This window comes from Lytechinus variegatus, chromosome 2, assembly GCF_018143015.1.
Source record: "Lytechinus variegatus isolate NC3 chromosome 2, Lvar_3.0, whole genome shotgun sequence".
In the NCBI taxonomy this organism is placed as follows: domain Eukaryota; kingdom Metazoa; phylum Echinodermata; class Echinoidea; order Temnopleuroida; family Toxopneustidae; genus Lytechinus; species Lytechinus variegatus.
The window spans coordinates 19,960,625-20,032,713 of record NC_054741.1 but is presented as its reverse complement, the minus strand read 5'-3'; the positions used below and the strand labels follow the sequence as shown (position 1 = coordinate 20,032,713).

At 36.6% G+C, this 72,089-nt stretch overlaps 2 protein-coding genes and 8 non-coding genes across 10 annotated transcripts in view; 1 reads left to right on the top strand and 9 right to left on the bottom strand.

Moving 5' to 3' along the window:
* Positions 1 to 1,914: 1,914 nt before the first annotated feature.
* On the bottom strand, positions 1,915 to 4,099 carry LOC121409682 (forkhead box protein F1-A-like). The gene is given in 2 exon segments (XM_041601591.1): positions 1,915 to 2,247; positions 2,250 to 4,099. Coding segments are annotated over 2 exon segments (1,305 nt in total). The 5' UTR covers positions 3,222 to 4,099.
* A 33,288-nt stretch (positions 4,100 to 37,387) lies between these two features.
* On the bottom strand, positions 37,388 to 37,460 carry TRNAK-CUU. Its single transcript has one exon. It is a non-coding gene; the product is annotated as a tRNA-Lys (tRNA).
* An 878-nt stretch (positions 37,461 to 38,338) lies between these two features.
* Positions 38,339 to 38,411, bottom strand: TRNAK-CUU. Its single transcript has one exon. It is a non-coding gene; the product is annotated as a tRNA-Lys (tRNA).
* A 742-nt stretch (positions 38,412 to 39,153) lies between these two features.
* On the bottom strand, positions 39,154 to 39,226 carry TRNAK-CUU. Its single transcript has one exon. It is a non-coding gene; the product is annotated as a tRNA-Lys (tRNA).
* A 1,670-nt stretch (positions 39,227 to 40,896) lies between these two features.
* Positions 40,897 to 40,969, bottom strand: TRNAK-CUU. Its single transcript has one exon. It is a non-coding gene; the product is annotated as a tRNA-Lys (tRNA).
* Positions 40,970 to 41,690: 721 nt separating this feature from the next.
* Positions 41,691 to 41,763, bottom strand: TRNAK-CUU. Its single transcript has one exon. It is a non-coding gene; the product is annotated as a tRNA-Lys (tRNA).
* Positions 41,764 to 42,558: 795 nt separating this feature from the next.
* On the bottom strand, positions 42,559 to 42,631 carry TRNAK-CUU. Its single transcript has one exon. It is a non-coding gene; the product is annotated as a tRNA-Lys (tRNA).
* A 714-nt stretch (positions 42,632 to 43,345) lies between these two features.
* TRNAK-CUU lies at positions 43,346 to 43,418 on the bottom strand. The gene has a single exon. It is a non-coding gene; the product is annotated as a tRNA-Lys (tRNA).
* A 403-nt stretch (positions 43,419 to 43,821) lies between these two features.
* TRNAK-CUU lies at positions 43,822 to 43,894 on the bottom strand. Its single transcript has one exon. It is a non-coding gene; the product is annotated as a tRNA-Lys (tRNA).
* Positions 43,895 to 67,089: 23,195 nt separating this feature from the next.
* LOC121407519 (forkhead box protein C2-B-like) overlaps positions 67,090 to 72,089 on the top strand; it is a 6,078-nt gene continuing 1,078 nt past the window's right edge. The window contains exon 1 of the mRNA XM_041598645.1: positions 67,090 to 72,089. This exon is cut by the window's right edge and continues 1,078 nt beyond it. Coding sequence (XP_041454579.1) covers positions 67,283 to 68,842 — 1,560 coding nt within the window. The 5' untranslated portion in view covers positions 67,090 to 67,282 and the 3' untranslated portion in view covers positions 68,843 to 72,089.

Here is a 72,089-nt window from a genome sequence, read left to right as displayed (position 1 = left end):
TATAACACGGACACATTCGCTCTGTTACACCAAGAAATACCAGCAGAAGTGGACAGGAGACATCACCGTGGCTTATCAGACACGTAGGAGTTTACCTTTATCATTTCACCTGTATGATTAGTGGGCTCTGTAATGTATATTCTTTCATTCTAAATGCAATATAACACCAAAATGAAACAAAGGAAGATAAGTCTTCCTTATCACCGGTTGAATATAGTTAGGAGGAGGTGGGGGTAACCTGCACCCCCCCAAAAAAAAATAATAATGCACCTACAAATGATAATATTTCGAAGACATATTTCATCTTTTTTTTTAAGATAAGGAAGTCCATCTCGTGTTATACCATATTTGCTATTGCTCTGTCATGTCTATACTAATGAGAATCAAGCTCCGTGATGATAACATTATCATATCGCATGCCATGATACAACACGTTTCAGATTTGAAGTTCCTGCAGCTACAAGATACAACGTTACAAGGTTACTTTTTTTCAAATCAATTTTTCATCCTATCAAGACTGAGAGTAAAACAAGTGCAATTTATGTGGTCTTAATGATAAAATATGGCATAAATCAGAAGCCGATATGAATCACCCTCTGACCTAGTTGTATTACCGATTCTACATTTTCTAATAGATTTGTAATTCGCACGGTTTCAAAAATTCAAGGGATCATTTTCATCAAAATATGATGAATATGATAATATAACTCCTGATGATTTAAAATCTCATTTGACAATTTGACAATTTTGAATATTCAGTTCTTATTTGTTCTTATAATCCATAACATTTCATTTCTACTTCGATAATCCGACAATTTTCTCAAAATAGATTTTTTTTAAAAGGAACCATCATTTTCATCGAGATTTTTTGTCATAATTGGCACAGCCATAGTAGTCGTCCAACATTAGATGAGGAAACTTCTTTGTCTATACCAAATGTGATAACGATTACTAACAAGAGATCAGCAAACGGATGAAACAAAATATATAATATTATACCTCTGCGATAAAATTTATGAATATCATTTTCGACACCGCATAAAGGAGTCGGTCTGAGATTTACATATTTCCGTGAGAGTGTGTTTATAGTTTACGTTACGATATACCTTTGATCTCATTTAAATAAATTTGTTTAGATTTGCAAGGCTGACCATTAACCACAAAATCGCTAAGGTGTTGGGCAACTAATTTTCCTGTAGGCTCACTGGGGTTTTGAAGTGTCAGTCTTGAGATGTTGTTGATCAAAATACAAGCCTCGGATATTTACTCTTCAAAAGTCACATACCACCGAAGATCTGTTCCGCACGGTAATGACATATTTCTCCTTTTTGAAATTTTATTTAGTTTATTCATTTTCTAAACGAATTTATCTTTTATCAAGAGACCTCGAAAGTGGCACTGCTTCAGGCTGTTTTAATTTGTATCGTATCATAATTAACTTGTAAGATTTGTTCTCATAATTTCAATCAAGCATCTCAATCAAAAGTGTACTAATATATTGAACGTAAATTAGTCATAATCACCACATATAGCCTAGCAGTCATCATTATTCACTGACTCTTATAATCACTTATTTAAGCTTATCAGCAATTCATTATCATCTTCCTTATCGTCATCATTAGTTTAATCGTCGGTGTCGTCGTCATCGTGATCATAATCATCATCAAATCATTATCACAATAATTTATCAATTTTGTGCACCACAATCATCATCATGTTCACCCCATACACTTTCCACAGCAAAATCATATTTGCCATCCTCCTTCATCAGCATATGTCATCTATTTTCATCATTTACTCGGTTAGTCATCTATTTCCATCATTTACTCAGTGACTTGGTAGTAAGTCCTCACCAAAAATAAAAACCCACACACGCAATGCTTACATCTTAAATATAAACAAATGTTAAAAAACCTAAATTCTAAAATTGTTTTCCTTCTTACCTTGGGTCATATCTATCCCATCTGGTACTGGATGATGCGTTCCCGTTGATGTGATGTAATTGGTAGCATCTACATGAGATTGGAGAGCAGCGGGATGAGGAGAACCATCTTCGCATTCGGGAGGTTGCTGTTTGATGTACCGACTATTCGCCGCCGTGTTCCCCCAACCTCCGGCATAGCTGACAGAGCACTGCGTTGAATCCATTCCCAAGCCGCCACCGCCGCTGATGGTGGCGGTGTTCATGTACAGGCCCGTCGGAGTCGGAGGCGTCCCCGCGCTGCTGGCCGTGATGTACTCCCCGCCCCCGACATCGAGCAGCTGGTCATGAAGCCGCCGTTTGGCGAGCAGGCGTTCGGTGCGCTGTTCGCAAGGTGTGGCGACATCGGACCGCCTATCATACTCATGTTCATGTTCCCATCCATCCCATTCATGTGACCCATATGATTCATACCAGCTTGCATGCCTGGTAATCCACTGGGAGCAACGGGGCCCGAGTTCTGTCCAAACATATCCATACCTCCCATCCCTAACATATGATGAGGCATCGCATTCATCATCGTATACGGAGGTCGAAGAGCGTGGCATTTTCGTCGGAAACCTCGCGGTCGACGTCGAAATGAACCTTCTTCGAACATGAACTCACTGGCTGGATCGATGGTCCAGTAATGTCCCTTTCCCGGCCGTCCAAGTCCTTTGGGTAGCTTTATGAAACATTCATTGAGTGATAGATTGTGGCGAACAGAGTTTTTCCATCCTTGGTATGGACCGCGGAAAAATGGGAACCGTTGCATGAGAAACTGGTAAATCTCGCTAAGCGTCAACCGTTTGGCTGGCGAGCTCTGAATCGCCATCACGATGAGAGCGATGTACGAATAGGGCGGCTTCTCATGGCGACGGATACCGGCCCCACCCTTCTTGTTTAGCGCCTTGTCACTGCTATCTGTTTGACTGGTGGGCGAGTCGGCCGGGATATCGGTGCTCGAACACTGCTCCAAGCCGACTGAGTCGGCAGGCTGAACGGCAGGTACCGCTGGCTGGTGGGATTGTGTCGTCTGCTGCTGATGCTGCTGCTGTTGTTGCTGTTGCTGTGGTTGCTGCGGTTGATTGTGGTGAAGCTGTTGATGAGGTTGCTGGTGATTGTGCTGGTGATGAGCTACATGATGGTGGTGGTGATGATGCTGTGGAGACTGGTTCTGGCCTTGAGATGGCGGCAAATGCTGGCCCGACATAGCAGTCGAGCTATGAAGAGTCGCAGACATACTCTCTAATTGAGTCATCTGGAGAGTGTGACAGCACTAAATCTACTCCCGGGATATTCTGCACGAAATAAGATGTATTGTAGAGATGTGTAGAAACAACGAAGACCACAGCCCCTCCTTGCTTTTTCTAGAAGATAATCTGTCACAGTTTCTCTCAGGCCAGAATTTACAAGAAATAGCAGAACACGTGAGTGAAATGTAAGCGATTGGAGTTTGAAGAGCTACCTGCCCTAGAGCTAGCAGCAAGGCGATAGTTCAAGTTGACGCGGTAATCGACCAATAAATCCCGATAACAAACAAATCGTCTGCTTGGGGTTGAGTTCAACTCGCGATGTGTAGAATACTCCAATCTTCCCGTCTATCTATTGACCAATCATTGAATCTTGGTAACATTGAGTTACCAAACAAATCAGTGTGTTTTCTTTCTAGTTTGAGGCAGGAAAACAATACACAACGTTATTTATCACAGTCAAGCATTGTTTATTTGTCTATACTGCAACATTCTCGACAGCCATATAGCCTAGGTTTACTGGCCGAAAGTGAGAATGGGTCGGTCGTTGTGCAGCTTTCTGTTCTTAGATGATGAACCATAGATGGGCACACTAAATTTGGATAGTAACAATTTCCAAGAAAATACCGAAGAAGATAAGACCATCCCCTTGGCCCAAAAATATTTAGGAGCGAAAGAGGGACACCCAAGCAAGCAAATGAATGAAGGAAGAGACGAGTGTTCGTGGTTACTACACTACCGCTGACGCAGGCCAAGCTGAAGCTAGCAGACTATAATATTGTCGAGTGGTTGTATATGACCGTGGTGCGTGAATGAGGCGGGTAGCAAGTGTATGTGTGCAAGGGCGAGGTAGAAGTGAGAAGGTTTCGAGCTGGCCACTCGCCCCCCACGTCGATGGAAAAGCATTTGCTTCATGTCAAGTGAAAGGAATCCCCCTCTCCCTCCTCCCTTCTCCTCTCTTTGTATTTCTTTCTAATTCTCTCACGCTCAACCCTCTTTATCTCTCCCCACTGTTTTTTTTTTCTCTTGATCTACTTCTACATGCATTATCGTTTTCGTCCATTCTTGAAACACAGGCTACTCCTCGAAGACCGCGCGTGCGCATAATTAATTATGCAAATAAACTGTAATCGATAAAGAGTTGCCTTATCTTTTCCTCTAATCATCAAACAAAACATTTGCTTGCGTGAGTATCAAACCCAAATGTACCCATGCTTACAACTTCCCCTTGTCGTTATAAAAGCCGCAAGAAAACGACAAGACTAATGCAAAGCTATGAAATTCGATTTGACATTTCGAAAAAAAAAATTACCTTGCGTACCACTTGAAGTTGAACTTTCGTGGCTACTGAAATGTAAAATCATAATAAACTGGACGCTTCCGACGTTACTCAGTTTCCTCAACCTCCCATTCATGTATAGGCATATTTTTATAAGAAACTATTCATAATATTAACAAAGAGATTATTATCATTAGGGTTTGTTTAAATTATGAATCACGAAGAAGAAAAAAAAACACCTGTCAAAAATACTGCACCAAATCATGCAAACGGAATGGGGGTGATAATTGCCCAGCTATCAATGTATTCAGATGTCGTCAATGTTTTTTGTCAATAATGTACTTAAATGTGGTTAAAAGTTTGACTGTGAAGCAATTTTATTATTGCTAAAATATATATGTTCAGGGGCCCGTTGCAGAATGAGTTGCAATCAATCGCAACTCTAAAAATCACGCGCAATTTGATTTTCGACCAATCAACAGCGCGCATTTGGGACTTGCGCATGATTTTAGAGTTGCGATTGATTGCAACTCTTTCTGCAACGGGCCCCTGATTCACAATCGATGAAATTAAATTTAGGACTAAAACGGACAAATTTCATCGAATCCCCTTTCAATGTTGACACCTTCACTCATACACTTTAAACAAAGAAATTTTAAAGAAATTTAAAGAGATTTAAATTTTCATTTCATCCTTCACTTTCAACAATTTTTTTTCGACGAACATTATTTTCATGTATAGAACAATTTGGCGTTAATAGTGTTTTTTAAACATTTTTATCATGCAGGATTCAAGTATGCCTAACCAATGTTATTTATGAACTGTCATAGCAACTCAATTGTTTCATTGAATAACCCATTGACATTCATTTTATTCTTTGCCTGAAGCCCCCCCCCCCGTCATGTCAGTTAATATAGCCTGGTTTCAACATGCGTATACACCAAATGCGAGAGTCTGATAATGGCAATCGTACTGAATTTACCATTCGAATAGGCATTACGGAAGGACATGAGCATATAAAATTATCATATGTCATTACACTAATAATTTAATTGATACCTCAATCTGTCGACGCACAGGAAAGTGCACTTACACATACGTCTCTAAATGACCTTAATCGTGGTTTATAAGTAGAGAATTCTTAGTAGATCAATTTAAATGACATGATGTTTCAATTGGCTATTTTGTGTAATTCGACACCATTCTATTTAACTCTGTAAGATGTGTAATGATGTATGAAAACGAATTTGATACTTTAATTGTCAGTTCTTGTCTTCCTCATTAGTGTGTTTCAGTGGCGCAATGAGTCAAAATTTGGAGGGACTCAGGCATGGCGTATGCATGGGACGAAATCTCTAAAAAAGCTGCCGGAGAACGAAGCGAGCGAGCCAAATTCTTGACTTATTCAGTAAAGAGCTACTGCTGTTACAGCTTTTGACACAAAATTCAGAAAGTAATATCATATTTCAACATTCTCCTTCCATTCTCTTACCTTTTCTTTGTCTTTCTTTATTTATTTGTATTTATTTCATTTTATAATAATTTTTTTTTTATGGGGGGGGGTCCATCTGTACGCCTGTGGTGTGTTTTACAGGGTTGTGAGAATCGGTGCAGTCTGGACCAGAGTATATTATAAACATGATAAGAACTATGATATAATGATTCCGAACTGAATCATGGCGTAATTTCCTTCGGCAAGAAATGTATCCACACAGTGCTGCACTCGACCCAGGTGAGGTGAATGGGTACCCGGTAGGAAGAAAGTCCTCGAATGCTCGAGCGCCCGATCAAGGTAGCCGTGCTGATTAATAGCAGGGTCCGCTGGGAGAACAGTTTTCGGAACTGAAGTCGGTGGCTACCCTGCGTAAATATGCCTTTATCGTTATTATTATTATTGACTAAAATAATGGATTGAACGGAGGTCTATTTTCGACAATTATAATAGTATAGAGTCTAAATGAATAGTAACCATGGCAACCAGGGTACTGATAGAGGTACATGCATGAAGTTATATTTTGCGCAGGTATCATAATGTTTGTTTAATTGATCATATTCCATTCCATGACACTAAGCGCAAAAATAACAAACAAAATATTGCAAAGAAAGGTCTATCTTTCTGAAACTTGTTATTATATCAGTTAGAAAGGGGATTATATTTTACAAGTTTATACTTCTGCTATCCTTTGCCTCATTTAAAATTTAAATCTCATACAAGTAAAAAGTTATACATCTTCCTTGTTGAGATTAAGGAAATGGGGGGGGGGGGTGGTCCCATAACCGCCCACACCTCACATGCCCCAACACATGCACACGATGGGCATACTATTTGTGTTGAATTGTTCTCCTTCTTGATGGTAGCAGAAATGATAATGAAATAATAATGATTATGATATTATGATTTATAATAATCACAATGAAACTGATATAATAATATTAATAATGAAAATACTGATAACAATAATAATGACATCAACAACCCCTCCCCCTTCTTAATTTCTTGAGACTGAGCAATCGGTTTTAAGCAAAATGATGGTTCGGATTTTCTTCTAAAAAGAGATAAAAGGAATATCTGTGATTTTGAAACTGTGGAGGGTCTTTGAAATTTTGTTCAGGTTTGATGATGAGGTTCAACGCAAGTGACAGGGGGAGGAATTAGCCTCAAAAATACGACCCGCTGGAGTCGTTTCCAGTGCTTCGCCACGTAAATCAATGCTGATGGACTAAAGAGGGCTGCAGTAATTGACTCAATGCCATGACTTTCGACGATCTTCATTTCTATCAAGGGGGGGGGGGGGTCGAGTTTGTAATGGTTGCTCATTTACCTGAGCGAAGAATTGGTTCATGGTGTAGCATAATCAAAACCATAAGACCCACGAGGATAAAAAACCTTCATAAAAAATAGATAAAACAGATTGTAATTTTCCCTTGCAATTAGTGAAGAAAACACACATTTGACGAGATAATTTGTCGATTTTTTTTTGCGGGGGGGCAAGAGTCACCGAGACCCCCCCCCCGCACTCACGAGTCAAATAGAGAGATAATTATAGAGGAAAAGAAACGGATAATGATTTATGTTTGTTTTTTCGACCGGTTACTTTCCAGACCTATCATGTGCCCCCCCCCTCCCGCATCCCATGGCAGTACTCCCCAGAAATACGCTGGGTCTTCTAAAATTCAACATCGAGTTTAATAAGATATCGATGATCTATGATCCGAAACGATTTGGTGTAATGTTCAACGGTGGAGGTGATATAAGGTCGTGGGTGTCGTCGTCTTAGGTGGTCCCCCGAGATCGAAGGCCCAGTCGAGGTCGTTATCATACACACCCATACAGAAATCGTACACCACCTCGTATACATACAAAAGCGCTCTAGGAATCAAGGGTTCATATTCAATCATTCATTTCCGATAGAAAAACATGACAAAATCATTACCTGGTTTACATTTGGCAGGACAACTGGGACAAAGTGTACAAACATTATCATGCATGATTTTAATTTCTATAATTTCGTTTTGCAGACAGTTATTCTTTATACTCATTGTAAAGACAGATCTGAAAAATCAATTGGGAAGATGTTAGCCGCCTGGCATGTGAAAGGTCGATTAAAATACAAGAGAACTAACAAAAAAAAACATTATTTTCCCTCAACATAAATGTTTTTACGAATTCCGCATTATTCGTGTTTTTTATCAAGTTGGAAGTTTCGGAGGGGGGGGGGGCAATTTCACCAACTGCTCACATATTCCGGCATAAATTATCGCTAATAATCTTTTAGCTTAAGATTTTACCCTACCTAGAGATCGCCTGCCATATCTGCCAGTCGTATCTTAACAATTTTTGGATTGGCCTAAAGCTGATCTTACCATGGTGACGGTCGTCAAGAAAATTGGTCCAGCCTAAACGATATATTGCATGGAAAAGTATATACCCAACAAACATGACAAGCAAAAGTGAAGTCGTCTTCTGAAGTCTGAGCCACCTTCTTAATGGGTTCCATGACATTTGCTCCGGCGACGATTGCTCCGCTGTAAATTACACACACTAATGGAATGGCCAATTTCAACCCTGGATATAACACTATATGCCCTATATAAACCTAACATCAAACCCTATCGCAACCCGGAGTAATAGTCGCAGGAGCAAATGTCGTGTCACCTCTTCATGTTCTCACCGGGCCCGAAAGGCTATTTTCGACAGTCAAGTCAAGAGACTCGAGATGGGAAAGGGATATTAGTTTCCAAATATGGACGAGGATGAAAATAAAGTTATCACTTAGCCATATCTACTAAACAAAAATACATAAAGTTTTCGCCAGCAGGGATCACCCGAATTAGTGGTGAAGTATTTAGGAAACAGTCTCTTACACATTTACCTTAAAAAAATTGTCTAAGCATTTATAGACAGAATATGGGTCACAAAGAAAGTACAGCGAGTTTCCCAGTTCCCCGGGTGTTAAAAAAATGTGGACTATATCTAAAGTTCAAAAGAGACACGCATGTTTTCGTGCCTAAAAGAAATATTTACACGTCACCTGAAGTTTCGTTCGTATATTGACCCCCCCCCCCCAACTTTGCGGTGGAGGTAATAACGAAGAACGGGTGTGACGCACCTCAGATGCCTCGCGGCTACTGGTCGAAAGTTTTGCAATACCGTGAACCACGTGACTCCCACAGCGATAATTGAGCGTGAAGTTGGCTCGATAATACGCCCCGTTGAGCGACAGTAAGTCTCAGGTAACATTGTTTTCAGCAACGTGAAACCGCGATAAAAACTTTCCAAGATTCCACTATAATTTCACCTTCAATTTTTTTCTCGTCTGTGAGAACAGAAAGAAAAGGGAACTCCCTTGAAAGACCAACCACCGATTCGAGACGACGCACCGTTGAAGATAGAGAGCGCGTGAAAAATAATGAAAAGAATGGGATTAAATAATGTAATTGTTCGCGAATATGTTCTTGAATAAGTTTGGAAAGATTTTCAGGCACTAATTGAATGACATAATAAATACGAAATAGAAAACTTTACAAAAATGAGTTAACTTTCCTGCTTTTCATAGGACAAAATGCACAAAAATAGTGTGTCGTCGTCAGCTGTCTCATTTGAATAACATGCTGTGCAATAAATAAGCAGAAAATAATAAAATGTCATAACTTACTTATTTAGCACCCGATTGCAATCATCTTTTTTTTTATCAAAGGTGTGCTCTGGGCTGAAAATATTTATATCTGAATAAATAGAGTAAAATTTACAGAGCAAAGTAATGAAAATTTCATTAAAATCTGATAACAAATAGCGAGGTTATTGAATTTTAAATTTTAGCAATAAATTGTGAACACTAATAGGCACGTTGTCATGAATATTCATTATGTGGGCTGATGACGTCACATCACCCTTTCCTTTTTCTTATGTTATTACATAAAATCATAATTGTTTCATTTTTCATACATGAGTGAATGATATTTCTCCCTTGTAATGAAATAAGTTAAATAAGTTGCAGTTATTAATGTCTAATGCAGTAAATCAGTTGTCATACCAATTTGTTTGGTTCTTGAAGAAATTTATTGAATAAACCTAATTTCATTTAATGAATACAAATGAACAATAGAGGACATGGCATCATCAGTTTGCTCATTGAATATCCATGAAGACATACCTAGAACTGCTTCACCGGAATAATAAGCCATAACTTTGTTAGTCATCAGATCAGTTTGCTCATTGAATATTCATGAAGACATACAACTGTTTCACCGGAAAAATGAAAATCTTTTAAATGCCATAACTTTGTTATTCCTTGTCCGATTTTGATCAAATTTTCAGTATTTCGTGTGTCTAATTTTTCTTTATCTGTTCAAATCATATCATCATTATTATCATCATCATCATCATCATCATCATATTCAGCCTGCAATACCCCTTTTCTTATGCTCGTTTGATTTTCTCTTTTTATTTCAATTAATTATGAATATAACAGTAGTACCATTATTTTTCCTCGACAACACTGAAATCGTATCCACGATCACTGGTATCTCTTGTTTTAATTTAATGTGACTTGATTTTTATATTCTTTCATCATCAGCATCACCACCACTACCGCAAAGACTATCACGACTACCATCACCATCATGATCATCATCCGGTTTTATCACTACCATACCACTACCAAAATCAATTTCTATCATCACTGTTATCATGATGATGATTATGATCTTGACATTTTTTTTAAATTATCGGTGTAGTCTATAGCATCGTCAGCATCTCCAACAACATATCATTATCGTCACATCGCCACTACCACAATCACTCATTCCAGCCTTTTCACATTGCCATTATGTAGATGCTGCATCATCACCACCACCACCACCACAACAAGAACATCACCACTACTACCACCAATATGACAACCACTCCATCACCACCACCACCACCATCATTATCCTAATCTTCATCATCATCATCAACATCAACATCATCATCATCACCATCATCATCATTATCATCATCATCAACATCATCATCATCACCATCGACATCATCATCATCACCCAAACCCACCAACACCAACACAACCACTACAACACCAACACTAACATCATCATCTTCATCATCCTCGTCGTCGTCATCATCAATATCACACCATCACCACCCCCAACCCACCAACACCAACGCAACCACTACAACACCAACATTAACATCAACAACAACAACAACATCATCATCAGAATCAGTATCATCATCAACGTCGACATCATCATTGCCACAACCACTACCACTAACACTTTGTTACAGTCCTTTTTTTGTTGGCATGATCGTCATTACCCTCACGCCTCCCTCTTAACAACCATGATCACTATCAAACACATGGCAACAGCCACCGCCACCACTATCATTCCCACATCATGATCACCGCAACCATCATTATCACTACCACCACCACCACCGTGATCATTATACCACCACCACCACCATCATCACCGGCCCCCTCCTTCCATTACCCCTACCATCATCATCACCTATGAAAGTGAACCTGGGAAAAGCCAGCACCTGTCACCGGGTCCCGCCCTCCGTGAGTGATGCCCTCCCGCATGACAGATGGAAGGTCAATCTCCAACGCTAACTAGATGGAGAAAGAGACAGAAGACAGCAAGAAAGATGGAGGGAAAGAGAGGGGTAGAGAGAGAGAGAGAGAGAGAGAGAGAGAGAGAGAGAAGGAGAGGGGGCATGTCGGAGGGAGATGAAGATGAGGGCGAGAAAAAAATGATTGAATTTTACAAAAATAACATAATGAATGACAATGAATGAACATTTAATGGTTAGAATGTGGCATGTATACCTGCATTTGATCATACTCGAAATAATTTATGGTAATTGTTGAACCGAAAGTCTTGAAAGTGAAGAATCCAAAAATTTATTCACAAAATTTCATCTGGGAAGAATGGAGATCGGGATAGTATATGGACTCATGTGATATCTCCACTGTGAGAGAGAGAGAGAGAGAGAGAGAAGGGGGAGATACAGACACAACGAAAAGTGGGGAAAGGGGGAGGGAGGGGTGAGAGATCAGGCAGAAAGAAAAAGACAAATAGAAAGAGAGAGAGAGTTAGAGAGAAAGGGATAGAGGGGTAGAGAGGAATGTTGAATTTAAAGAGTCATCCATCTCTCACACCGGCCATCATCCCATTTCATCGCAGGCCCTGAACTAACCAGCATGCGTGTATAGCCTCAACCAGCCAATGTCACGGTCACAGGGGCTTCACAAGACAAATAGTAGGCAGATGAACGGGGAGAGGACCTGCATTATGCATGACGTGAAAAGCCACGAGCTCTACCCATAATGCTCTCGCTTTTATCCCCCTTGGCCGATGACAGATTGGGGGCTCACTTCACCGGTGCCCCTAGGCTTGCTCCAAGACGTCTTCATTATTCCATCATGGTATTCCACGGAGGTGTAGATGAATCAGAATAGCTTATGGGAGGGGGGGGGGGGGCTTTCAAATTATTGGCGGCCATTACAGTTTGGGGCAGTGAGGTCCAAATAAGAACAGGATCAATTTTAGTGGATTATATAATGAGCCATGTGTGTTGCTATGTCCGTGCACAAATTATCTTTTGTGAGGCATACTCAAAGCTCCCAGTTAGGAATATAACCATTAAACAGCACTCAAATCAATAGATTACAGGATACAGTTAGACGAAGCGGTTAACTGTATTTAGGTTATCATTAAAGAGGTACTCCAGGCTGGCTGAAAATAATATGATTTGAACAGATAAAGAAAATAATGTCAAAGAACACATTGAAAATTTGATCAAATTCGGACAAGGAATAACAAAATTATGGCATTTTAAAGATGTCATATCCCCACTTGTTCATTTGTATTTTGACAACTGATGGAGAGTATTAGATAACCATAGCTGCAACCATGGAGCTTCTAAGGGAGCTCCATGTTGCAACTTATTTTATTACAAAAAAGACATATAATTCACACATGTGTGAAAAAATGAAATAATTATGTTTCACGTAATAACATAAGGAAAGGGAAAATGGGGGTGTGATATCACTGTTTTCACAATGTATTGCTAAACTTTACAATTCAATATCTTCGGTCTCTGTTATCAGATTTTGAAGAAATTTTCAGCATTTTGCTTTGTGAGTTTGGTTTTACTCTATTTATTTAGATCTAAATATTTTTCGGCCCGGAGTACACCTTTTTCAGTTTTTAACGTTTTATAAAAATCTGGTTAAAAATATATTTTCACAAGACTTCATTTTTACTTGTTCGTCACACTATATGAAAAAATGTATGTTTCGTCTTAATGAATTTGAAGCCTTTTTTTCGTTATACATTGGTGCCCATTCTCTCACTTGACCATTCGTTCTGAACATTACGACGAGATCCAAGTTATTTTCCTCCTGTACCTCATCCTCAAGAAGTCGACTCGCCGAGATCAAAGATACTGTCATCTCTCGTCCTGAAGACGTCGACTCAACGATATCCAAGTTTTTGTCCTCTTGTGTGTCTCATCCTGGAGATGTAGATTCCACGAGATCCAAAAAAAATGTCTGTCTCTATTTCCATTCATTCGAATCAACCGTATACCCCTTTCTTCGGGGGGGGGGGGGGTTGAACTGGAGCTAAGTAATATATACGTCATTTGCTATGTATCATTATGATTCAAATGCTTTCCGAACCGTTTAAACATACATATATTCAGTGAAACGTTAGAAATATCAACAATCCAGTATCTTTCAAACATCGTGTCTTTTTTTTAAGGAACCGAGATTTCATCTCACTTGACTCAATGGCTGAGTTTTATGTTCTACTCCCCCTTTCTATCTCTTCAAACTCTGAACTGATCGTCGCTCCTGGCGATTTTCTGACGGGCAATGAAAAATTACGCTGCCTAAAAACAATTTGTGATAAACAATGGTTGACCTTTGGGTAAGAACTATGTAAACACGATGACCTCTAGATCGTAGACCCACCTAGACCTCCTTCAACTCCTCCCCGTCTTCAGCCCGCCTGTGATTCCTCACAAATCACAAGTTCAATCCAGGAGACCGACACCATCATGGCCTGAAAATGTCTCCTTGATCATCTTGACTGTCATTAAAAACATAATGCACCAAACATTATATCAGGGGGGCGTTTCATGAAAGGACTTGTAGGACGTTTTATCCGACAAGTCCCATTTTATCCGACAGTTACCATAGGAACCGTGCCTCTCAGCCAATCAAAATCATGGAAAGCTATCAGATCTGACAACTTGTCGGATGAAAATATTGATGAAACGCTCCCCAGGTATTTCAAATTCTGCACATAAATTCATGGTGTTTTTACCCGACTGCTAAGAACTTGTGGTGACTGAACGTACGTGAGAATGCAACAAGGGACCGACGGCTTTAAGGTGTTCTTCGAGGGACATACATGGTTTTGAAGATGACTGCCTTATACCAAACATGTCAAGGGCATTGACTGGGCATCATTTCACAAAAGGGCTTGCCTTACATTTTATCGGACAATTAACATAGTAACAGTATACTTCAGGGAGCGTTTCATGAAAGGACTTGTCGGACGTTTTATCCGACAAGTCCCGTTTTATCCGACAATTAGCCAATCAGAATCAGGGAAAGTTGTCAGATCCGACAACTTGTAGGACAAAAATGTTGATGAATCGGTCCTGGGTCACTGGGTTGTGACGTATCCCCGGTCCATACCAACTGAGATATTACTCTTTCTCTGAAAATCAAGTTAAAAGTCATGTGCATCCCAACATAATGTTGATTTGTATAACGAGAAAGAGAGAGGGAGAGCAAAGCAAAACCCTGTAAATTTAATCGAATTTGGATGTAAGATAAGAAAGCTAAAATTTCGCTTATTTACACAAAGAATCGATATTCAATGAGAGGACCGATTATGTCACCATCACACACTATTTCGTTTTTATTTCATTATATGAAATATCGAAATTCTAATTCTTTTATCCAACTAATTAAATGCATTTACATGTTGAAAATGTACATATTTAACTTGATTATTCACTGCTTTGTATGAAATATATTGTATGTATAATGTTATGAAGAATATTTTTGAAAATAATAACCCTGTGGAAGTGGAAAAGAAAGAGAGAAAAAAATAATATAGTTCTTGTTTCGATTCTTCATGGAAAATAAAAATCATCAGTTATCATGGTATCCTGTCATTAAGGGGAGATCCTCTTTATCGTCAACTCTTTTAAAAGGTAATTCTTGTTCAAAAGAGTTTCATTAAGTATCCACAAAATATTTCTTGGTAAAAAAGAAATACCAAAAATTTATGATTGAACGTCATGAACAGATCAAAATATTACTATGCGTCTTCAAAATATGTTGCTGTTGTTTGTTTTGTTTATTCTAAAAAAAAAATATCCAGAAAATGTGTAATGACCAAGACAACCAACGAAGTAAGCAGACTGTTTCACCGGGAGAGGAGCAAGAATACATAAAATGTTCGAAAACCTAAGTAAGCGAGTGAGCTAAGCGACCTATATCGTGTCATTTTTATTTCATTTTAAGTTGAAAAAGAGGGACGCAATGGACATGATGGATACGCTGTGAGAATTTTTGTTAAATTTTGCTACAAAACGTAGGTATTTTGAATTTGGGGAAAATGCTCTGTGTCACCCCTCTGCAGGCACCAGATATACACCCACCCCCCAAAAAGTAATCCATTAGTTTACAGCACGCACGGCATTCGGGTCATGAGAAAGAAAGGCTAATGTAAAATGTACCTAACTTGTGGGATTTAGACATATACTGTATGTATTTAGTTCGTAAGCTAAACCCTTTCTAATATGGACAGAGAAAGTTCTACTTGTATGACCATAGAGCTATTAGCTCCATGGTATGACAGTAAACCATCTATATACGTGTGAAAAATATACACGTGCAAAAATAACATAATATAAACATGGTGAACGGGCAGTTGATGCGTTCAAAATCTATTTTCATATCCTGGTATTAATTAGATCACTGTATTGTCGTCTTCCTGTATGATACGAAATCGAAGCTGCAAACATCACTAATTCGAAAATAATATTATCTTCGAGTCCAGCATAATACTTCCGATTATTAAAATCTCACTTTCAATTCTAACAAAGAGGCGTGTATAATGAATCAATGAATCTGAGGGTGTTGATTTTCGCTGACCTAGGGAAAGGAATCGATTTTGAAAGTGTTTATTGGGAAAGAAATCAAGTGCATTTGGTAAAATAGAAATGGTCTATATTTAGAAAGAAAGTGGGTATGATTATGAAGGGGATTTGTGAGGAAATTTGGAACACAATTGGGAAAAGCAGCAGCAGCAGCAGTGGGAGAGGTAGCTTTAATTGGTCTTTTGAGGTGAAAATGATATTATATTGGTTATCTAGAACATCGCAAATAATTATTGTAACAAACCAACAGGGAATTTGATGTTGATTAACCGTCAAAATCATTTATCAACCAGAGAGTGAGAGCAACTATAAAAATATGTAGATGATGTTAAAAGAAACGAACAAAAACAGTAGTAGTATAGTAGTAGTAGTAGTAGTAGTAGTAGTAGTAGTAGTAGTAGTAGTAGTAGTAGTAGTAGAAGTAGTAGTAGTAGTAGTAGTAGTAGTAGTAGTAGAAGTAGTATAGTAGTAGTAGAAGACGGGGGAGGAGGAGGAGTCGTAATAGTTTTTTATGTTACTTTTGATAATTATGCTATGTAGGCTACCGTTTAATACACTCTCAACTTCAACTTTCATGACTTTGCATTGTACCACCATGACCACACTGAGTTGAGCAACAACAGCCCAAACAGTATATCAGTGCAGCTGTATCCTTCCCAAAATGCAACATTCTATCTTATAATGAACGACTTATAACCAATTTAATGATCCTCCTCACATCGTTGCCGTTCATACCAAATTAAAATTTTCCTAGAGTCAATATACTTACTGTACATGTATATGCTACAAAAAAGCACATTTGATTTTACCAAGCACCCCATTAATACAATGTTTTTCATGTAAATCGCAAAAGTTATCCAATAACAGACATTTTGGTGACATATACTTCGCATCCACATTCATAAACATGTGAACTAGTATTGAATCGGAATAGCGACATTTTTTTTTGGGGGGGGGGAATTACCAAAATTTAAATTTCGCTTATATTGGAAAATTACGCATCGCATGATGGATGCGGGGATTTCGAGGTTCCAGTCCTGGTTACCGTGACGTCTTTTGGATGGTGACGTTAAAAAATCGGCCCCTGACGTAAATAATCATAAACGATTGGTACATGCTTGGAAATACGCAATACTCACACATACACCCCCACACGCACACAAACACCCTCACACACACACACCCTCACATCCGACTCACATTTGGGCACTTTTAGAAAGGCAAAACCTGTATTTTTCGAGCTGGCATACTGTATGTGCATGGCATTTTAAAGGACCCAACATGTATAGGCCTCTATCATGCACATGTATACATGGTATATGTATGTACTGAGCCAGAAAATTTACAATTTAGGCCTGCTACAGGCATGATCAATATAGGCCTACAAAATTATGCAGACAATTATAGGCCCATACCTATTCAAAACCGAGATCTCGGTAGATATGAATTATATCGTTACATCCCTCATAAATCACATTTCGCTCTGTCTCATACTCTCGATGACCAAACGATTATTCAGAAAACACCCATCGTGCTTCTGATGGGTCTTCACATTGTTTTCAGGTTAATCCTCGTATCGTATTAAGAATATGATTAATGTGTTTGTGCTAAAGAAGTGAAATTTAAGAAAAAAAGGGGTTTGCATGCTCATGATTGACGTTGACATTGTCAATAGGTACAGGCAGAGCGCATCAAAAGTAATTGCGAGTTTATCCATTGTCTTCATTTGCAATATAATGTAAAATCTTCAGCGTCTCTATAATGAATCAGTCAAAATGAACAGCAGAGTTTCAAGCTGTACGTAAAAGGTACTTTTCTAGCGCTTTACCAATAATATGATCAAAGTGCTTTGGGCTCGTGTTCATCTTTGAATCAAATCAATATGTATTTGATATCTCTGACACAATCCGCCAATGAAATATCTAGAATTTAGTAGCTTTTACACTCTAAAAATCGAATGTTAAATCAACATTTTAAAGGTTGGAGGAGTGAAAACCTTTTCCAAATGTTACATCCAACCTTGTATAAAGCTAAATCCAACATTTTAAGTGTTGGGTAGAACCATTTAAAGTGGTAAATGCAACATATAGAAAATGTTGTTGCTCCTCCAACCTTTCAAATGTTAAGTTAACATTTCTTTTTATAGAGTGTAACACCTTTATTCAGCTATCGTAATTATGCTGGTAAATGTTTCCTGAAACGTAACAGTAATATACAAGTAATACAACTTCTGCCGTTTTAAAATTTAAAGTTCGCACCAATTACAAATCGATTTGGATAAACTGTAAAGAGTCCAGCAAGTATGATGCAGAATATTTTTATAAGTCAAAATCGGATGTAAAAGAGGAAATTTATGACATTTTAAAGTTTCGCTTAGCTCAAGAACAAATATGATGCACAAAAACATGTTTAACTCCTGAAAAATAAAATCACCTAAAAACATTTATATTCGTTTCTTCCTACTGTCCTCTAAATTTTCTTGAAAAGCGCCTAGATTTGGCGCGAAATGAAAAAAAATTGGCAAATTACTGTAAAACTGGAAAGTTTAGTTCTATAGGGGTTGTTTTCCTCTTTTTTTTTTAATTTTTAAATCGAATCCATCTGCTAATTAAAAAAAAACTCTATCCCATTTTTTTTAAATCTTTACCATTGGGATTCAGACACACACTCGCATATTGCTATATAGTTAATTACCAAAAAATCTATGAGGCTGTTCGTTGCATGAAACCTCGGTAAGATACGGATAATAAGCTTTTTAAAGGGGAATCTAATCCTAACAAAAAAGTTGTTTTAGAGGAAAATTAAAAATCATATAAGTAGATACGTGAAAGTTTGAAAAATATCAAACAAACAATAAGAAAGTTATGAATTTTTGACAATTTAAAAAAACAGGTTATCACATATGGACTTCAAATTGGCTACACTGGGAATTTCATATTGATGTAAGCAAGCAACACTCTTCATTTTACTCAAATACATAAAAAAAAACTTAAATTTCATTTCTTTTTCTCAATTTTTTTTACTTCAAATCATATTTTCTTTTATGAGGACATGAGAAAATGCTATATCTTGATTACTGCCCAAGGGGAATAGCTACAACTTAGACAATCACTGTCACTGATAGATTAAGTACATTGCCTATGGGAAAGTGGTCCCTACCATGCACTTATCATAAATTTACTTACCCTTGACCCTAGCCAGAACTTTATTCTTGTCAGATTTCTTTCAAACTTTCACCATTCTTTTTTTTCTGATTTTGTCCCCTCACTCCCAAATATAATGTCCAAGGTTGTATTCCTCTTTGAATTCCCGTTAAAAGTAATTTCAAAGCGCATGATATATTGTATTTATTTCAATGTGTCAACCTGTCTTCAAATGATAAAGTCTTCATGAAAATTGAGTGTTAATATTGTGCTCAGTGGTTATTTGTAAATGACACTTGGTATCATCGAGGTCCAACAAAACATAATACAATTGCAGGCAATTGGTTCATTGGAGGATATATTCGTCAAGGTTCTATATGCTCTATTCTCGTTTGCATGAGTTATTTTGCCCGGTTATTTTGCTGCCTTTTTGAGATACTTGTTGATGTTATGTTTGGAGGAATAAAAGATGGCTAAGATCACCTATATATTTTCTGCTCGGAGTGGCAGAAGGGGGTCAAAGGCGAGGAGTTATTGACCATTCCAAGGAGTAGATAAACAAGCCTTCTTCTTTAACGATGGAAAGAAACCATAACGACCGTGTTTATGCCAGAGAGAAATTCAAAACTGAATCACCTTTCAAGAGAAGATCCCACGCGGTGCCGGTTACCAGCGACGATCCTCACTATCACTCGACCCCGTCAGCTTCGGCGACGCGATCACTTAGCGTTCAGTTCGCCAGCCCACCTACCTCGCCCTCGTAATGTGTGGTCTGTAGAGATATATAACACGGGGTGCTGTTGCCAAGCTATACACAGGCAAGAACAACATTTGCACGAGGTCTTTTGTCTTTAGCCGTCTTTTATGGCTTCTCCTCCCTTGTTTTTCCTCATTTTTTATCGCACTTTAATTAATCCGACAAGGCCCAGATCACATATTTCATCGCTTTTAAAACATCTTGAGGTATGCGAAGGTTATCTCGACCCCGTAGGTAAGCTGTCGCGTATCGAGGGTAGTTCGGCCTGTTTCACCAGATAACCCACAACCCATCACCCCCGAGGTTCGCGATGATAGGCCTGGACTGTGCCCTTGAAAAATAAAAAGGCTTCATATCTCACTACAATTATGTCTATCTTTAATGATAACCATTCAATCTCCTAAGTAAACAGTAATAGAAGTACAATGTCCCAAATATCTCCCAAAGGTAAACGGATCAATGCATATTTCATCAAGATCAATACGGAATCTACAAGAATCAACTATGTTACGGTTGTAAAAACCACATTTTTATTACAGCAATTTCGCCTAATTTCTCCTCTCCAAGTTAAATGATGATTACATTAAACTTGCTTTTTTTTTACTATGCACTATATGCAAAAAGGATGAAATATGTATTAACCTAATCAGGTTCCACTACTTTTTTTTTAGCAGAAGCTCTCCTCTCTCAAGTTATTGTTCTTATTGTAGTTTTTGAATAATTTGTTGATTTTCCGTACATGTTCACTTTTTCAAGTATGTATTGCAATACATTTATTCTCTGTTTATCATGTATGTCCGTATATTATTATGAATTATAATTATTATTTTTTTATTATGTACGAATTATTATGAATAGTAAATGAAAACAAAAGTGGAAAATATGAATTCAAATGAAATCAAACCTTTATTCGGTTGATTTATCTTGACTGTAAAGGTGTAACAGATATTTCTTTTTAATACAGCCTACACTTATTTTCTAATTTTTGATTGATTTCATTTGAAGCAAACAGCACGTTTCTGTCAAATCAAGTTTAATATCGTGTTGCTAGTCACTGAAAGGTAAATGTTTGTGAGCAATTTGATAAAATAAGACCGGTTAAAATGAGAAATGTGAATAGAATGAATTTCAATGCCATATGATATAAAGTCTGATGATGGTTAGGAAATTAAATAATAATTGACGTGGCAAAACATGGCACAAATGCTTTAAGCTTGATAGGATTATGGATATAGATACTACAAGACAGTAATAAATAATCAAACATTACCAAGTGCATTCTTAAATCGAAGGCAGGGTAACAATTACTACAAAGCCCTATATGTATTATGCCTAGAATCAGGTGACTGCAACTGTTTCGTTTATCTTCGTAACTCTAGTCAGAAATGGCTGCCTTCTAGTCAAACGAGACTAAGTTTTACTGTATTAATTCATTCTTTAAAAAATTGGTCAAAATAACCAATCTCTTTGTGAAAATGACTTGTGTCCGTCTGAAAAAAGTGACAACAATCAAAAAAGTTTCCGGGTATAGATTTTAACCAATAGTTAAATCGAATTTCACCATTTCATTGGTCGGAAACATTAACCAACATGATTAATTATTCCGACCAACCCTTTTATTATAAGAAAATTGGCCTGAAGTTGCACCAACTTCTTGAAAATCAGTTCAGAGGGCGGGTGAAAAGAATTTAACTCATTTTCTTGACCTTTTTCATTCCTTACATAGAAAATGAGGACAGAAAGACAGGCAGACAGATATGAGAATGGAAGATAGAGCAAGAAGGACTTAAGAATTACACATTACCCTATGTCCCTAGATATAAAATATCCGTATTCATTTGGTTTATTTTCAAATAGTCTAATCCAATTCGTCCAATTTCCAACTCGTCTACTACCATTTGGTCTACCACCAGTTTGTCCACCCATGATCTACTTTCATTCTAATAGTCTAATGCCATTTTGTCTAATAACCCGTTGGCCCAATATACATTTAGTCCATATACAATTTGGTCTAATTAGACCAAGTGTAAGTTGTGCAAAATGAGTGAAAATGAAATGGATATTAGACAACTGGTTATGAGACGAAATGGTCAAAGACGAAATGATGATTACACGAAGTGATGATTGGACCAAATGGTTGTTAGACGAAATGTTGATGGACGGACTGGCATTAGACCGTGAGGTGAGTGGACGAGATGGCAGTAGACGGATTGGCAATTTACCATTCATTTTAGGAATAAGAGGGATTTTTTCATAAATGTGTTGTTAAAATCATTATTGACCATTCTTTTTTTCTTGCATAAAAATGCCGAGTTTTATTCGAAGCAATATTCCAAACATTCAACAAAATTTTATAAATCTGCTTACTTTTTCGGCGAGATATTACACAGAAATACATCTTTCTGCTGAATTAGATTTCACTTATTTTATCGTTAGGCATTCTTATTCGTGTTTTCAACTCAGAAATATATCATAATTTTCAAATCTATGAGCGACAGCCGTAAAGGAATGTATAAGATTCCTTTCCGAATACCCCAACTAAGGTTTGCATTTCTTGTAAAAAAAATATTTTCTTTCGATAGCATTGACTTAAAAATGCATTATAATTTTGACGCTTGTCTCTGACAGTTTTACATTGATGAAATGGAGATGTTATTGATTAATTTTGTAGAGAAAATACAGTTAACAGAGAAGAACAATGGACCTCCCATGCATGAAATCCTGTACGAGAAAAGATGATTGTGATTCATGGCCACGGTACCAATATTGGTTGCATTCGAACATGTCCCCAGAACATTATTCGTTACATTATTAACATAGTGATTGATAGCAGACATTTCCCTTTAATTTTTATTTCATATTTATTTTTTACTATTATGGGGCCGTCATGATCATGAAAATATTGAACATTTCAACCAGTGTATTTTAATGCGTTTTATTGTTTACATAAAGACAAGTAACTTCAACTCTATTTTTTAAAAGCATGATTAAGATTAAATCAGAATTGAACAAACTTAAAAAAAAAAATGTGTTCTAAGAAATCTTACTGATATGAAATCTTTCCGTGAGTATTTCTCTAAAATGTTCATGTCCAATGCTTTCATTTATATATTAACGTGTTTTCTTTTACCACGACCTCGACTACTATAGCTATAGATCTTCTTACGACCCCCCTGTGATCTTCTTCGCAATTGCTTCCTTTGTTTGAAAATATCCCATCACCACCTTTCTTATCAAGGCGCCCCTTTTTACCCTTTCTCAACAATTTCGGGCGCCCATTCGATTGAGCTAGTTTCTTGCAATGCGCAAGAAAACAAAGAAAGAAACGAAGAAATAACATTCCTTTTGTTTTAATGTTCAATATAGACTGCATTATGGGAGTGAAGTACAGCAATTTAAAAAGAAGACAAAATGACTTGACATTTGCCTCTCTGTTTAATCTTTTGTCATAATTTTTTTTTTTTAATCAGAAAGACCTGAAAAAGTCTAGGCCAATTGTTTGAGAAGAGCCAATCAGCTCGTTGAAAACAAGTGGGCAGAGGCACATCAACGCGCCAAAAATCTTAGGTCGATTTCCTAATCCGTTGTCTTCTTATAGTTTTATCTGAAATTTTATCCTTTTTTCGACAGACCAGGCGTCGAATGGAAGTAGAAAAGCTTGAATTTACCAATCGATTTGTTTGTTTATATGGTCCCAGTGATAGCCATGTTGAGGTAGGGGCATCACGAACTCGGAAATGATTTGTATATATTGAGGTTTGTGAGTTACAAGACGGTGATGATAGCATAATGCAGGGACGTTTTCCTTTTCAAGAAGTTCAGCCGTTTTCCAGCCGTTTTTAATGCAAGATAACAAAAACAGAAGAATGCAAATGCAATTTTTAAATGGTCAATGCCAAAGGAAATTTTCAGTTTCAGGAAATAATGCTTGATTCACTCATTCTCAGATATAATGTGTAATGTTATTTGATAGGTAGATTTTTAATCTTAAGTGCACGTTACTTGCAATCCGAAGTAGTAAAACATCGCCTTTACCTTGAATTTAAGTGATTTCGCATTCAATTTTCAAGACTCTTGTAATACGAGTGGGCATAGTATGGAGAGAAAAAAATGAATATAATCTTGGGGGAAATGTTTAGAGCCGAAATATAATATGTTCCAAAAATCATGCAAGATCATACTTGTAGCACTATTGCAGAGCTTTTGCAAATTTATCAGTACGAGCGCCCCCATATTCTGCTATGCTACAGACATGTTTTCCCACTTCAATTTGTAATAGCCCCTGATTTTCGAACATCCCGCCCCCCGAAATAAAGAATAATAGATAAAAATGATAAATAAATAAATAAATAAAAGCATCTAGGCTTTCAAGTAGAATTATTATCATGATAACCAGGAACTTGCTATAATGCGTCGGGGTTTTTTTTTGGGGGGGGAGGTGGGGGGGTCATTTCCGGCGGGAAATCGTGTTAGCGCATTGCTTCCCTCCATCATTTAATTTTACTTTTAAAAAATAGATTTGGGGGACTAAGTTATTTCAATGAGAATACTAACTATACTATTGGTAGCTCTATGGTTATTTTATAAAGGGTGGAATGACTGCACTGTGAAAAAAAAGAGTAAATTTACGTTGGTCATTTTTTTGTTGGGTAATATATACGTTGGTTATTGTTTTGTTGGGTATTATGTGCCCAATACTTAGGCAAATTTTTACTCTGCCGCTGCCAAAATACAGATGTCCAATTGTTGGGCTAGTAATTGCCCTGCTGAGTGGTAAATGTTGCGAAACTTTACGATCACGAGTTGCGCTTGCAGCATGCTACACACGGTCGATAAGATATGAAGGAGCTTCTAGATGACTGGGGGCTGGGGAGCCTCGCTGAATCTTTCATAGATGAGTTGCTTAAACGTTTTTTTAATTTTTTATTTTGGACTTTACGTTAAGCATAATTTGTAAGGAATTTGTCAGAATAGGCCTACATACATGACATATATCTGACGCTGTTTTGTTTTTGCTTCACTCACTTGAGATATGCACTTGCACTTGTATGCAGCGTTATTGTGCATGCAAAGCACTTTCGGATAAGGTCTCCGGATCGACACGGACCAGGTACACGAAGTGAGTGTAGGCCTTGCCCAGATGTTGGGTTAATAACTTTATTAAAAAGTTGGGCAAATTAATGTCCCCCAAAATGTAGTTCAAAATATTACCCAACAGTTGGGCACATTAATGCCCCAACAACGTTGGGTAAAATATTGCCCAGTAGTTGGTAGGGTTGACTATCGGCCCAACGTTGGGCAAAATATTGGGTAAAATATTGCCCAATTTTTTCACAGTGTGCAGAAAAATCCTCTTGCTTTAGTTATCTTTGTTGAACAACCAGAACGATACAGCAAAAGTGCATCAGTTTTTATGTGATGGTGTATACCTTTGTTAGGTGTTCATTCAATCTGCATATAGGTTTATAAAAAGGGTTAAAATGCTCTAAGAGCAGAAGATATGGAATACACAAGGATCCATTTTATCAGTTCGGAGAACTAGCTATTCTGCAACCGATTGCTCTCACTGATCTCTATAAAAAATATATAGAGATCAGTGATTGCTCTTCATTTTTGCCAGTTCTCTAATACTGACCATGTGATGGCGTCTTTGCCTATACTGCAAACGCTAGATTGAACATGTTGAAGGGAGCATCCCTCTCCACCCTCCTTCTCTCACTCCCTCTCTCTCTCTCTCTCTCTCTCTCGTGTATAATGACTGTCATCAGGTCGGGAGAGAAAAGTGGGAAGGAAAAGAAATGTCGTGGGAGAAGGGAAGTGGTATACTCAATTTAAATGAGAAATGCCGTTGAAGCCCAAGACCCATATCCACTGGTTCCAATTTTGTCGCAAGGGATTACCAAATGCTATATCATTCAAGGAATTCGTCAGTGTTTGTATGCGTACACATTCTGATATTGTTAATTAAATAATTGTGTAAAACAAAGCAATTATAAGAATACTCATGACAAGTTGCGCAGAACGTTACTGAATCAATTACTATAAAGGGGGCTGATTATTGTCTTTCAAACAATTCTTAGACTTCGTGTAATTACATTGTACAATAGCACTCACTAAGGGTTAGTGATGGCAGGGGTGGCAACGTGATATTTATCACTATTTATGTCAATTTTTTAAAAATATTTTTATCTTTTTTTCTTCAACTTTTTACTCTTTATCTGATTTAATTTGATTAAATTTTGTTTCATTATTGTATTATATGGGGTGGGGGGGGGGGGTATACAAGACGACATCGACCTAAAGGTAAAGACTTTTATTCTCAGTTAGACGAATTTCCCCTTCATTGTGTAGCCCCCCCCCCCTTTTTTTTAGTATTTCAACCGAGTACTTGGAGCAAATTGTCTTGCTCCCTAACGACTTCTCTCCAATGTCTGATCGAAGAGATGCAAATCAACATTAAGAAAGAACAATATGGCTTATGTGGATGATTAATCATCATCAATCGACCTTCGATCTTTTCCAATGTTTCTTATTAACTGATAAATTTGGAAAGCAGCTTCGCTCATGAAAGCATTTGGGCCCTACTCTCTGGAACTAAGCTCGATCGCCCCGAGAATTGTTGTGAAATACCGCCACCTCGTGTTCACTGCGATTTGTTGCTTTGGCGTAGTCTTTTATTCTAGCCGTTCTACTGTGGAAGAATATTTGTAGGACTCTATCAAAGGAAGATATAAATATAAGAAATGCAACTAACCGCGTATCATATTTTCTTAGATACAAAATGCATGCATAACGTTTTAGCCTATGAATTTGACGGTGATAATATTCTAACTAAAAGACAGTGGGATAGTCCAAGAATGATAGATAAGAAACAAAACGTATAGAAACTCTATGCATTTTAATTTCTTTCTTTCATTTTTTTCAACCGATCGTAAATGACAATCTTGCTTTCATGATTTTTCCTGCTGCATTCTTGTTTTTAATGTCGTCAAAACTAGAGAAGGAATTAAATAATGAGTAATAATAATAATAATTATGTGAAATGATATTTTAATGGTCTGGACTTTAAGTTTGTATGAATTTTAATTGACCAGAGTCGATTTTTTTTTATTTCACATGCCAGTAAAGTATATAATTTCTCGTTTTGCCGTGACAAACCCGACGTGCTGCAAGCTGGTTAACGTGTGTAAAATGAAGAGCGCCAGCTATTAGAAGATGCACAGACAAAGCTCGGACACTGCACTGATTGCAAACGGAGAGAAATCCCTGGCAATACCAAAAACAAGTCATCAAATAAAAAAATAGTTATTCCCTCTTATACTGGTACGTATTCCCTTTTTAATAGAAGAGCAGATTAAAACTCTGATAATTGAAAACATGATGATACATAGAAAAAACGGGTAAAACATCGATATCAACAGCTGATAAATGTTTCTTTATCATGGCTACCACCCCAACGCCCCCCCCCCCAAAAAAAAATGAATAAAAATAAACCTGTTCCTGGAATCTGTACGCACGTTCAAAATGTTCGCAAATTCAAATGTATATAGGTTTATGAATTAATAATAAAACCAATCTCTGCTACTAAAAACAATGAAATTTTAATCTTTGTGGGATTATCATAATGTTTTCATATAACTAGGACCTCTTGCGTGGAAAGTTGCGTCTAAACCCAACTAAAAGGGAATCCCGAATGCAATCTTTGATTGGTTGCAAAACAAGGTGCTTATCTTCCGTGTTGTTACAACTTTTAGTATGGAACGGGTCCATGCCAAACGTTTAGTAGATTTAAAATGTCCCTGACATGGAAATAATATGACAAGAGATCGGGAAAAGTATGCTGCAGTGGCGTACGTAGGGGGGTGGTTACAGGTGTTCACACCTTCTTCATTTTTGGGGATATAAAACGACCTACAATAAGTGGTGAAGACTTTTTTTTACGAAGTAAGAATGCTCTTCTGCCATTGTCTGTAGAATTGTACTTGATTTGTATTACTTTATATTACTTTGTATTATGTTTTGAATGGAAATGGAATAAAGAATTGATTTTTTTTTTGGGGGGTGTCAACATTTTATTCAGCTTTAACCCCCCCCCTTTAAAAAAATCCTGCGTATATGCCACTGGTACGCTGCTACCTCCAAGTAAAAGTGAATCAATGACAATGAACAAAATAACAGTGGCTGGATAATAATTTCTTTTCACGATTTATCCTTTATCAAATTAACTTTAGCTGTTTTCATTTTCTTTCAACAAAATGAAGTTTCGTGATTTTATACTTTGCGATCACAATCAATATTCGATCACTTGGTGTCTACAATTCTGTTCGCTTTATCTTATCTTGCGGGAATGTCCCAAAATAAAATTGGTCTGTATTTATACAACTGATCGATTTGTTTTCTCCATATTGTCAATTGTCTGCCGAGAGTTCTCAACGCGTTTATATAATACAATAGAACTCTGAAATACAGGTAAATGCCCTCGAAACCAATCTGGGCTGAGGGGGGGGGGGCGGTCCTGTTGGGAGTACAAAATAGCTCAGAAATCAGTGACCCGCACACCAGGTGATTTGTAGGTAAGATCAAAACTATACGCCACGGAGAGAAGAGATCGAGTCATCAACTCCCAACCATCGCCTCGGGGCCCTGCCCGCCTGGAACGATACTAGCACTCCCATCAAACAGAGAATGGCATACCTGTTTACTGCTATATAACCCATTGGAATACTATCTGGACTTATATATTATTTGATCCCATCATTCCATTCTATTATAACCATACGGCCCACCTACCAAGAAGGATGGGTTTTTCCTTGATATTTTGGGAGATACAACATATTTTTCAATAAATAAGTTTTTCACTTTCCGCTCACAAAATAGGACTATTGTGTCACTTTTTTTCAAATTAAGATTGGAAACTTATTTAGAAACTTATAGACAGTTATGGTATAGCCTGTAACAAACAGATCAAAAAGTGGGACCATGCATGATAATTTAATTTTTGAATAACACTTGGGTCTAACACCAGATAGGTGTTTATACAACATCAATTAGTATTAAAACAGTATAGGTTTGATCCCAAACTGGTGTTGTTTAACACTTCTCTGGTTTGGACATATAGATTATAGATTTCGGGCTGATGTTAAATTAACACCTGCGGTTTTTTTCAGTGACAGACTCTTTAATCAAGAGTATGCAATTATAACAAAGGTCTATGCATATCTCTCTTTCTATAATTATGGCAACAATAACATTGATATTCAGAATAAAAAAATAATTTCGTATAAATAGGATCATAGCGTCTTTCAATTATATTTTACAGATGCTGCTTTATGTTAAAGTAATCCTGTTTGGGAGGATACGGAGAAGGGAAGGGTGGTGGGGGGGAGGTGTAGGGGAGGACCCTAACTCACATAGTCTGCTGTACAAAATTCGAAATTCCAGGCGGTGGGGGGGGGGGGTAATCTACCCGTCCCCAAGTTCGGTCGCCAATGATCGTGGACGTATTATTAACAAATTACCACCAGCCTAATTGATTTTTATTTCCATGGGTACATTTTACTCATTATTTTTCACCAGGGAGTTTGACAATTTCCAATGCATCATTAATGATAGTCATATAGGACTCGCGAGTGATCATTTTCAATTCTCTGCCCTCTGTTGCTCCACTATTAATGTTCTTCAAAATGTCTGACATGTCTCCCTCTCTATTCTTACTTTACCCCCCCCAAAAAAAAAAAAATGAATTAATGAAATGAATGAATAAATGAATAAATAAATAAAATAGAATAAAATGAAATAAAATAAAATGAAAGAAAGTAAAGGAAAAGAAAATAAAATAAAAATAAAATGAAATAAAATGAAATGAAATAAAATAAATAAAATATAAAAGATTGTGGTTTTATTTATGATTAATCAGTACAAGGAAGAAATGATAACTCCAATATATTTGATCAGTTTGCTCTTCTTTCTTCAATTTTTTTCGTTCTATTTCCTCCATCCTACTCTTCTTCTCCTTCCGTTGTTCTCCTCCTTCTCTCCACGGAATCATCATCCTCATCATCGTGGACTACATCGTTTGTCGCGTATTGTGTGCCTGTCATTGTGGGGGCTTGTTCGCTTGGGGGCCGGGAGATAGGGTCAATTATGGGTTGAGCAATTTGATTAGAGAAGATACTGGAAAGCACCTGGACGATCGACTCCAATCCACCTCCAGAAAGGCCAATTTTTCAATCTTTGGTGGAGGTTGGTGACCTTCTAGCAGAGTGCAGCTTTTTTTCGTTGATATGGATATGGTGGTTATGAGGCTTCTAGCTTTCTTGGTATGCTATGGGAAGATACAGGGAGAGAGAGAGAGAGAGAGAGAGGGGGAGGGGGCAGGGGTGAAAAATTAAACCAGTTTCGATTTTGTTTTGTAAAAAGTATTCACATTAAATTTGAAGATTATAACCATATTAAGGACCATTTGAATATGTTGTGAATAGCGTTCATGCAGGAGAGAATCACCAACTAATTAAGAGGAATTTCAAGATGCAAGAATAAACGTAGGGCAGGGCATGCAGGGGAGGGAGAGAAACGAAGAGAGAATCAAGAAATCCGGAAGAGCTGGAAATTGAGAGATAAAAAGCCCCCGAAGCATACGAGGTTTAACGCAGACGACACTGCGAAGGAAGCTGCCAAGAAGCGCGCCAAAAGTGCCCTGCCATGCCTTGGTGACAATAAGCAATGTATATGGATTAAGGGGAAGGAAGCCAGAGAGGGGGAAAAGGAATCGAAAATTTGGAGACGCTAAACGTAGTTGAAATTGAATTAGTAAAGAAAGATTGGGGAAAGATGTATTTTAGGATGACTGCCTCAACAGAATCATTGGGGCGTACAGAATTGGGAGTTGAAAAGAAGAAAAGTGGGAGATGAGGAAAGGTAAAATCCATAGACCTTTTTTTTGTCATCGGAATTGTGTCTTCCATGTGGCAAGTGTGAGGGCCGCTGGGCCTTAGTTTGTAGTGGAACTTTGGGATTGCTCGAAGAGCAGCGAAAAGCAGATGATTTAGGAATCGCTAGAGCTATCTTCGTTTGTCGTATATGACGTTGTTGCTAATTAAGCGCGCATCAACGATTAGTACAGTGTATTGAACCTTTCACTATTTCTTTTCTGGAAAAGGAAGTGACAGAAAAATGCTTCAACCACTACCCCCATTTCCCCACTCCCTCTCCTATCTGTATTTTATGCTATGAGTGCCATGAAAAGCAACAAAACATTCAGAGGTGCTCCACATTTCTCTTAGATGATTAACGGTCAAATTGGAGGATATGTTTTTCTTTCTTCACTCTCTTCTTGAGTTGTAATATTATTTGAGATAAATCATCGATATTATAATATCAACAATGGTAATTTTGGTGTCGGTTCATTAATCAATTCAAAGCTTTTCCAACATAAGATAAAACGCGCACTCTCTCTCTCTCTTTGTTAGGTTCGTCGTGTTATTGTATAACATTATATCATGTAAAAATATGGTAACACAATCTACAGTAGATGTAGAAATAGCGCTATTAAAAACAATCAAAAGTATGTCAGTTGTGTTTCGTCTCAATTCTTTATTCAATTTAGTTCTAGATGACAATAATGCTCTCCTACAAATACGGTATCATACTGGGTGTGCGGATGTGTGTTTATTTTGAGGATGTGCGAGTGTGGGGTGTGCGTATCGATGAGGGAGTGTTGTTTTTTCTGTATAATTGTGTTGATGTTTTAATACACTTTAAATTTTCAGTGCAATCACTTTTGGTGTGGTTGAGTGTGCATATATCATATATATATATATATATATATATATATATATATATATATATGTATATATATATATATATATATAGTGAGAGAGAGAAAGGGGGGTGCTAACACGTATGAGGGATTGTGTGTGTGTGTTTATGTGGGGAATGAGGAAGTGCATTTGTGTGAGTGTGTTTTGGGGTGTGGGTTTGTGTACGGTGTGATCGAGAAATGTTGTATGGGTATTATTATGTAATTGAACCTATTAATCCTGTACAACTTGCTTCTGTTTGTGTGTGTGTGTGGGGGGGGGGCCGGGTGTTTGTTTCATGTTTGATGTATTACTGATGGGCATGTTTTTCATGTTTTTAATCCAGAGTCATATACTTTCGGATTTGTGTTGGGTATAGGGTAGTTAATCGACCTGCTATTATTTGTTATAAGCTTCCAAACAGGGTATGCTTCATAAAACCTTTCGTAGGATTCCACCTGACCTTACGAGCGATTTGTTTAGCTGAACCTTTTGCCATAAGCCTATCAATATTTTCTCACTGTTAGGAAACATTTTAAAGTATGTTTTATTTTTACTTTAATATCAACATTTTTTTTTTAAATGCAGGCACATATTGCTTTGATGTAATATCCATGATATCCGGCGGTTGATATTGCAGCCACTCATAAAATAATTCCTAATGTCAACACAAAATTATGAAACATACTGATGAACAATTATGAAACGTGTAAGAGTGTAACGTATATATTAATGAATATTTTTCAAGGGAAAATTAATTTTTTACTTGCAATCATTATTATTGTCATCATTGTTCACCATGCCTCCATTTAACTTCATATCCGAGGGACGGAATATTTTCCGCTGAAACACCCCCTTCTTAACTTTAAAAGTTCAATAAGTTTGTTATATTATCAGAAGTTCTCGATGGATTTTACTCTTTTTATCTAGATTTTCAACCCAGAGCACCCCTTTAAACACTTTTACTTTGATTGAAGTAAAGTTTGAATTCGAAGAAATTTAAACACAACAATGAGTCCCAGAGAACTTTGTATATTGTTTTTGAGATGTAGTGTGAAAAATTTGAATAGAGGATACTTTCTGGCTTACAGTCATCTAACCTTTCATTGGGTTTATACCTGACCTATCGGACCATGCACCCAAGCACAGCGGTAAGCACCAATCATTTATCAGGAATGTGCTCGGGTAATTGATGGTAGACTTTTCTTATCAAAGAATGTCACTCCCTTCTCCTATCCATTTCATTTCCTCACGAAGATAGTATAATAATCTTGACAAATCCGTGTGCGCAAAGCGTATCGCTTAGAGTAAGCTATCGGGAGAGTTTCGGGGAGGTCAACCATTGATAGCCCGCATGATACATGCCGCAGCAGCCTTGCCGCGGGGACCAGCGTTCTCAATGAGGCCGTTGACACCAATATCTGTAACGCTACACTTCGTAGGGCCTTCCCTGCGCAGCGGGAGTCAGCGAAACCGTATACCACCACTCTTTACGCATGGTGCCGTGGCTGAGCGAAATCAAATCCTGATTGTGCGATGCGCAAGCTTAGACTCTCAAAACAGACGTAATTATCTAATTCATCATCTTCTTTCCATGCATTTCCTCCACAAGATATCAAATTAGTGTAAGTTGAAAGGTATGATAGAAATGCATTCTGTCTATTTCATTGGAGATGTGATAGTTTTCTTCTCACGAAATATTTGTGTGTGTGTTACAAAAAGTTTTGGTAAAAACGACTGCAAATTCCGTACAATGACATTTTGTGTGGCCTAGTGACGATTTGAGAGCACCGGTTGTGGGGTAGAAACCCTCACCTCTCTCTCGCTCCATGTGGCTTGGAGCTTTCACCCCCAATTCCCTTTCTCGTGCTTTGCCTGGCACGGTTGAGCAGGACGGGCCCTCATTAGACCCCCCTCCTGGGCCGCTTGAAACCAAACCTGGGATTAAGACGTGAGTGAAATTAGCACGGGTCTGGTGTTAATCTCGTAGCAAGGGTACCCACTACGAGGCGAGAAGGGCCCCGGGCTTTGCTCTTCCACTCTTTCGATTGTCAAAGGTTCGAATAGACCAGATACCTGTTGACGGCAAGCGTCTTTAGGCACGAATAGACAGAAATTCCGGAAACCGGTGATATTCTAGAAAATGGGTGTTTTCCATCAAATCTGGAAGAGGCCCGACGGTTAAGAAGCTTGCAGCAAAAGTTGATTGACCTCTCCATATTCAGAATGCAACGACTTTGGAATAATTCATGTTTGTTTCTCTTGATGGCTTTAATAAACATGTACGATATGAATGACATGATAATCATAATCATGGTAGAGTTCGGGGGTCTGTTGCAGAAAAAGTTGCTTTTAAACGCAAGTAAAAAAAAAAATCAATCGCAAGTCCCAAATGCGCGCTGTTGATTGGTTGAAAATCAAGTCGCGCATGATTTTCAGAGTTGAAATTGATTGCAACTCTTTCTGCAACGGGCCCCTGTAGTGAGAAACTTGTTTCCGCGCAGCCTTATAAAAACATATCTTAACATAGTTCCCTGATTGCAAATTCTATAAGATTGAACGGATTTTGTGCAAAGTTGAATAACAAAGTTACACAAATACAACGAAACACAAAATGTAATTCGTAGAACCAATGCAACCATAAATTATGACGAGAAAAGGAAAACATGTCAAACCAGAGAGGAAATGTGAGTGCCTATGTGCAGAGTGTTAGTGCGTAAGCATGCGAGTGAACTAATTGGAGAATAGGGATAACATGACCAATACAAACAGAGGTATGAGGGAATAAAATATATGAATACGAAATAAATAAGGTCAAAGAATAATAAAGAAGACAGACAGGGAAAGAGAGAGAGGGGGGGGGGGGGGGTCACACCGCTATGAACATGGTGCCACGCTGTTAAACCACCTCAGGTCACGTGATATGATGAGCTCTTAATGGCATGCGCCTTTTATATATCAACATCAAACCGAAAGATTATATAACGTCATAAGTTAGATGCTGGAATGCTGACGCATGATGTTTGCTTGTCTTGGAATTTTGCAGTTTATGTCGCTCCTAGATATTTTACTTCTTATTTTTCTGTATTTCTTACGAATATAACAAATACTGGACAGGGTGCTACATAAGCACTTGCCCGATTGCCTGGGGCAAGTAAAAGTTAGAGCCGAGCAAGTGTTTTGAAGACCAAACCACTTGCCCCAATAGGGCAAGCAAAATGACCAAAATTAGGGTCGATATGATATTATGATATGATATTATATTGACCCTAATTTGGGTCATGGCAGGCCAGAAAAAATCACTTTGGAAACAGAAATGCAGTAACAAGGTATATCAGTTCATGTCAAAAGAGAAAAAGGTCGATGGTTTAAATAACAAAAACTTTTCTTGAATGAAGAGGTAAAACTGTTTTTTCAAGGATTTTTCGGGCAAGTGAAATAGATTTTTGAAGTATATTCAAACTATTTAAAAAATTACTTGCCCAACCGGGTAAGTGCTTCTAAAAAGTTATGTAGCACCCTGTTGGATTTGTTTACGATAATGAATTACAAGTGATGCAGAACCTTTGGAAGGTTGACACTGCTATACGTCATCTTACGAGGCCAAATTCACACACAGAACGTATACCACCAACATGACAAAAAAAAATGATAGAAATACCAGCTCAGCGTCAACAACATGGATGTAATTGGGCTGGCTTTGCAATGATTTGATTTTAAAACATGTGCATGGGATAATATAATGGGGCGATGTCTGCTGGAGCACCTGGCTTTTATCATTAGCACCCCGTAGAGAATGACGAGACCAATTCAAAATGGCCGACAACATCACTCTGTCAGTAATGTTGGACGCTTTTACGCGAGACCGTGGAAGGTGTCTTAGATGGGATAAAATTGGTGTTATAAAAACACGAAAAATGTGAAAATTGGAAGTGAGTGTGGCTGAATGGTGATCGTAATTTCCTATTCATTCTTTGGTGGTGAGAGTTAAGTGCAATTGAAGAGGAAAATAAACAGAGAAGTTCAATCTGAAAATGAAGTCTCGGAGAATGGTGCCAATAGTCGGAGAGAATAGGATTCCGAACGAAGCTTGCTAGGTTCAGGTACCATACCCTTGATCTTGAAGCATACACTCACCTCATTACACACACCTAGATCTTCCCTTACTTATTTTTCTTAATTACGAATTCCATTCAAAATAACAACCATACCGAACACGCGCATGCACACCCACGCACACACACACACGCCCGAATACGCACGCACATTTACCTCACACCACACGGTCAAACCAACTTGTCTGCGCATTCTTGAATGCATCCCTAAACACTGTTGGTGTCGTTATATGAACCGATGCCGTTCTGCATGCTTCTGCGATTTACAAAGGAGGTTTCAATCTCCTTGTGGTATACCCAAGAGTAAGAGGGGGACATTTTGCCTTCTTGTTCATATCCCAGGTGATAATAAGCACCCACACTCACCAGGCATTAATATTTCCCCACTGGTATCTTGTGATTTCTTGGTGACACGGTGCTCATCAAATTTGTCAAGAAGCAGCAGGGGTAGTGCGGAGTCAATGATCGAAGTTGAGCCTTGTAGTCTATCATGCAAACCCGCCTACGCCAACTGAGAGCTATGAAGCCTTCCTGTGATCCAGCTAGAAGTGAATTACATTAACCGATACTGATGTCGGGTCACAACTTTGAAATATTGATGTCTGACGGTCTGCAGACATTGAATGAATTACTTTTAGTGTTGTAGAACAATTGCACCCACGCCAACACACACACACGCGCACCCACACCCGCGCGCACACACTCTCATATACACACATATAGACACAATATTATACTGGGGATGGGTTAATTCAGAGTAAATATGATTAAAAGGGGCCTTTTTGACATAGGCCTATGTCGTTAAATAATAACGATGCATTAAATCACTTTTCACCTTTTCACTATAATAACAATTTAAAAACCTCTACAGTATTTCAGTTCACTTTCACTTTAGTTACACCAAATAATACATTGAATATCAAACAGGGAAGATAACTACAAACTATCAATTTTACATTCAGTCATGTTTTAATCATTCAATCATTCAATCATTCATTAGAAAAATATTTTTTTCACATTAGTTTATGCCAAATAATATACTGAATGTTAAGAAGGCAAGCTAATTACAAACTGTTCATTGACATTCAGCCATGTTTCAACCATTTAATCATTGACTAAGCATCATGCAGAAGTCTGTGAAAAGTAAGTAACTTCTTGTACTCGAATAAATGAGATTTGGAACAAATGAATTTGCGTTTATTGTATACAAATCGAAGGAATGCTAAATTAAAACACAAAATATGGACCAAAAACAGACATAATCATTCTAAAAATAGAATAACGATAAATGTATGACTGAAAGTTGAAAAACTGACCATATTGTAGCATTTGATTCCAGTTTTCATGTATTCCTCCAAAGGTCATGTATTAAAAATAAAATAATAATAATGTGCGCCCAATGTGGGGCTCGAACCCACGACCCTGAGATTAAGAGTCTCATGCTCTACCGACTGAGCTAACCGGGCTGTGCGAAGTTTGCTATTAACGATAAAAATCAATTTTAATTTGACTTCTATCTTGACGATTTGTATATGATTCATGTTATGAACTATTCAGACAAACTTTAGAATAACAGTTATTCTCTAAATACTTATATTGTAAAATATGAAGACTTGTGTTTTGTTTGATTCGTAACCATCAATTTATTTGCCACAATACTCTTAATCTTTATGAATACACTATATACTTTATAAATAACACCTGGAATAAATTTGAATTCGGGAGCATCTCGCCAAAAAGTATTAAAACGGTATTTATTTTTATTTCTTCATTACAAATTCGCTTACTCGTAGGCTTACCACAACAGGCCAACATAATTATGTCGTTAAATAAAAACAATTATCAACCAAAGACTTTTTCAACTTTTTCACTACTTCTTGTAACTTTATTTCTTGTTTTTTAATTAGAAATCTGTTTACTCGTAGGCTTACCATAAAAGCAAACATATATGTGTTAAATAAACGATATTAGACCAAAACATTTTCAAATTTTACTATAATGATCATTTTCACTTTAGCTATGCTGAATATTAAAAAGGCAAGCTAATTAAAAAACTTTCTATTTGACACTCACTTATGTTTCCTTTAGCTAAGCATCATGTTTAAGTCTGTGAAAATTCAACAGTAACTTCGAGTACTCGAATTAAATGCGATTTGGAACAAAGGAATGGATGAAGGGATGCTAAATTCGAGGACAAACTATGGACCAAAACAGACATAATCATTTTTAAAAATAAAACAACGATATATGTATGACGGAAAGTTAGAAATAAACCTTATTGTAGCTTGATCCCAGTTTTCAGGTATTTTTTCAAAGATCATGTATCAAAAATCAAAAGGATATGCGCCCAATGTGGGGCTCGAACCCACGACCCTGAGATTAAGAGTCTCATGCTCTACCGACTGAGCTAATCGGGCTACGTGAAAACAGTCAATAACGATAAAAATCTATTTCATTTGATTTTTTTATCTTAACGGTTTGTTAACGATTCATTTTGTAAACTATTCAGACACGATTTGGAAAAAAAATATTATCTTAATACTTTTATTGTAAAATATGAAGACTTGAATTCTATTTGATTCGTAACCATCAACAATTTGCCACAATACTCCTAATCTTTATGAATAAAATATATATACTTTATAAATAGCACTTCGAATAAACTCAAATTCGGGAGTATCTCTCTGAAAAGTATAAAATCAGTATATTTTTTTTTAATTAGAAATCCGTTAACTCGTAGGCTTACCATAAGAGCAAACATATGGTATTAAATAAAAACGATATTACGACCGAAACCTTTTCAACTTTTTACTATAATGATAAAAGTTTAAAACCTTAAAACATTGCAGGTCAATTTCACTTTAGCTATGCTAAATAATAAACTGAATGTCAAAAAGGCGAGCTAACTAAAAACTTTCTATTTTACATTCACTTATGTTTCCTTTGACTAAGCATTATGTTTAAGTCTGTGAAATTCAACAGTAACTTCGTGTTCAAATTCGAGGACAAAGTATGGACCAAATCGGACGTAATTATTTTAAAAGATAAAATAACGATATATATATACGACTGAAAGTTAAAAATAAATCTTATTGTAACATTTGATCCTAGTTTTCAGGTATTTTTCAAAGGTCATATATTCAAAATCAAAAGGATGTGCGCCCAATGTGGGGCTCGAACCCACGACCCTGAGATTAAGAGTCTCATGCTCTACCGACTGAGCTAACCGGGCTACGCAAACATTGTCATTAACGGTAAAAACAAATTTAAATTTGATTCTTATCTTACAACGATTTGTTTATGATTCATGTTGTTCATTATCCAGACAAACTTTAGAAAACAATTATTCTCGAAATACTTATATTGCAAAATATGTCGACTTGTACTTTATTTGATCCCTAACATCAATTTTCATAATACTCTTTATCTTTATGAGTACAACATATACTTTATAAATAACACCTGGAATAAATTCGAATCGAGGAGAATCTCACTAAAAAGTATTAAATATTATTTCTTTATACTTTTTTTTATTACAAATCTCTTTACTATTGTGCTTACCAAAAATATATGTCGTTGAATAAAGATAAAAATAGATCAAACGCGTTTCTCCTTTTCACTTTGATAAAAATTCGGAGACCTTGACGGTATTTCATTTCATTTCCATTTTAGTTGTACCAAATAACATATTGAATATTAAATTGGGAAGCTAAGTACAAACTGTTCGTTTGACATTCACTCATGTTTCATTTGATTAAGCATCATGCAGGAGTCTGTAACAAGTCAATAGTTTCTTCTTGTACTCGAACATGTCGAATAAATGAGATTTGGAAAAAACGAATTTGCGTTTATTGTATATAAATCGAAGGGATGCTAAATTTGAGGACAAAGTATGATACGAAATCAAAGAGAGTTATTTTAAGAGATAGAATAGCGATATATATGTATGACTGAAAGTTTAAAAATATACCATATTGTAGCATTTGATACCAGTTTTCAGGTATTTTTTCAAAGGTATCAAAAATTAAAAGGATGTGCGCCCAATGTGGGGCTCGAACCCACGACCCTGAGATTAAGAGTCTCATGCTTTACCGACTGAGCTAACCGGGCTACGCAAAGATTGTCAATAACGGTAAAAACAAATTTAAATTTGATTCTTATCTTACAACGATTTGTTTATGATTCATGTTGTTCATTATCCAGACAAACTTTAGAAAAACAATTATTCTCGAAATACCTATATTGCAAAATTTGAAGAATTGTACTTTATTTGATTCCTAACATCAATTTTCATAATACTCTTTATCTTTATGAGTACAATATATATACTTTATAAACAGCACTCGAATTAACTCGGGAGCATCTCTCTGAAAAGTATAAAAACAGTTTCTTTTTTTTATTACAAATCCGTTTACTCGTAGGCCTACTATAAAAGCCAACATATGCTGTTAAATAAAAACGATATTTGACTAAAACCTTTTTAACTTTTTTACTATAATGATCAAAGTTTAAACCCTTAAAACAGCAGGTCATTTTCACTTTAGTTATGCTGAATAATATACTGAATATTATTTAAAAAAGGGCAAGCTAAATACAAACTTTCTATTTGACATTCAGTTATGCTCCCTTTGACTGAGCATCATGCAGAAGTCTCTGAAAAGTCGACAGTAACTTCTTGTACTCGAATAATGAGATTTGGAACAAATAAATTTGAGTTTGTTGTATACAAATCAAAGGGATGCTAAATTTGAGGACAAAATATGGACCAAAATCAAACAGAGTTATTTATAGAGATAGAATAGCGATATGACCAAAAGTTGAAAAATAGACCATATTGTAGCATTTGATTTCAAATTTCAGGTATTTTTCAAAGGTCATGTATAAAAAAATCAAAAGGATGTACGCCCAATGTGGGGCTCGAACCCACGACCCTGAGATTAAGAGTCTCATGCTCTACCGACTGAGCTAACCGGGCAGTGCGGAGACTGCTATCAACGATAAAAATCAATTTAATATGACTTTTATCTAGTCATGTCATGTACTATTCAAACAAAATTTAGAAAGAACAGTTACTCTCTAAATACTTATATTGTAAAATATGAATTTATTTACCACAATATTCTTAATCTTTATCGTGTTTATGAATACACCTAATGAATAACACCTGGAATAAATTTGAATTCGGGAGCATCGCAAAAGAATATATAAAAACAATATTAATTCTTATTTTTCATTACAAATCCGTTTACTTGTAGGCTTACCACAAAAAACCAACATATGTCGTTAAATATGTATGATAATAGATCAATACCTTTTCACCTTTTCACTATAATAAAAAGGTCAAAACAGATTCATTCTCACTTAAACAGGACAAGCTAACTACAAACTATTCGTCTGACATTCACTTATGTTTCCTCTGACCAATCATATAATTTTGTGATAAGTCAATAGTATTTTTTTGTATTTTCGAATAAATGAGATTTGGAACAAATGAATTTGCGTTTATTGTATAAAAATCAAAGGGAGGATATATTTTAGTACAAGATGAGGACCCAAATAAAAAAAAAATTATCAAAAATACAGAATAACGATATGTGCATGACTTTGAGGTGAAAATAAACTTAAATTTGTACTATTTTGATCCCAATTTTCAGGTATTCTTCCAAGGGTAATGTATAAACAAATAAAATAATGTGCGCCCAATGTGGGGCTCGAACCCACGACCCTGAGATTAAGAGTCTCATGCTCTACCGACTGAGCTAACCGGGCTACGCAAAGATTGTCAATAACGGTAAAAACAAATTTAAATTTGATTTTTATCTTACAACGATTTGTTTATGATTCATGTTGTTCATTATCCAGACAAACTTTAGAAAAACAATTATTCTCGAAATACCTATATTGCAAAATTTGAATAATTGTACTTTATTTGATTCCTAACATCGATTTTCATAATACTCTTTATCTTTATGAGTACAATATATATACTTTATAAACAGCACTCGAATTAACTCGGGAGCATCTCTCTGAAAAGTATAAAAACAGTTTCTTTTTTTATTACAAATCCGTTTACTCGTAGGCCTACCATAAAAGCCAACATATGCTGTTAAATAAAAACGATATTTGACTAAAACCTTTTTAACTTTTTTACTATAATGATCAAAGTTTAAACCCTTAAAACAGCAGGTCATTTTCACTTTAGTTATGCTGAATAATATACTGAATATTATTTAAAAAGGGCAAGCTAAATACAAACTTTCCATTTGACATTCAGTTATGCTCCCTTTGACTGAGCATCATGCAGAAGTCTCTGAAAAGTCAACAGTAACTTCTTGTACTCGAATAATGAGATTTGGAACAAATAAATTTGAGTTTGTTGTATACAAATCAAAGGGATGCTAAATTTGAGGACAAAATATGGACCAAAATCAAACAGAGTTATTTATAGAGATAGAATAGCGATAAATGTATGGCCAAAAGTTGAAAAATAGACCATATTGTAGCATTTGATTTCAATTTTCAGGTATTTTTCAAAGGTCATGTATAAAAAAGCAAAAGGATGTACGCCCAATGTGGGGCTCGAACCCACGACCCTGAGATTAAGAGTCTCATGCTCTACCGACTGAGCTAACCGGGCAGTGCGGAGACTGCTATCAACGATAAAAATCAATTTAATATGACTTTTATCTAGTCATGTCATGTACTATTCAAACAAAATTTAGAAAGAACAGTTACTCTCTAAATACTTATATTGTAAAATATGAATTTATTTACCACAATATTCTTAATCTTTATCGTGTTTATGAATACACCTAATGAATAACACCTGGAATAAATTTGAATTCGGGAGCATCCCAAAACAATATATAAAAGCAATATTCATTCTTATTTTTCATTACAAATCCGTTTACTTGTAGGCTTACCACAAAAAACCAACATATGTCGTTAAATATGTATGATAATAGATCAATACCTTTTCACCTTTTCACTATAATAAAAAGGTCAAAACAGATTCATTCTCACTTAAACAGGACAAGCTAACTACAAACTATTCGTCTGACATTCACTTATGTTTCCTCTGACCAATCATATAATTTTGTGATAAGTCAATAGTATTTTTTTGTATTTTCGAATAAATGAGATTTGGAACAAATGAATTTGCGTTTATTGTATAAAAATCAAAGGGAGGATATTTTTTTAGTACAAGATAAGGACCCAAATCAAAAAGAATTATTAAAAATACAGAATAACGATATATGCATGACTTTGAGGTGAAAATAATTCGTACCATTTTGATCCCAATTTTCAGGTATTCTTCCAAGGGTAATGTATAAAAAAATAAAATAATGTGCGCCCAATGTGGGGCTCGAACCCACGACCCTGAGATTAAGAGTCTCATGCTCTACCGACTGAGCTAACCGGGCTGCGCGATGATTGTTAATAACGATAAAAATCCATTTTAAATTGATTTTTATCTTAACGATTTGTTTATGATTCGTGTTGTTTACTATTCAAACAAAAATTAGAAAAACAATTATCATTTAAGTATTGATGTTGTAAATATGATTACTTGCGTTTTCGTTTATAATATGCAAATTGAAGGGATTCTAAATTTAAGGCCAAAATATGGTTGCTAAGCAAGTTAATTGAAAACAATTTATTCAGAAATTTTGACAAAATATGAATAGAAAACACACAGAATTATTTTGAAAATAGAATATGCGATATGTGTATGACCGAAAGTTGAAAATAAAACCTTTTGTAGCATTTGATCCCAGTTTTCAGGTATTCCTCCAAAGGTCATATATTCAAAATCAAAAGGATGTGCGCCCAATGTGGGGCTCGAACCCACGACCCTGAGATTAAGAGTCTCATGCTCTACCGACTGAGCTAACCGGGCTGTGCGGACATTGTTAATACGACAAAACATACGATAAAAATCAATTTTGATTTTATTTTTTATTTTTATGATTAATTTTGTAGGCAATTAAAATATCTCAAATATCTAAATAATATATGCAGACTTGTATTCATATCACGTTATTCGTAATTATAGTAGTCATCTTTATGACTAATCGATTTTGAATATATGTTTTACATATAACACCTAGAATACAATCATATTAGAGAGCATCCCAATAAGCAGTATTATAACAGTAATTCTTTTTTTACTCGTAGACTTACAAAAAAAAATGTAAAAATGAATAATAATCTTAACAGACGTTTTCATGAATGGCAGATGAAATAATGAATGGTGATTATCTAATTTTATTATAAAGCATTCTTCAGGTAGCCATGAAGCACATTTAGAATAACCCTTTGAATTGTGTGATGTAATTACAGGTTGAAAATGAGATAGAAATTGCTTGTGTCTGAAAGGAGAACATGGGAATTTAACTGATGCGGTATTACACGTAAGCATATTTTGAGATGTCTGGTTTGCAGATCTCGAGATTTTCGCCCGATGAGTGAAGCATTTGTTTAATTACGCTTGCAAACATAATTAAAGTCCTCTTTTTATTTATGTAGTCTAAAACCATGCACCTTCGTTGATGAAGCCCACCGTTTTCTCTATTCTTGTTTGAAAAATAGAAGATATTGTCCTCATTATATTTGTGATAATCATGGCTGTAGAAACTAGTATTATAATGATTGAATTACATGTAAGTTGTTAGTGTTTTCACTTGCTATGATAAAGTGATATTTCAAAATGAGAGAAAACGTATGATTGATGGAGACTAGGATTGGTTCTATTCGAGCTAGATCGCATTAGCTGTTTGTCAACAAGAGCCAGTATTGGTTTCTCGATGACAGGAGATATGGGGAATGACACTGCATGTTTATCACTCTCATCATTACCATGGTAATCCGCATCCTTAAATTGGAATTTCTGATTTGATGAAATTCGTCTTGAGCAGACGACCGACGATGGGGGTGCGCGTTCGACCTCGCGATCAAGTGATTTAGCTAACCGCCCAACAAGGCTTTGTATTTTCTTATTTTTCACGCTTCGAAGCTTTATATTTCATTTTTTCATCTGTTGAGAATCTTTAAAAAAAATAAATCCTCTAATTATTCAATTCACATGATTAAAATTACTTTTACATATCAGATCTTAGCCAAGAATACTATAATTCTCAACGATGCAGACTTTAACATGTTTAATGTTGAATATACCGTAAGCTAGTAAATTTTTGTTTGTTGATTTATTTCTACTGCTTCATGATATTACCGTGATATTTTTCTTTCTTTCTACTGAAAGAAAATCATTTGCTTTATTTTCTTTGAGGTTTGTAAAAAATATGCATTCCATTTGAAACTCCCGGAATTGTTTTTTTCGTGATACGTCAATTCTTTCACTGCATTCTCTTTTTTTCGTTTTTGTCTTTCATTTTTCCCCATATTTTCCAATTTTCCCTTCATATTTTGAAAAGTGCAAGAGCTCTTTTGTGGAGTCTAGCTCTGGGATACCCATTCAGACGGACATGAACGCATTCAAATTTTAGGGGCGGAAGACGGTAAAATTGATGAAGACGACGGATGGTCGACAACCGTCCCCCATAGCATAAAAACGTGAAAATCTTTCGGTTATGTCCTCATTATAATTTCTCTCTCTGATACCGTATACTTTTCACTTTCTATCTCGATTTACCAACCAAATCCACTCTCTCTTTCTCTTCTTTCCCCATTCCTCAAATTATCCTCTTTTTATTTTCTATCATGATATCATATCAGTGCACATTTTCTCTTCTTAATACACTTTTTATCTCCTTTTAGATTGTACATTATATTTTTTCTATTATAGTTTGTCCACACACACTCTCTCTCTCACACACACACACACGCACACGTTCTTACTTTATACAGGATTTAAGAATATACATTCTGTTTCCAGGTATTTTATTCTGAAGAGTCTGTTATCATGGTTATAGCCTTTCCTATCTACCTGCCCATTGTGTTTGAGGGTGTGCTGCGGCCTGGTGTGTATGCGTGTGTGTGAGGGTGGGTGTGTGTGTGTGTGTGAGGTTGGGTGGGTGTGGGCGTGGATATGGATGTAGATGATAAAGTGTGAGTGTGAGCCGATGTGAGTGTGGGCTTGGGTAAGGATGATGTGTGTGAGAGGGAGAGTGGGTTTGGAGGTATACTTATGAGTGTGAGGATGGGTGGGTGTGTGTGGAAGAGTGTGGGGTGTGGTTATGGGGGTAGATATGACTGTCTGCATAACGTCTTTGATTTTTTTCTATCTCTCATTCTGTGCGTTTCCTTTCTTCTCTCTCTTGCTACATCCACATTTCTGCTCGCTTCCTTATATACCCCTTTTTCATTTTCTTCATTCACGAGTTCGATATTTCCCGTTAATTTCTATACTCGCTCCTTTTCTTCTCGTATGATCCCTTTTAATTTTTCAAATGAACCCAAGTGAGGTGCACTTCTGATCGCATGGTGACGCCATCAATTACAATCTTCCCAAAGTCTAGTCAACTATTTATATTTCCCTAATTGAATGGACAAATGTATAACTCCACGTCTATTTTCATTAGATGCAGCAGATAATTGCTGTCAAACTTTTGACTGTGGTTAAAATTGACTCATTGATGTATGGACTAATTTGTTTACAATTAAGATATTTCTTTTCAAGAGTACAACATAATGGATTTATGTGATCTTACAGTGCGTGTTACATTTGCTTCAGTTATTTTGACAGTTATTTATCTGTTCCATATTGAAGAATAACTTTTTGCTCAGCTTTATTGGAAAGCACTCTCTGAAAAACTATTAAGGTTGGTTATTATATGAAGCTGCGGACAGAAAACGAGTAGGGTTGGTGGGTATATATCTATACATCGCCCATCCTGATCGGATAGTTAGAAAGAAATTGATAACCTTTTGGTAAGATCAGCAGAGACATCGTCATATAAAACAAACAAACTTCTGAACTTCCAAATGTTCACTCATTATCATCTTGAATTAGGTTCAATCCATTTCAAGGGGGTGGTGCATTAATTCCGAATCCTTATGTTAATATCTTCGTTTTCATTTTTCATGTTCTTAACACATTCAGGATATTAAAACTTGTAGGTGTTTGTTCTGCCTTCCATCATGTCGGTATGTCTTCCCACATCCTCTAGAACCCATACAAACTTTCTATCTAGATTCGACAGTGATGTTTAATGGTGGAATATACTTTTTTTTCGTTTAGATGCATGGTTTAATCATCTCCACCCGTGAGATTGTGTGAACTCCTTTGCCCCCTTGCATACCTATCTACCAAGCATGTCTCCCTCGCAATTTGATGCTAGCTTTCTCCCTCAGTCTGCGTCTTCGCCTTTTGCACTTTTCATATTAACCATAGCACGCGAAGGAAATTGTATGCCAATTTTCTGAAAGTTCTGTGACAGATTGATTTGACCACCTACCAGAACAGGCCCGAAGATTTCTCCAAGTGATTTCGTTGACAGATCGCACATACGATCTTGGTGAAAACTCAGAAAGGCGAATTTATACTGAGCTTATAGACATAGGCCTATTTGACGTGTTTTTTTTTTATTGCTAAAGCTATATAGACAGAAAAATATGTACCATCGAGAAGCATTATTTTTCATATGAACACGGAGATACATACAAATAAAGAAGATGATTAACAAAAGTAGTAGTAGTAGTAGTAGTAGTAGTAGTAGTAGTAGTAGTATATTCAACACACATGGAATATATTTACAACTTTACAACTTATTAGCACTTACTTCTCAATAGATTATGGAATCTGCGATATATCATAGTCACCATGTGACCACAGCAGCAAGGATCACATTTGTTATACAGTATTCTAGCATTTGATATTTTCCCTCAGAACTGCGCTTCGGGCAAAATAAAAGGCCTGGGGGAAAATGTCATTCCGTCGGGGAAATAAAATGTTAGAATAGACATATAGGCAGGCAATATCTGTAAAATAATATTCCATGCTTCTAATCGCATTCTATAATTCGTGAAAATGAAAATAGGTAAAGGATCAGACAAGGATAAATACTACTGAACATAATTACAATGAAGTTGAATTCAAATATCATAAACATACACTTTTGTTTCAGAATTTGGTTCTAAACAATTTGCCTACCTGTTCAGATGTTGAGAGTTGACTTTGGGAAGAGATGTGCTCGTGGGAGGGGGGGGGGGGTGCTCAACCCCTAAGATTTGTCTGAGGATTATTTGTATATTAAATATTTTGCTCCCTGGAAATCAGGTTGGTATATTTAAATGTAGCAACTTGACCAAAATTACCTTCATTTTAGAGCGGAAGCTTTTTTTTTTGCTTGTCATTTTTTATTTTAAATTCGGCGTCCCATCTTCAAAAATCAATTCCAGGCTCCTGCATGAATCGTTGTGCAGCAGTGGCTATACCATTCAAAAATGTCACGATCAACATTTTTTTAATCCATGTCACATGTCATTTATTTTTAAAATAAATTTTGACTGAACTCTATTTTCTTATAATTATATGTACCGTTCTTTATTCCGCTGATATAATAATAATAATATCAATAATCATCTTTTGAAATAATAATAATAAGAAGAAGAACAACAATAATCATAATAATAATAACAATAGTAATGATGATGATGATGATGATAATAATAATAATAAAAAAAAACACTGCGGAAAATAGGAAATATATTTACATTTCTTTAAAATGAATGTATAATACACATTTTAACAGTACATCAGTATACTGACGCTTCCCCCAAGAACACATAAATTGCCCGAAATTGCGTTGCTTTAATAAATTACTTTTTCCCATTTTTCAGAATTAAATTTTGGTTCCATTTCTAGCATTGCCTACCAAATCTAAAATATGATAAAATAATCGTTTCTTAGAAAAATCTTATATATATTTTTACTACTACAACTATTGTAAATACTTCTACTACTTCTACTACTTCTACTACTACTACTACTACTACTACTACTAATAATAATAATAACAATAGTAATAATAATAATAATAATAATAATAATGATGATAATGATAATGATGATAATAATAATAATAATGGTAATAATAATAATAATAATAACAATAATAATGATGATAGTAGTAATAATACTAATAATAGTTTTTAAATAATTGTAATAAATTGATAATGATGTTGATGATGATGATGATAATGATGAAGGCTTATGATAAAACAATAAAATAGTAGTTTCGAATAAAGCGGAAAAGAAGTAACTTTATTACTACTTTTTATTCATCAGGTAATACTAAATTTTAATAGAATAAATAAGTAAAAGTCGTCCGCCCCGCACAAAGCCTTTCCAGTAAATTTAAACAATAATATCCAAAGTATTATTCTACATACTCCCAGTGTCCCCAGCCCCCCCCCCCAAAAAGGAGATAAATTAAGATTTTTTTTAAAGTATCCATCCTTGTCCCCCTCCCGCTTAAAAAAAACTGATGCCGCCAGTGCTTACCCCTCCCACCCCCTTCCTGTCCTCCCTATATCTGCTCCAACCCCCTCCCCATCGACCCCACCCCTCCGTACGATCCCCAGGGGAGAAAGGCCGCGCGTCATCAGAGGGCTCTAAGCCCGAAATGGAGTTCGGATGCTGGTCGATGGAATCCCAGCCCGGGGGCATCCCCTCTTATTGCCCCGGTTCGGGACCTAGACTTGACAAGTGATGGGTGCAAAGAGAGGTAAGTTAAGGGAACCTGTCTTCACCTCTTCCTCCTCAATCCATCTCCATCTTTCACCCTTTCATGCCCACTTAGACTTCATCCAGCCGTTCGACTTTTGTTAATATCAATCTTCTAAAACATGAGTTCTAATTTCTTTTTAATATCATTTTTTAAATCGATATTTTGCTTTCCGATTGGGCACCAAACACTTCCCTTACAAATTAGTATTACTTATGCAGGTTATTCCTGCATTTCTTGTTAATTTATTATTGAAAAACTATAATGCCAGAGACATTGAAAACAACGTTAATTTTACAACCATTTTCATAATTGAAGTGACATTGTGTTTACTATAAATGGAGAAAGTTTCAGAGCTTAACATATCAAATTGGATATCTCACAAGGCTAAAAAAAAAAACGCCCGATGAAATGTTCTTTTGATTCATATCGTACGCCTATACAATGCCAAATGGCTATTTTTCGTTTTTGAAAATATTGATCATGGTCGACTGGGACGAGCCTAAGTTTATCTCTGACTTGTTTTGCTATCATTCACATCCACCATCCTCTTCCCTCAAGCTCAACCAAGAGAGTGCAATGACACCTCGCATGAACTTTCTTGGTCCTTCTACAAGAAGAGTCCCAAACTCTTCTTCAAGTCTTCAACAGTTTGAACCTTACATCGCATGGCCAAGTCAGACAGAGTTTTAATTGACAATCATCAATCCACAGTCCCACTTTTCCTTGATTGTCCCGAGTGTCTCAGACGATTCAGGATATGGCGGGAAAATGAGTTAATGGAAATGCGTTTTGGCCGTGCCAAATATTTTTCTAAAAATATTTTATTTTAGAAAACAAAATAACATACAAAAAAGATGATACAGCCGTCATAAGAACATATAATTTCATTAATCGTGATAACGAAATCGTATTCAAATGACTATAATATATGTATCAATTCGATAACTTTGTAAGTAATCAACAGGAGTTAGGGATTTAGCCCCCCCCCCGATGAAAAATAAAAAAAACCTTGAAAATGATCTTAAAATGTTATGTATGTTCAACCATCCTTTCGTATCACCCCCATCGCTTTCCCACACATACACACACACACCCTCATATACCCCCCACACACGCCTCTGATTTTAACACATTGTTCGGAAATTTAATAAATTATCTAAGACAAATTGGTGTGCAGGGTTTGATGAAGCACAGTGGGCTTTCACTGCAAATACGACAGTGTTTAAACTACATGGTGTTAGTTCGACACACGGCCACATGTTTTTTTTTCAGGGGGTGCTGATCTAAATTTGACAATTAAAAAAGGGGTGTTTCTATACAAAATGTAGATCAGTTTTGGTTACATTTCTGCATTTTGTCACACCTACCAGAATTCCAGGGGGTGCTGCATATGGAGTATAACACACGCAGCACCCCACATCAGGGAAATCTTTGGGGTGCTGAAGCATCGTCAGCACCCCCAGCTTTCCAAGGCCATGGTTTGACACCCAATTGTGATATTGTGTTATTATATTGATACTATTTTGTGTTATATTCATACTCAATCATGTCAGTGGTGCATGTTAACACATTATGGATGTGGTGCCCTCATAACACCGACAGGCGTTGTTTTTAAAAGGGTATTAAAGTTCACCATGACGAAAAGTTTATTGTAAAAAATAGCACTAAAAAATCATTACAAGATATTGGTGTAGGTTAAGGGAACATCCATTAAGATAATTAATTTTTTTCATTAGAAATTTAAGTTTTACATTTGTGACGTCACGTACGAGCAGCTACCCCAAATGTTAGATAATATAAAATGCATAAATTTCATTTTTTTTTTATAGTTCACGATGATAAAAAAATCTTCTTCACGAGCGGGTGTGAAATAATTTGTCTGTTTATATGATACTAAAAGTATGCTGAAACCCATTTTCACTTTTTTTTAGAAAATGAAATTTTGTTGATTTGTCGAATTCACGATACATGTAAAAGTGCTTGTATGTTGGGTCACAAATCAAAACATTAAAGTTCTAATAACTTTTTCAATCTTTGATGGATTTTCCTCAAACCTTCACCAATATTTCCTTAGCATCATCTTTTCCGCTATTTTGACAATAAAGTTTTCAGGGCGAATTTCCCCTTTAGCACTATGATATTTCCAATGTATTAGTTAGTGTCTGTATTTAGATCACTTTGTATACAAAAACAAAGAGAATAGCAATTTACAACTAGCAAGAACATTTATCCTTTACTGTAAGTTGCAAAATATAGAAAATGAATAACACGAATGATTTATGTTGTAAGGATATGACTTTCCCTGCTTGTGACACGCATTGCGCTTGAAAGGAAGATGCACGTAGGCCATGTTGATGAAGATAGCAAATGATTTCGATTAAATTTGGATATTCTTATTCCACAGTAATCTATTCAAATACTTTACTCTTAACATGCTTAATGATCAATACACATGCAGAAGTATATATTTATTTATTTTGAATAGTACAGCATCGAATTCACATTCATTCTAGTATTTATGACATAAAATGACGCCACTGATGACACATATTCCTTGGCTGTCAAGAATCCCAAGTATGTTAGCATCATATTCGTCATGGCAATCTCTTGTATACGATTGTTCCCGTGATGACGAATATGGCCCCCTTTTTCACTTCTAAATTTCTCCTTTTTTCTCTGGGAGGTCAACCTGGCCCGGTCTCATTGCCCTGGTTTCATCTTAGCTAAGTCACAGACGGTCTTAATCCACCAAGTTGAAAGACAAGTCGCACTTAGTAGCCGGTCACTGACAACAAGCCCAAGACACTCTGAGCGATATTCGAGTCGAGAGGAGAAACTAAGCGTGGCCGGGCGAGGTGACGATCAACTGTTGAAACCCACAAAAGCAGATGGCATCGGAAAAGTACAAACCAACCAAAATAAAGGAGAACTCTTTCGGGTCTTGACCTAGATGCTGAAAGTTTTTGAGAATCGAAATCGAAATGGCCTGCGAAAAGAAACGAGTGAAAAAGGGAAAAAGGAAAGCATAAATAAAGAAATAAAGGAAGAAGTTAAAACATATATGCAATAGGTTATAGTCTCTTATTTTTTATTTGTATCGTTCTATTTCATGAAACTGTTTTTTGAACGATCTGTATGATCAGTCAGTTATGGAATTTGCCATTTCTTCTGAGCTCTGTTCCTTTGTTTTCAATCCCTTCAATTTTTTTCAATCGTAATGCAAAACATATTTATAATAGTGACGTTATATAGAGCTACTATATCAAAGTAATTAGTGAATTCAATCGTGTCAATGAAACTACTACAGCAAAAGCCCGAAAGCCCGACTAGTAATGATAAATCCGATTTCTTTAATGATAATATTATTTACATCAAGAATAAGTACTGAACATGAAAAAAGTACTGAAGTAAGAATTACAGGGGGGGGGGGGGATTTCAATTAATTGCTGTATTTTTCTTTTACACTGAAATTGGCGATGAGGATATTTCATTTATCATTGTAATGTTTGGGCTTACTCCATCCAGATACTCATCGATTTCTGCGTAAAAAGGGTATTAAAAGGGTTTATTTCTTTCATGTTGTCCGGCTGCGATTCGAACCCTCAATCCCGTAACGAATCGGCCATCATGACATGAAGGAACCACAGGAGCTCATAATAGCAGTCAAACACACTGGCTTATAGATGGGGGATGGGGCAATTGAACCGCCGCAGTTTTGCACCCCCCCCCCCAAAAAAAAAAAAGAAAGAGAAGAATGTAGACAATGTCAACCATTACCACACAATGGAGAATTGAGCACTTAAGTACAGATTGAAAGAAAAAAAATGCTATGGGTGATTGGTGGGGGGGGGGGGGTGGGTTGCTCGTATGGCAATAGCGAAGAGGGGTTGCTGTCCTTTTCTAACACTTCCGGTTGCTGGTGTTTTTAAGGAAAACCTCGAAGTCAAAATCTTACCTCCAAGGCGATAAAGAAGTAAACCAAAAGATGGAGATGGATGGCAGCTCAGGAGATTGACGTAGAATATGGAATGTTGGAAAGGTGACAAAGGGGGGGGGGGGGTATAAAACAGAGAGGAATATCAAGAGCGCGAGAAGTGGGTAGGGGCTTGGAAAGGGGAAGAAGGATATTGTACAGAGAAAAAAGGGAGAGAGAAATATTTAAATATAAATAAGAGACAGAAAGAATATAGGAAATAGAAAAAAAATAGAGAGACAGAGGCAGAGAGGGAGAGATGGAGAGGGGGGGGGGTGAGAGAAATAGGGAGAAACAGGGGATGGATGATCCGATGCTATCGGAAGATTATATTATAAGGTATATGATGGATAAACTAATGTATGGTTAAATCAAGATTTATAAAAAAAAATGCAAAATTCATTTCAAATCAATAAAAGAGGTGAGGGAAGCTAAAATGTAATAAATGATATAATAAGCATGTTCATTCCTTTTGAAGATTGTATTTGTTTGGTATCCCGATTGTCATGGTCTCCTCTTTAATCTATTTGCCTCCGTCACTATGCATCATAATTTATTTTTTTAATTTTTCAGCGAAGAGTACAGAATTTCCCCGTATAAATACTTGTTTACACACACACCCACAAATCCACACCCACACACATACACACACACAATATTCAAATGCCAAAAAACAACGATAACTACATTAAACTTATTCAGGGGCCGAGGATTTTCCAAAGGGGGGGGGGGCAAATTTTTCGGAGGAAGATTTTGACAAGCAAAAAAAAAATGTTTTCAACAACAAATTAAGGATGTTTCGTACCCGAAAGAATTTGATTTGACAAGCCCCCCCCAAAAAAAGGTCATCTTCATTTTCAAAAGAGGGGGCACACCTCTATTTTAATGGCAGTTTTACACTATTAATTTTAATTTTGCTTCTCAAAGGGGGGTGCCCCCCTCCCCCAGGATCAGCCAGTGAACTTATTCTACTTCACGCATTCACAAACGCATGTCAAAAAATGTTTTGCTCCTGAAATCACTATGAAACAGAAAAAATAGCATAAAGCCATTTTATGCCTTTCCCCTTTCGTATTAAGTCTCCTGGCAATCTCTCACCAATAAAAAAAAACGAAGCCCAATTTGGGCTTACATGCTACAAAGGGTGTCAAAGGAAATAATAAAATTATAAAACCACTGATATAATAGTCCCATTACAATGGTCGAAATGTGTGGTTTATTATCCTGTCACGTATTTAGAAACGATGTGGAAATGGTGTTCTTTGACGGAGGCACAAAGGGCAATATATACCTGAATAGGGATTTTCGTCTAAAATGAAGTGATAATTGTTAAAAGCAGGTAGACTGCATTGTAAAGGTTGCGGTTGTAAAAAAAATTCTAAGCCGACAGAATTCTGACACCTTCCGGATTTTGTCTGAGCAGAATTCAACGAACATGGACTCCAGATAAGGTTAATCATTTTGTTTGAAAGAAGCCCCCCTCCCTATCTATAAATGGGGAAAAATAAGAGTTTCGGTGATTGTATTTTTCATTGATACCAATGCTTATCGCCTGCTTGTGGTCGTGCTTACGGCTTCAAAATGGAAATTAAATAATGTTATTTCAAATATGTCGGAGCTGCCAAAATTGACACAACTAAGAAGGTGGTAATGGACTAAAATATATATAAATACTAGGAACTAAATGTGATCCCGTTGATGAAAATGATTCTGATAACAAATACTTTCAGTAACTGCACTAGAAATATGACTTTGCAATGGCTGATATATAATTCTGTATTTTGTTATTGATAATAGCTTTATGTAATTGGAGGGCTTATAATGCATAGTGAACGACTTTCTTATCGAAATATTGCATAGTCACGTCAAAATATTTGTGAATGACAAATACCAAGATAGGAGCATTTTATTCAATTATTCAATCCCACTCTTGACACTAGTAAGGTAACCGATGTATCCATCCCATTCCTGACACTACTAGTTATAGTCTTACCGATGTAACATCCCACTCCTGACACCATTGATATATCCAATTTATCCATCCCACCCCTGACACCAATAATGTAACCATTGTAACCCCCCCCCCCCTTCCTCAATGTAACCATCCCACTACTGGCATCAATGATATTACCAATGGAAACTTCCCACTCCTGATACCAATAATGTAACAATTATTGTAACCACTCATTCCAGACACTAATAGTTTAACCAATTTATTCATCCCACTCCTGACACCAATAATGAAACTACTGTAACCATCCCACCTCTGACACAAATAATATAAACCAATGTAACATCCCTCTCCTGACACCAATATTGTAACCGATGTATCCATCCCGCTCCCGAGACCAGTAACGTTACCAATGTAACCATCCCACTCCTGACACCAATAATGTTACCATTTTAACCCCCCATCCTGTCACTAATAGTTTAACCAATGTAACGATCCCACTCCTGACATCAATGATATCACAAATTTATCCATCCCACTCCTGGCACCAATAATGAAACTACTGTAACCATCCCACTTCTGGTACCATAATCTAACCAATGTAACATCCTTCTCCTGTCACCAATAATGTAACCAATGTAACCATCTCGCTCCTGGTACCAATAATGTAACTGATTTAACCATCCCACCCCTCATTCCAATGACGTAACCAATTAAATATCCAATTCATGACACCGATATTGTAACCAATGTATCCATCCTACTCTTAACTCCAAACAATATAATCTGACTAGATGCGAACGATAAGTCGTTTTGTATTAAAAAAAGAGTAACAACGTGAAATGTGTATTTAAGCAGTGCCAACTCAAATGCTCACTCCTTAATATCTATTGCAATGAATATAACACATCCATCAATTTATGGTAATCAGGCTAATTTACTGCTCCGAAATAAGTTTTAGCATTACGTATTCATGAACTTTGTTAACAATTTCACAAAAAGGGACTTTTTTATGTTGGGATTGGAGACAGAGAGAGGGGGTTTCAGTTCCTCCTGCTCCAAAAGTGGGTAAATCAAGGTAGCGTTACTGAAAGTGATTTGTTAGTGATTTTCGTTGACAAATATTATAAGCTATCCGAATTCTTGCATCTGATTGGCTGGACACAAACTTGGATCATTGACAAATCGCTTTATACAGAACCGTCCCCCACGATCCTCCTACGAATAATGGTCACGCCATCGTTGTGAGTTACCTTGACTTTATGTCGAGGAATAGATGAAATGATACATGGATGTTTACAAACATCAACCCATCATCCATCAATCTTACCAATGGGCCGTAACTTGTCCCTGTTTCACTGGCTTGGCACTATAGGTGTAACTGCAAGAAAGACGTTATGATCATGTCCCAACGTCATTTTAGCAGTGCCGTGATGGATCTTTCAAGAATCAGTGTGTATTCTACAAAAGACATTCACTTACATCATGGGGACTTTGTTGCGTTATACTGCTACAATCATGTAGGAAAGCATCCTTTTTAAATCTCTTTTCTGCTATTTTTATTGAAATTTTCGAACATTTATTTCATATTTCCCAGTCTCCAATTCAGGTTCCGAGAAGATTTTGTTTTTCTTCACAACTTTACTTGACATACCGCACCCATAAAAGTAGACAATGATGAATGGTCCAAAATGCATCAAAAGCGAGATGAATATTGACCAATAACGTAATGGGGAAGGGGCGACAGAGAGAAAGAGAGAAGAGATGGAGGGAGGGGGTTGGGAGAGGGGGGGGGGGAGCAAGAAGCCTTTGTTGAAACAGTGATCTGTAATAGTCTAGGGATTGTTGCAATTCAAAACACTTACAAGTAATTTTTATTCAATATTTTTTTATTCGAATAACATTTGTTCATCTTTTCGTTCATTTGTTCATGTTCATTGCATATCGATTTTCGGTTGAAACGATTCTCTCTTTCATCATGTAGATGAGTTTGCCATTACTTTTATTTGGTGAGCCTTTTGTTATTCATAAGCATCCATTTACATCGGGTCATTTGATTGATCACATCTAGTATTGACGTTTCATGAGGATTATTTTGTACCACTGTATAGAGACACACATTTTTGAGAGCTTTAAGAGCATCTTACATAAATTTTTACTTAAATTTAAATCTTATAACAAATGAACATTTCAATGGCAATAAAAATGATTCATTACATCGGATAAATTTCATGCAGAGAGATCAATTCAAAAAGGAGCAGATGCAGCAACATTGTGGTTCATTTTGGTAATGGTTCGATTGTAAACTATTATTAAACTTGGTGGAATTCGACCTCCTCGGGCACGAAACTGATGAAGAAGTGCAACTTCCCTCAGTCCATGTACAAATCAAACGACAAATAAGTTGTAAGAAAACATGTCCACCTAGAAGACGATTGAAAAACATACGCTCAATAAACAGAGGCATATCTTGCCCCGAAGACACTACAAACACCCGGATCATCCCCAACGATTAGCTAGAGATTCCCTCGACAAAAGAAGGGCAGAAAAAAAGGATGTGTATCAATGAAAAAGAAGAAAAGGGCGCGAACCATTTTGATAGCTGTGGAAGAAAAGATGTCACTTAAGCCTATGCGTGGGACTGAAGAGAGAGTCCGCCACGCCTCGCCGTAATTTGTACAATAACTTGGTTAAGTCAATACTCGCCACGAGTTTGTAGCTCTCTCGTTTCACCATCTAAACATGGTTTTGTTTGTCGTGATAACACCAATTCACACGTGCTGGGATTAGTCAAAGCCCGCCAACTGAACATTTCCTATCCATGTATTTCTACTGATTCCAAACTTTTATCTTGTTCAAATAAGAAAAGCTAGCAATTGCTATTTATATCGGGCTAAGGGGATAGGTAACGAATATCCGATGACTTTTGTTTGATTGACTGCATGGCCGATTGCAGACTTTTTTTTCGTTGGGTTGGGGTCTTGAAATTTAGTGAAAAATCGAACAAAACAGCTTAACTCCAAGTTCCCGAGCAATTTGGTTTATATTTTTTTATGGGAGTGAAAAAACAACTTTCAAATCACAATACAAAAGAAAGAGACTTGGTTTTTTAATCACCATTATGAAGCTTTATAAGTAGGGTAAATGGGTAAAAACAAGTATAATAATTTAAAAAAATGGACTGCTTATCGAGTTTAGAAATTTTAGTACTGAATATTGTTCAGTACAATCATTATTCTACACATATTATGTGTGTATATACTTTCGCTTCAGAATCAAAGAAATTCTTGTAAATTGCTTCCATGAAAATAACAAACACATTTTTAAAACACTATCCTGCATGTCAATAACTCACAAAAAAAAGCTAAATGAATAACAAACAACATAAATATAAGAAGTTTTTTTTAAAGCAAGGATGTTACCTATTATCGTGATTATTTTACGTTGAATTTTGGAAGTAATTTCCAAAAGAAACTAGACCATATAACTTGAGGGAAATACATTGTTTTAATGTCTTCTGAGCATAAATCAAGATGAAATTCAATAAAAGACGAGTAAAAAACACAAACTTGGAAAATGCAAAGAAGGAGCGTTGCACTATTAATTCCGTTTCCATGATTGATTATAATTAATTCATAGTCACCACAAGACGAATTTCAACTGTTCTTACCAGTCGCAATCATTCAATCATATTTTCGAAGTCAATCCACCTTCCTCTTTTATCAAATTTATTTGATGCATTTATCATCTTGGATGATTAGATTCTTTGGGTTTTATTCATTTCAATGCATTTACGCTTTTTTAACGCGATGCATGAAGTTATGCTTGCATCACCTTCCCATTCAACAAACGATTCGTTCAAAGTTTATGTGATGTTAATGCAAATGCACGTATCAATCTGGATATGTAGGGAGAATCATTTGCTGCAAATTTGCTGCAAACTATTTTAATTTTCAAGTTAAATCTATTGCATGAATTAAGTTCAACAATGATATGTTTTCTATTTCATTCTATATACAGATTTATGATAAAAATCTTAACATGATTATACATGTATTTAAATGATTCATGGGAATTTCATGGTACACTGAACCAAAATAATGTTGCAAGGAGAAAAATTCAAAAAATCAATTTGATCACGGACATGATGGCAGTCAGAATGCAAAGAGTCACTAGAACTTGCAATACCACAGTACCAGCACGCAAAAATATTTATTAAAATGAATTAAATAATACAAAATACGCACTGAATTTCACAATTAAACAAATTTGGCCTAGAATATCCACTTGATTACAACATAAACTATTGATGCGTACAGAAACTGACGTTCGTTTTTAGCTCAGGTGGAAAAAAAATGAATTTTTCTTTCCGCTTTTTGCCGTCTGCCATAATCACATCTCCCACTGCATTGAAGGGGAAGAAGAAAACTGTTGCCGATTTTACTGATCCCATATAGAAAAAAAATCGAAATTAATTTGATAATCTTCCAGATGATGAATAAAACATGAATAAAATTACATTATCGCCTTTTTTCACTCTCGCTTCTTTAACACGTGTCCAAGTCAAGGCTTATAAAAATGTTTCCAATTTATATTCTGCACTTCAGTACTAGAAGGCTGTAACAACAGTTTAACGTCATTGTTGCTCTAAACGAATGCGAATACAATTTCATGTTAGATATATCGTACCCTGAAAGGACGAAGCTGTTCGGTTTCGGGTTATTGTTATAATAAATTTTCCTGTGTATAGACGCATTTTTTATTGTTGTACTTTGGATATATTCTGCAAGTACGTAGTTATATATATTTTTGTGGTCAGATAATTAAATATTTATACCTCTGTCTTGACAATGTGTGCCAAAGTTCTTTTTTCTTAAAGGACAAGTCCACCCCAACAAAAACTTGATTTGAATAAAAAGAGAAAAATTCAACAAGCATCACACTGAAAATTTCATCAAAATCGGATGTAAAATAAGAAAGTTATGACATTGTAAAGTTTCGCTTCATTTTACAAAACATTTATATGCATATTTTGGTCGGTATGCAAATGAGGGAACTGATGACATCACTCACTCACTATTTCTTTTGTATTTTATTATATGAAATATGAAATATTTTTATTTTCTCGTCATTGTCATGTGAAATGAATTTTCATTCCTCCCTGAACACGTGGAATTTCATTATTTTAACATTTTGTGCTTCAGGCAAGGAGGTCCTAATAATCAAATTTGTAAAAATTGAAATATTGTATAATTCAAACAATAAAAAACAAAAGAAATAGTGAGTGAGTGACATCATTGACTCTCTCATTTGGATGTAACTGGCTCGTTCATATAACTATTTTGTTAAAAATAAGCGAAACTTTGAAATGTCATAACTTTCTTATTTTACATCCGATTTTGATGAAATTTTCAGCATTGTGCTTGTCTGATTTTTCTCTATTGATTCAAATCAACATTTTTCTGAGGTGGACTTGACCTTAAATAAATCAGTTCAATTCAATCCAATAAACTGATTTCCTCATTTGTCCTAAATTGTTAAAAATGCATGGACATTTGCCTTTATCACACCTTTTTATATTAAGATGTAATCATTTTTAAAATATTGGCGTGGCATCACCAAGAATATAGGTCAATTCATTTTGGCTTCCTGTTGGTCAAATGGACATACATGTACATGTTGAATACTAGATTAACCTTATAGATTTTAATTTCAATTACTAGAGTACAGATAGGGGCTTAGGGAACAATTGACACCCCCCCCAAAAAAAAGACCAATAAAAAAGTAAGTAAAATAGAGAAAGTGAAAAAAAAAGAAAAGAAGTATTATGTTATTTTTGTTTAATTATTGTGTCAAAAATTGCCACAAATTTAGGTTTTTTGTATTAACAACGTCACGTTTGCTCGATTGCTTTACCATCAACTTGGTCCCAAACGCCAACCCTCAATTTGGGGGCTCATTGGGCTACTAAGTTGAACATAAGAGCTTCGAATTCAAATTTTGAAAGTAAACATATAGCTTTCAAATTAATTCCTACGGACAAGGATATTATTTCAACACTTGTATAGATCTTTTAATTGCAACCAATGTGAAACGACAAATTGAAAATCAACCGTGTTTACCTATTTTACATGGATTGCTGTTTCATCTTTTTTTTCGGAAGTGTTAGTAGAATAAAATCGGATTTCAAATGATACTAACATAACTTTATCATTCCATAAACATAATTGATGATAAAAGGCCTATTTCAAAATCAATAATTCAGATAAAATGCACAGTGTTATTCTCTATGTAATTTTGTACACATACTATAATTTTAAAAATCCTACGAATCAATAACTTTAGAATAAGGACATGGAAAAATATTTAGATGTAAACTGGAAATAAAAATATTCTTAAAATTACAAAAGTGAGAGCATTTTCTATAGTCTAGAATGGTATTCATATACATCATGGACATAATAATAATATAAATAAACAAAAGTTAACAAAATTTTCCTTATCTGTAAGATATCAGAAAGCAAAAAAGAAAACAGTTATAAAGAAAGAAGGACTGAGAGACGAGTATATAGGGAGATTGGTTAGAATGAGAAGGGGTGGGGGTGATAGAGAGGAAGGGAGAGAGAGAGAGAAGAAGGAGAGAGAGATGGAGGGGAGAGATTTGAGTGACGCTTGAGGTGTCGAAGTTGTAGCTAATATGCGAGCGGATTTTCAATATAGCACAATAGAATCAATCAGAAATTGCATTTCCCATATGATGAACCTGACGGCTTTTTACGGAAGCCTTCAATAAAAACCCCCAGACCTCAATACCTCCAGAACGCAATCCCACACAAAATGGAGCTTCTAGCTACTTAGAGGAACGGACAATAGCTGAATTTGTTTGTGAACATTTGAAAAATATCTGCCCTAGTTAATTTCTTTCAACCGGCCTGTCTCTCAAAGCGATATTAGGGCACTGCCATGACTGCCTTGATTGCTAGACCAGTCTCAAGCAGGATTGATCCCTTAGGCCAATCTGGATAGAAAGAGAGAAGAAATTGAACTTCGGTAGATTGAGGGATGGGAAGAAAATTGAGAGATCATAGTGAGAAGGAAAAGAAAGATGGAAAGGGGGAAAAGAAAAAACTTCTACGACAGAAAGGACAAATAAATCTGAAAATAAAGAGACATAGCCAGAAATATAAACATAATCAACCTGAAAATAACAATATATTAAAAAAAAAGAGATAAGATGAGATATACAGCAAATGAATAACAAATAAATATAGAATAGAGAAGAGTAAGATAGGAAAAAAGGAGTAAAAGAGGGGAAGGGGGAGAAAGAAAGGGAGAGAGGGGAGAGTGAGGGGGACATGGGGGTGAAAGGTGGATCGGGAGGGGTACGGTAGCACTCGCTCGTACGGGAAAGAGAAGGTATATGGGATATTATTTTTAGGAGTGCACACCGTGCGTAAAAGTGATATATCGCCCTCTGTAGATTACTCGCAAAGATTAATTTGTGCAGTTCGACACCCTCCCTCCGCAAACCCCGTTTAAAATCATACTACACAAGCAAACGTCGTAATCGTGTTCAATTACATGGCGATGCGTCATTGTATCAGTATAAACTAATCAACATGATAAGTATTTGCTAGAGAAATATGGTATTCCCCAACAAAACATTATGCTATGGTAGCACCAACGAAACCGACTCCAAAACGATAACAACTGCGTCATTTCGAATGACATACGATCGGTCGGTTAGGGGTCCGTTTCGTTCGTGTGACCACAGCACTGAAATTTAGGAATTTTAGCAAGACTATATAATTATTATTAATTTGCAAACACGGATTGTGGACTCAATATGTTGATAATTTGTCTCCTCGATGGTTAGCATTCTCTACGAAAAACACACCGATAGCCAGTTGATCATTGTGTAGCATTTTGTCAGGTCATTCAATTCGCTTCAATCAGGTGGAGCGGAAAGGACATTTTTTTTACGAGGAAGAAAGAAAAAAAACCGAGAAAATGAAGTGCCCATATCCTCTTTGAGTTTGACTACGGTCGAGGTAGCTTGGCGTATACTATTACACACACTTTCATTTATGCATTGTGTTGGGCGTGGGAAAGTTGAAAACTTGCAAAGGAAAGACTCAACGCACAGAGAGCTCTCAGTACCGTGGATTAGCTCAATTTCACGTTTCAATTCCGTCTTTTTGGAGTGTTTCTTTCCCCCAGCTCTTTTATTTGCCAATTTTACTTTCCCGATTCCACAAAATCAAAGATCCGATTTAAGAAAATCAAATATTAGATAATTCCCTTTCAGTAACGTCAAATTTGTGGAAATATGCGCAGCGGCTAGCTCAACGATTTTCGCTTTAATCCAGTCAATGTGAATACTGTAATTTAAATTGTCATTAATGGAGTACCGATCAATTCTTATCGACTACACGTAAAAAAACGATTTGTATGCTCGAAAATAAATTATAATACCAGATAAAAGGTTATCACAATATTAATGAAAACATTCCGATTAAGGATTCATGTATTTGTACATGTATATGTACTTGGTATAGCATACCTTATATAGTACATCTATGTATTATTGTGTGTCTCATGCGTAAGTATAGGCATAATTATACAGCGCCGTCATTGGAGATTGATAATAAATCACAGATATCAGAATAGGCATTGAAGAAGAAACCATGAGATCGAATACTATTCCCACCAATAATTGTTGCTTTTTTATTATTATTTAGCAAAACACAGAGTAAAAATTTACCCAATATTGGTAGAAAGAGACCAGACATGTTTGCTTGGCATTTTTTTTCTCAAATATTGGGTAAAATGCATGTTTTAATGGTAAATTCCAACGCAACATTGCGCAAACATTGCAAAATATTTGGTTTCTTTTTACCCAACAAACATGCAAGTTCCCAGGTCACCGAATATTGGGTAAATTTTTTTAGAGTGAAGTTTACGCAATTTCTGTATGCAAAACAACGGTAGAAACTTTAGGGATAAAGAAATTTACAAAATTTAGGTTTTTTTTCATCAAATAAATCACGATGCATAGGGGCAGTGGCGTATCTGGCAAACCTCATAAAAAGGAAGAGCACTATTTTTTCTGACAATGAAAAAATGTACTTTGATAAAGGTCAACAAAATTAGTTGAAAATTCTGTCAGATCCACCCCCTCCTCACCATACGCTTGTGGCGCACAGGGACGCTATACAAATTCAGGTACCAATTCATTTCCCATTTTACGAGTAATATAAGTTTTTCAGTGATTAACATCTTTTTCGAGCATAATTATCTTCTGTATCTCTAGACTCCCATTCCTTTGCCATTAGTAGGTTTTTCATGTGCGCGTGAAAAGGGAAAGGTTTCAGTCGGTCAGTGACAGCTCGCCTGTATCCCTGGCCGCTTGTAAATCGTTGACCACCCCTTGTGTTTCAGCTTCAGCTACCAGCTGTGTTCTATAATTCCTATGACACACAAAGCAATTAAGATGGAATGCTCTTAGGAGAATCCAAGCTTGATCGTTATCATTAATACCCTTAATCAGAGTTTACCTAGAATGAAAGCTGCTGTTGATCGAGTTATCAGCAATCATTTATGCATGGAGCTCCGTGATTTATGCGTGCAAAGCCATGAGAGAGAAGTCAAGAGTCAAACTCCTTTGATAAACCATGGACCCTAGAAACTCAAGGTAGAGTTGCAGCTTCTGGTTTGACCATAGAGCTACAGCTCCATGGTTTGACATTTGGCAATATCGAATAACATCGCAATTCATTCGCTCCTGTTACGCATTGTTCTCCGACGCTTGATATGCTTCAATAATTATTGTACTGATAAATAACAATCAGGAAACAAAGTGGGCCTAAAGTAGAAACAACGTCTTTATGACGTATAATTCCGTCAAAACTATAGGCCTATATTAGTTTATGCAGGCCTAAAAAATACATTCATAACAAATGAGAGAGGGGTGGGGGTATAGGGCAAAATGAATGGTCGATGAGGGGGGGGGGGGTGATAATAATGATGGTACCCGTTTTATTTCACATCATTCATGATATTCAAAATGATATTGCTTGTGTTGTATCACAGAATCATCAAACAAGAAAAAAATCTTGGTCGTCCTGTAATAGCAGGGGCCGCGGAACGGTTTATAAAGTGGGGGGGGGGGGGGGCTGACCATGCAAACAAATCACAGTCAGATGGTCAATTTTACGTTTTGTACACGGGGGGGGGTTAGTGGAAAAAAGTGGGGGCTGGGGCCCCTTGGTTCAGTGACCCTTGTAAAATTATTAGGTTGACGGGCAAACTGGAAAACACCCTTTGTTATAAATCTAAAGACTATTTTTAAACACATAAAAATAAATCGGAATCTCTCAACTTAGTATCACCAGGGCGTCGGGGACCCGTGAAATTTTCACAAATTTCTGAAACTTAAAATGAATTTATGAATAAAAGTTAATCGCAATTTAGCATGCCCGTCATAAGTCAGAAAATTTAAAATCAAAATAGCTTCTTCTAAATGCTTGCAATCCTTCTCTGCTGACCAAAGTACAAACTCTTACCAACAGGTTTTAGCGAGTACAGGCCTAAACTCCTTGGGACCCCGACAATATAACCCCTAACACTGAACTACTGACAAATATATTACAATACAGTGGACATAACAAGACTGTGGTCTATTTCGTGCTTTACAATAGTGTGATAGAATATTTTGTTGGTCAGTCATATTTCCCACAATATTTCTACTTCATAAGATAATTCTACCAGCATGACCAGGGGAAATATTCATAATAATGCTTTCGGGTAAAGTAACCCTTTGTTGCCGAAATTTCAACGATAAAGTAAATCAAGAGATATTTAGGTATTCATAAATCTTTATCACTAAATCAGACTGTGGATATATAGAATTGACCCGATAAATAGTTAAATTATATGCTTGTGTGCACTTGAATGAACCAGAGATTTATTTAGTATTGTACTGTATTGTAAGTTTTGTTCTCTCTCTCTCTCTCTTTCTTTCCCCCTTTTTGGCAATGGTGTTGTGTTCAAGTCTTATACTTGCGTGATACAAGGGGTTACATTGGCAAGTCTGTTTTGTCGAAGAGAAAGTTCAAATAAACTAGTCGAATTAGTGCCGATTTAAGTCCTTATTAGCCCATGATTTGTCTGCTCCGTGTATGTACACAGCCTACCCCTAATGATGACCCAACTACGTGATTTTTTTTTCTTCAAGCAAAGAACTGTTGAACACAATCCCTGGTTTCGAGGGGTACAACACGGATCGATACACGCATAGGATTTGATGGATATTTCGTGCTAGGTGCAAGTGAGCTGGAACATGAAATATCTGTGAAGTTTCATAATTAATCTTGAAGATGAATATGGTATAAGTGGAGCAATTAGCTCATTTAGACGTCAGGGATTGTAAGGGAAAAGTAGCCGTCAATATATGAACGGTAACATCGCGTACGCTGTGTGTGGCCAGGTCATCATGTGCGGTAGTGAACGACAGCGCTGATTGGCTCAACGTGCCGAATGGGGGCGGAGCGAGCAAAATGGTGAAAGAGTAGTATAGGTTGAATAGCTTTGATGGTTGGATATTCTGGGTTACGAATCTCTGTCGTGAAACACGTCGAAATCCCGAATCAAGACTCTGTGAGATAAACATCCATGCCAATGTACGCTTCACGCACCTCGCCAGGCGAAGTCCACCCCGGCAGCGCCCCGGTGTCGAACCAAGGAATGGCGATGCAACCTTATCATTCGGCGGCTCCTTCAATACCCGGCGTCATGCACTCTGTTTTTCCACCAGACCAGGGCTACTACCGCCATCCGACCTACTCGGGGATGTCGATGTCGATGTACGGTCACGACCAATACCCTGGTATGGCTCGATCACCGTATGGACCTTACGCTCCTCAACAGGCCAACCCCAAGGACATGGTAAAACCTCCTTATTCTTACATCGCTCTCATAGCCATGGCTATCATGAATGCTTCGGACAAGAAGATAACCCTGAACGGAATATACCAGTTTATCATGGACAGGTTTCCGTTCTACAGGGAAAACAAACAGGGTTGGCAGAACTCGATACGCCATAATTTGTCTTTGAATGACTGCTTTGTCAAAATACCTCGGGACGATAAGAAGCCAGGAAAGGGGAGCTACTGGAGCCTGGATCCTGATAGCTATAACATGTTCGACAATGGGAGTTATCTGAGGAGGAGAAAACGCTTCAAGAAGAAGGATTTGATGAAAGGAGACAAGGAGGATCGTGAGTGTGAACTGAGGAAGGGACAAGAAGAAGGGGTCAATCATCCAACAGGACAGAGTGAGGAGAAATTGGGTAAGACTAATGGGGTTGTGTGTACTGGTGAGATAGGTGATGGTGGCATGAATCGTGATGTGGTTCAAACGAGTGCCGCTTTGATTACACCCAAAGTAGAACCCATGGACTCCCCTTCGGACGTTTTAAACGAACCCTCCCCGACCCAGCCCCATCATCCAATGGCTGTTGACAACCCGCTGCTCGAATCCTCTCACCACTCGGCGAATTACACCGTAGAAAACCTCATGGCCATGCGACAACGCGAAGGCGTCGTCACACACGGGAACTGTGGGACGGGCAGCGAAATCCAAGCCAGCACCCACGCCTTACCTCCCCGCACGGGTCAGCTTCTATCTCCGCAGCCGCTCGGGTACAGCTCTCCACAGCTCAACCAGTCTCAGCTCAATCGAATCACTTGCTCGAAACGGCCGGTGGTCAGCTCGCTCAATCATAATCAATACCAGTGTCCATCTTCATATGACCCCGAAGCTATGGCGATGGGTAAGCATATGGCCATCGCACCAACACCTGAAGAAATTCAACAGGAGCATGGACTCAATCAACGCCTCAGCCCTCCCGGGTCTACCCCGATCCTTGCCACGCCGTCGAGCACCGTAAACGTTCACCGCTCGAACTCGTGGTACCACGGAACGAGTCCCGATGTGCACTCTTCGACGTCGAGTCAAGATCATTACGGTGGTATGTACAACCCTCAAAGATCTATTTCTCTTTCTCATGCTGCACATCAAAACGGTCAACTATCATCATCGGCGAACGCCAATGAAAGCTGTCAGCTCTCGATGTCGACGATGAGTGGCTACCGGTCATCATCCTCAGGCTCAACCTCGGCTTCAATGTACCCGTCATCGGCGCATTACAGCTATGATTGTTCAAAGTACTGAGACTATGCCAAACCAATTTGACTTTTAAACTTTCGATTGACGAAAGGGAAAAAAAGAAACAATAAAAAAACGCTTGATACCAAAATCATTTTGAACATTGTCCGGTTGTTTGTTTAGTATAGTCAAAAGTTCACGATGATTGTGATGATATGAATCTTTTAAAAACTTTCTGGGAAAGGAACATCAAGAAGACAGACGCACAGACAGGCAGACAACAATACTGGTGGGTCAAGTCTATGATCATTATTCATTTTATATATTTGTATTTATAAAGCTAATAAGTAATGTTTTAAGTATAACAGTAAGTAACATCTGCCACAATATAATGTTTACATAACCTTTGTAAAGTCCGCAAACTCCGCATGGATAAAATCATATGTTTGTTTGTTGTTTTTGTTTAAACTTTAATATTGCCCCTAGCAGTGAAAGTCTTTCAAAGTTATCATGAGGGAAATCTTTAAACAATATCAGAGATTGATTTCTTTTTCTGGAAAGTTAAAATATTGATATACCAAAGCTAACATGGGGTGGTAATGTGCATTATAGTTATGTGTTTGTTTTATGTATTTTATCTTACCTCGTCTTTTTTTCTTCTCTCAATTGATTTTGGTTCCTTAAGTTTTGTTATACAGTAGCAATGCTAGTCTTGATGTATGTTTATTTAGGAACATTAATTAATGATCTCGACACACAATTAAGCCTGTTGCTGTATTTCATTTGTCAATTTGTTGTGATATCTAGGGTCTTTTTGAAATTTCTTAGAAGTTTTAAACAACCATATTCCTCCAAATGCATCTTTATTTCCAATAACTTTTCTCGGAAATAATATGATTTCGAAATCGGATGAGTGTGTCTTATATTTATTGTTTGTACAATTATCTGCATCATCAAATACCTGAAAATTGTCAATTTTATTTGATTTTTCTTCCTTCTTCACAAATCACGTTGCTGAGCAACATGTCATTTGTAAACAAACTAGAATATCACAAACCATCCCTGTTACTTCGTTGTACAAACAAGGCACCACCATACAAAAGCTAAAATCATAGTGTATAATTCCAACAAAAAAGCTAATCTCAGCTTTACTTGCAAATGTATGCTTGGAGAGAATTAGTAGACCACCAATAATAATAATAATAATATAATCTCAACAATGACAATGAATTGTCGGCTCCTTTGATCTTGACGTCATTTGTGGGGGAAATATCGTTCACAAAGTGATAGGCATCGTTCATTTTTCTGCTCTTTATTGTATTTCCCCGGAACAATCTTTGAAGCTGAACCCTTGATATTTTTCTGCCTGATTACATACAAAGATCTACCACATGAAATTATCCTATACGACGTAGTCTTGCTTGGGCTCAAGTTGAAATAATACCGGAAGGACTCTATACAATCTCGTTTGGAATCATTCACCGACTCTGTTATACGTCTGTAGAATTCATTCAAAATTATTTAAGATAATTATTTATGATATTCCTTGTATTATGGTCTGGAGATTGATATAAACTGATTAATTCTATAGATGAATGTTTTTGTTTTGGGGGCAATCTCTTACCAGGCTGTTGCAGGAAAAAAAAACCCGTTACAGATTATTACGATTTTCCACGAAATGGAATTGGTCGCTGGGATATGCAAGATTCGCAGGAAAATGTTGAAAGTTGTACCTTTTTTGTCGTTTGAATGTTAATGCAGGGTTTACCTTATGCAAATTGACTATATAAAGGGCTGCTGAAATTTTTAAGAGTTGTTCAACTGTCAAGGGTGTATATTTGTAGTGTTATACATGTACCTGTTCGAATTTGTTGTAAGAAAATAATTGTTGTTCTGTAATAATAATAGGTTTTAGATTTTATTCGTCGACGGGGAATGAGGGAAAAGGATCACGAATGTTCAGTCTTGTCTTCCACTTCTCAATCGAAACCTATCACAAGAGACCATATGTAAATTAGGACACGGATAAACAGGGTTATTTCTTCTCTCTCTTACTTCTTACGAAAGTTTTATGTGCATATCATTATAGATCTGACCAATCAGAAGAGTTTATTGATTGTGATCATTAGATGCCTGTTAGAACTAGCTATTATTTTATGTTAGAGATATAGCTAAATTCTCGTGTAGAGTCTGAGCTGAGTGAGTCGCCATAAGTCACATTTTACTTCATTTTTTTTTTCCAGAAGAGAATTTATTTATGATGTAGGGTTCCCCCTTTCTCAATTTTAATCTAGCTGCTTGAGTCATCTTTATTTTCCCACTTGAATTCTCATGACTTTCAAAAGAGATAAACGCCATTTTTTGGCAATGATACGTCGAATTTGCTCACAACTTTTTAATGATATATTATAAGAAAGCAGGGAGCGATGACCCCAATATGATGAAACTGATTTGAAATACTTTTTTCCACGGAAAAGAGCAAGAAGAGGTTACTAACCGGTCTAAATCCTTTCTATTTCATCTCACCTTTCAGTTCAAATTGAATTAGTTCTTGAATGCATAGATTAAACTCCATGTATAAATAGAAATGTCAATACAGTACCGGCTCTCGGGTGCACTATTGTTGTCGGTGTGAGGTCGGCTGAAGATTTCTTGCAGTATTTCACTCTCACTGATAAGGGTTTGCCCAGTGTGATGCATTTTGGGTGTAAAATTGTCCTGTACTTTGATTTTACTGTTAAAGTACAAGAGTGGGATATAAATTGTGAGATGAAGTAGTTACGGATATTAGTAAGTGTGTAGATAAACTTTAGATAATAAGGAGGAAGGACTTTTGCCCCAATTACGTCGTGAAAAAGGGTCGTTCTTGATAACAAAAGACATTTCTCAAGTTTCTAATTCCCTTTACCGGTTATGAATGTTGAAAAGAGGTTGAAGAAACGTCCTTAGAATGTGTGAGAATGTTATCAACTCCCGAAGCGCTAAAAGAAAGAAAAAAGATAATTTAAATAAACACTATCATTGACTGGTTTAGAGTAACAAGTCAAATTTGCAGATCCAAATTGGGGGTAAGTCTCCATGGAATAATATTCCTATTAAGAGTTGAACCCGTGAGACCTGAATTTAGACTATGGTGTAATATGTGGAGTGCCATATTTCAGGCCATCTTATTATGTCCTTATATAGTTTTCATCCCACGATTCACATGCATCGACTTAATATGCCGTACATGAAATAAATCAATATGGCAGTTTGGGAAGAGTGTGAGGTTGTGTCGCTATGTAAATGTTGCCCGTCACTTGAGCCGTACACA